At 38.8% G+C, this 72,089-nt stretch overlaps 1 protein-coding gene and 2 long non-coding RNA genes across 7 annotated transcripts; all 3 read left to right on the top strand.

Moving 5' to 3' along the window:
* The first annotated feature begins 20,219 nt into the window (after positions 1–20,219).
* On the top strand, positions 20,220–27,631 carry LOC129438780 (uncharacterized). The gene is made up of 3 exons (XR_012367764.1): positions 20,220–21,181; positions 27,067–27,249; positions 27,507–27,631. It is a non-coding gene; the product is annotated as an uncharacterized lncRNA (long non-coding RNA).
* Positions 27,632–27,706: 75 nt separating this feature from the next.
* On the top strand, positions 27,707–33,226 carry LOC141349230 (general transcription factor II-I repeat domain-containing protein 1-like; the record flags this gene model as incomplete). Its single annotated transcript, XM_073863379.1, has 6 exons — positions 27,707–27,776; positions 27,896–27,982; positions 28,217–28,381; positions 29,467–29,529; positions 30,372–30,434; positions 32,874–33,226. Coding segments are annotated over 5 exons (447 nt in total), but the record flags the coding sequence as incomplete, so codon positions are not given.
* An 8,898-nt stretch (positions 33,227–42,124) lies between these two features.
* LOC141361511 (uncharacterized) lies at positions 42,125–46,194 on the top strand. 5 transcript variants are annotated; one of them, XR_012367629.1, is made up of 8 exons: positions 42,125–42,488; positions 42,579–42,598; positions 42,757–42,874; positions 43,134–43,219; positions 43,429–43,508; positions 44,457–44,514; positions 44,762–44,873; positions 45,789–46,194. It is a non-coding gene; the product is annotated as an uncharacterized lncRNA (long non-coding RNA). The 5 variants fall into 5 exon arrangements; XR_012367631.1 differs by lacking the exon at positions 43,134–43,219 and having other exon boundaries at positions 42,126–42,488; positions 45,789–46,193; XR_012367628.1 differs by having other exon boundaries at positions 42,127–42,874; positions 43,128–43,219; positions 45,789–46,193.
* The last annotated feature ends 25,895 nt before the right edge of the window (positions 46,195–72,089 follow it).

The raw sequence follows: 72,089 nt of genomic DNA, 5'->3' as shown, positions 1-72,089 counted from the left end.
TACACAGACAGGCAGAACTCCAAGCGAAGACGAGACCACGGGAACACACGACACGATAAACACAGGTACAACACGAAGCATAATCATCTGGCAGTGAGAAGAGAGAATGAGTGAGTATATATGCCGTATGGGTAACTACCACCAGCAGGAGCAAAGCAATCACGCACACCTGCACTCACTCAGATCATTAGCGATCAGACACGCACATACACACACTTCAGTCATACAGAAAAACACAACACAGAAAGTCACGATGGACTTATCCTACCGTGACAGTACCCCCTCCCCCACGGACGTCACCTGACGTTCCCGGGCTCCTTGACCTGCGATGGAAATCATCAATAAGGGAGTGATCCAATATGTCCCGAGCCGGAACCCAACTTCTCTCCTCCGGACCGTAACCTTCCCAATCCACCAAGTACTGAAATCCGCGTCCCCTCCGTCTAGAGTCCAGAATACGATTAATCGAATAGGTTGGTTCACTGTTACTGGATTAATGATATTAGCAAAAGAAAATTGACCTATAAAATTGGGAGTCAACTTATTCGAGACTCAACGCATCGGAATATTCTGAGAAGAAAGCAACACTATTTGACCCACGACGAAAACGAGACGCTTCGACCGGTGGCGATCGGCCTTGGCCTTGGTGCGCTGTCTCACTTGGAGTATGACCTCACGTGCCCTACTCCAAGTGCGACGACACCTCTGGACGAAAGCGTGCGCGTAGGGGACCGCGACCTCGGACTCCAGACTGGGAAATAATGGTGGTTGGTACCCTAAACTACACTTAAACGGAGATAGGCCCGTAGCTGACACTGGTAATGAATTGTGCGTGTACTCCACCATAGAGAGTTGTTGGCTCCAGGAGGAAGGATTCTTGGAGACCAAACATCGCAACACTCTTTCCACATCCTGATTGGCTCGCTCGGTTTGACCATTGGTTTGAGGATGAAACCCCGAAGACAGACTAACCGTAGCCCCTAGCAACCTGCAAAACTCACGCCAAAATTTAGATATAAATTGGGGACCCCTATCGGAGACCACGTCTGTCGGAAGGCCATGTAACCGGAATACGTGGTCAACGATAGCGACCACTGTCTCATTGGCTGAAGGCAATTTGGGCAAGGGAATAAAATGAGCCGCCTTCGAGAATCGGTCCACTACGGTTGAAATCACCGTATTACCCTGGGAGGGTGGGAGAGCGGTAATGAAATCGAGCGAAATATGGGACCAGGGTCTCGAAGGGACCGGCAGCGGTCTAAGTAACCCGTCAGGAGGACGATTAGACGCCTTACCCACAGCACAAACCGAACAAGCCAATACAAAATCGTGTGTGTCACGAGCCATCCCTGGCCACCAAAATCGTTGCTTAACCAAAAACTTGGTTCGACTGACCCCTGGATGGCAAGCTATACTGGAATTATGGCTCCATTTAAGTACCTCTGATCTCAGTCCCTCTGGCACAAATAACCGGTTCGGTGGGCAACGGGCCGGGGGCGTTACCCCTTCTAAGGCTTTGGTCACCTTCGATTCGATCTCCCATGAGAGCGCGGAGATGAATATAGTCTCCGGTAAAATGGGCTCGGGAGAGGAGGCACGATCGGAACGCTCAAAAATGCGGGACAAAGCATCAGGTTTGGTGTTTTTAGAACCTGGACGGTAGGACAAAGTGAAATCGAAACGACCGAAAAATAAAGCCCACCGAGCCTGCCTAGAGTTCAAACGTTTAGCAGATTTGATGTATTCAAGATTCTTGTGATCAGTGTAAACTATGAAAAGCACACCCGACCCCTCAAGCCAATGACGCCATTCTTCCAGTGCTAGTTTAACAGCCAACAATTCCCGATTACCAATGTCGTAATTACGTTCGGCAGGCGATAAACGATGGGAATAAAACGCGCAGGGATGCACCTTTCCGTCTGAGGATGTGCGTTGAGATAACACGGCTCCTACCCCCACATCTGACGCATCGACCTCCACTATGAACTGACGCTTACGATCAGGGGCCACAAGAATTGGGGCTGAAACAAAGCAGCCTTTCAGTTTGGTAAAAGCAGTCTGGGCTGCCTCCGACCACCTGAACGCAGTACTAGCGGAGGTCAAGGCAGTCAGAGGTGCGGCTAGTTGGCTGAAATTGCGAATGAAACGCCGGTAAAAATTGGCGAACCCCAGAAATCTCTGCAGGGCCTTGCGAGACTCTGGGGATGGCCAATCAACCACAGCCTTAACCTTCTCCGGATCCATACGGACGCCCTGAGTCGAAATGATGTGCCCTAGGAAAGAAACAGACTGTGCATGAAATTCGCATTTCTCCGCCTTGACAAAAAGCCCATTCTCTAGCAACCTAAGAAGCACTCGTCGTACGTGTTGCACATGTTCCTGGAGAGACGAAGAAAAAATCAGTATGTCATCCAGGTAAACATACAGAAACTGGTCTACCATGTCTCGCAACACGTCATTAACGAGTGCTTGGAAAACTGCCGGCGAGTTAGATAGACCGAAAGGCATCACGCAGTACTCAAAATGGCCACGAGGGGTGTTAAAAGCAGTTTTCCATTCGTCCCCCTCCCTTATGCGAACCAAATTATAAGCATTGCGTAAATCCAATTTTGTGAAAACGGACGCTCCTTGCAACCTCTCGAAAGCTGAAGACATTAACGGCAAAGGATAGGTATTCTTTACCGTAATGTTATTCGACCCTCGGTAATCAATACAAGGTCGCAAAGATCCATCCTTCTTACTAACAAAAAAGAACCCCGCCCCCGCTGGAGATGAGGAAGGGCGGATGAACCCGGTTGCTAAAGAATCAGAAATGTATTTCTCCATGGCCTTCATCTCAGGAACAGATAGAGAGTAAAGCTTGCCCTTAGGCGGAGACGTACCTGGCAATAACTCTATGGCACAGTCATAGGGACGATGAGGAGGTAGAGAATCGGCCCGAGACTTACTGAACACCCCCTTCAGGTCCTGATACTCCACGGGCACGTTAGTCAAGTCCACCGTCTCCTCCTGAAACACAGACGCAGAGACAGATACACAAGCAGAGACAAGACAAGACTTATGACAAGCTTCACTCCAACCGGTGATAGTTCCTAATCTCCAGTTGACAGATGGGTTGTGTTTAAGCAGCCAAGGATGTCCAAGTACAATGGGAGCCAGAGGGGAAATAGTGACATAAAACTGCAAAGTCTCAGAATGATTGCCAGAAATACAGATGGTGACCGGGTCCGTGATGTGAGTGATGACAGATAATTCGCTACCATTGAGTGCGAAGGGTGAAATGGGTTTGGAGAGAGCTGTCAACGGAACCTGGAGTTTACGTGCAAAGTGGTGATCGATTAAATTCCCCTCGGCTCCCGAGTCCAGTAGTGCGTCACAGGTGAGATGTGTGTTGCGCCACCTCAGCTTCGCCGGGAGGAGGGTAGATGTTAAAGGGGTCTTTGCTGAAGAGATTCCGCCTGAAAGTAACCCCAGCACTACTCCCGGGCGTTGCCTTTTACCGGACACCGATGGAGGAGGTGCCCGGCCTCTCCGCAGTACAAGCAAAGCCCCAGTGATCGACGGCGAATCCTCTCCTCCCGGGAAAGCCGAGCTCGACCCACCTGCATGGGCTCCGGATCGGACATGGAGGAACCGACCGCATTCTCCCTCGACGACGTTCTTCCCTCAGAAATAGCGTGAGAACAACCATCATCGTCATAAGTGGGAATACTCTTCAGACGGATGTCCGCTCGAATAGCCGCATCAATGAGTCCATTGAGAGAAGCTGGAATCTCCCCATGTTGAAGTTCGCGCTGGATGCGGCCGGTTAACCCATGCAGGAAAATATCCCACTGCGCTTCCTCGTTCCAATTCGTGTCCGCCGCTAGTGTGCGAAAATCAATGGCGTAGTCCGAAACGGACCGTGTACCCTGACGCAGATCGGCCAACTTCCTAGCCGCATCTCTACCAACTGCAGATCGATCGAACACCTTCCTCATCATAGCTGACAGCGCCTCGAAACTCAGGGTACACGGGTCGTGATTCTCCCACACCGCTGTTCCCCAACGCGCTGCCTTTCCCGTCAGGAGGGATAACACAAATCCCACTTTACTCTCCTCAGTGATGTAAGTCTGGGGCTGAAGAAAGAAATGGAGAGAGCATTGAGATAGAAATGGTCTACAACATTCTGGATCACCTGCGTATTTCTCGGGCGTAGAAAGTCTAGGTTCCTGACGGGACGCGCTCGCGGGTGGTGTAGGAGGAACAGACGGTGCGGGTGGCGCAGTGGGTAGCGTCAGCTGTTGGATCGCCTGGGTGAGCTCGGACACTTTGTCTGTCATATCCTTCATTCCCCGGCTCAGTTCCTCAATCCGACTGTCCTGGGTGGTGAAGCGATGTATGGCAGCGGAGATAAACTCTTCAAACCGAGCCGGGGATCCTTTACCTGCTGCTTCCATGTGGGCCAGATGATTCTGTGATGACTGGTTTGAAAAATCAGGAAGCAAATGCAAGTTAAATGAAACAGGTTTATTTAACAGATGACACAGATGATATGGTAGTATGTTGGACAGACAAAGGCTGCGGTGACGAATCCAAGTGCTCGTGAGTGAAGTCAGGATAACGGATGAAACCGGATACACAGACAGGCAGAACTCCAAGCGAAGACGAGACCACGGGAACACACGACACGATAAACACAGGTACAACACGAAGCATAATCATCTGGCAGTGGGAAGAGAGAATGAGTGAGTATATATGCCGTTTGGGTAACTACCACCAGCTGGAGCAAAGCAATCACGCACACCTGCACTCACTCAGATCATTAGCGATCAGACACGCACACACACACACTTCAGTCATACAGACAAACACAACACAGAAAGTCACGATGGACTTATCCTACCGTGACATCTGGTTTGTATGTGTGTGTGTGTGTGTGTGTGGGTGTGTGCGCACGCACCTGCACGCGCACGTGAAAGAGCCACACAGCATTAAAACCTCCTGCTCGCGGATCAAACCCGGGCGGGGCTCCTGGTGGTCTGACTGCATTTCATAACGTTGAATTACTTTAACGCGTTAATGATTAATTAATGAATAGCACGAGTTAACACGTTAATCTTGCCACCCCTTATATTTATATTTGATTTAATTGTGTGTAATATTAAGCTACACCTGTCAAAATGACTCTCAGTACCTGGTCCAGGATGACCCCGTGTTATTATTCGTTTTGAGAGGCTCTTATCATTTTTACAAATAGTTCAAACAAACCAAAATAATAGACATATTTATTCAGTCCAAATGTAAAATTACATTTTTTCAAAAGATCATTAAAATGAATAGCCTACAGGTTTCAAAGGCACCTATACTGTTTAAGTCAAAGCCAGCTAAGTTATTATTATTATCATTTGTCCAAGAATTGTAGAAAAAATACATAAACTGAAAATACAGAAGAATTTAATATTATATAATAATTAATAATTATTAATGTTGTAAAATAAATGAATCCTTAATAACTGTAATAACCGTACAACCGTGGTTATTTATCAGACTATAAGCGTACCATTAAAATCTATAATCGCTGCATCCCTACATATGACCGTTTAAGATAACTTAGTATGAAAGTTTGTCTGTTAAAAGCTTCTGTCACAAGTCGGAGCAGACCACAGACTTTGTGAGTCACGCCCCTCCCTAGGTTCCACCTCGAGGAGGTCCCAAAAGCACCCCAATGACCAGACACACGAGAGAGATAAGTAAAATTAAGACAACTTTATTTAAATTATTTAAAATCAACTTGGGAAAAGGGGAAGGGAAATCAAAAATATTGTCTCTCTCCTCCAGGGGGGAGACGGGGGCCCAGAGAAGGGGGAAGGACCACCCAGCAAGGGTAAGTACCCGCAAGGAAAGGACAGGATGGAGCTCCTTCGTCCCTGTCACACCTCCTGAGGTTTTTGTTGTTCTTGTGGCGCCCTTCTCTTCTTCCTGAAGGCAGAACAAACACACAATGAATACTGGGGAAGATGAAAGCAACTACCTGGGTCCGATGGGTGCTTAGGTTCCTCGGGCCCGGCTCCTATGGCCGCGTTCTCCACAAGGCGGTCTGATGCCTTTTCAATTTCGGATCCTGCACAGAGGTGGGTTACTTAGCTCCGTCTATTAGCCTCGTTGGGTGTAATAACGTTGCTCCCTTTTCCCTAGGTCCACCGACTGGCAAGGTGAGTATAACTTTGGCTTGGGTTTCAGGTAAGTGTCAACCGCCGTCTCTGGCTTAACTCCAGTTAACTTCAACTAGGATTCTGGTAAGTATCAGTTGACGTTGCTATCCCTCCACTTTAGGCCTTCAAGGTACGCAAGGTGAGTTAGCTTTAGCTCTGGGTACAGGTAAGTAACGACCGACGTTCTAGTTCTCCACTCTAGGTTGTCAGAATGCACAAGGTGATTTAGCTTTAGCTCTGGGTACAGGTAAGTAACGGTCGACGTTCTATTTCTCCACTCTGGGTTTTCAGAATGCACAAGGTGAGTTAGCTTTAGCTCTGGGTACAGGTAAGTATCAGTCAACGTTCTATTTCTCCACTCTAGGTTTTCAAAGTGCACAAGGTGAGTTAGCTTTAGCTCTTGGTACAGATAAGTATCGGTCGACGTTCTATTTCTCCATTCTAGGTTTCCAGAATGCACAAGGTGAGTTAGCTTTAGCTCTGGGTACAGGTAAGTATCGGTCGACGTTCTATTTCTCCACACTAGGTTTTCAGAATACACAGGGTGAGTTAGCTTTAGCTCTAGGTACAGGTAAGTACTGATCGACGTTATAGTTCTCCACTCTAGGTTTTCAGACTGCACAAGGTGAGTTAGCTTTAGCTCTGGGTACAGGTGAGTATCGGTCGACGTTCTATTTCTCCACTCTAGGTTTTCGGAGTGCACAAAGTGAGTTAGCTTTAGCTCTGGGTACAGGTGAGTATCGGTCGACGTTCTATTTCTCCACTCTAGGTTTTCGGAGTGCACAAAGTGAGTTAGCTTTAGCTCTGGGTACAGGTGAGTATCGGTCGAAGTTCTATTTCTCCACTCTAGGTTTTCGGAGTGCACAAGGTGAGTCAGCTTTAGCTCTGGGTACAGGTAAGTATCGATTAAACAGCCATACGCAGGGCTCCAGACTAACTTTTTTCACTAGGAGCACAGTGGCCCCCAACTGAAAATTTTAGGGGCACAACCAGAAAATTTAGGGGCGCACAACGTAAATCAACATGCTAACCAAATCTACTAATTTCCACTGTATTACTAATAAATTCTTTAATAATAGATGCAGAAATTACAAATGTAATGTTTCAAATTCAGTGTCACATTTTATTCTGCACTTTTGAAGATGCAACAACAAGGTAAACTGACAGCACCATCACTGCCATGACAGTACAAATAGTAAACAAAATACCATACATTCAGAATAAAAATTAAAGTTAAAATATTTAAATGGGTGACTGAGTTTAACTGGAAAGATTTGAATGCATGTTTGTTTTTTTGTAAACAAAGAACTGTAATAATTCATAACTATCAATATATTAAATAGCTACATTTGGGATTTTTAAAATGAATATAAAATCCAAATGCGTTAAATGTCATGTCATTTCATTCAAGTGACATTAGCAACCAAGTTAAATGGTATTTTAGTTTGTTTCAAATAAGGAGCCAGGCTTGAAAGCATTGTTGGGCGTGTGTGTGTAAAGTTTTAACGCATCATCCGTTTTGGGAGACGCGGGTGTGAAGTCTTGCGATGCGGAGACAGGCGTGAGTATTTAATAAGCATAGAGACACAGGCTGCGCGTGTGCATCAAGTTTAAACACCTGTCTGTTGTGGAAGACGCGCGTGCAAAGTCTTGCAATGCGGAAACGGGCGCGAGTATTTAACAAGCATTGAGAGAGACAGGCTGCGCGCACGCTTTAAATTGAAACCCCTCGTCAGTTTAGGAGAAGCACTGTTTTTGAATCATACATGTTAAATTACTGATGTCATACACGCAAGTCTACACAGCTCAAGGCGACGTCAAACGTACCCAGTCTTTACTACCACAGGCGCTTGTAACACTAACCAGACATCCAAATGCCGCCATAACCACAGAAAATAAATACATAAACCCACGAGCGAGCTACCTGCAATTAACTTACCGGCAGATCGCGAGCGACGTGTTGAAGACCCCTGCTGTGTGTGTATTTGCGTGCGCTCGCGTCTCATTGATTATTTCAATTCTCATTGATTATTTCATTGCTCATTTCATTGATCATTGACGTGCCCCTTCCACGTTTAATGTATAAAAAAATACGGAGGGTGGGGGAGGCAAATTTACTGGTCACACATGTGCGACTGGATGTAAAATTCAGTCGCACACTCTAAAATTTTGGTCGCAAAATGCGACCATTTGGTCGCAGTCTGGAGCCCTGATACGTCACCTCTGGGCTTCATACGAGGTCGAGGGGATTTTACCGGCTTCCAGCTGCTGCTGGCTGGCCCAGTTACGGCTGACGACGCCCCGGCGGACCGGCTTGCTAGGACAGTTGTCCCAAGTTTGTCCCGTTGGACCAGCACGTCCCCTTCCCTTTCTCCTATGAACAGGGTGGGAATCTAGATAGTGAGGCGGACTGCATAGCTCACACCGCCACCCACAGGATACACACAGCAGTCAGCTTCTCATACCATGCCTACAGCACTCCCTCCAACATTATGATTTTCCACACAGACTCTGTACAGTACCTCACTCAATGTACACACACACACCTCCGCTTGCTCTGGGCCAAGGTTGTAGCGGGCGGTCATAGAATTTGGCCATTATTGCTGCAGCAGCTCACGCTAGTTCCATCAGAGGCTCTCTGGACCTGAGGGCGAGTACAGACAACAAAAGAGACGGCACAGCACTGCAGTACACACACCAAGAAAAAGCTCACCCACTGCACACCAGTCACTCCAGTGATTTAGTAGGGTCCGTACTCTACGCCGGGTCGAGGTCCGTCCTGAGGGAAGACTTGAATTCATCGTTACACACAACAATCAACCAGTCGTGTTAGGCCCGCAAGACCACAGTAATTCAAACTCTGCCACTTCGGCTCCCCCACTGGTCTCCACATACACGGTGGGCTGTTAGACAACAGCGAGACTTTGCAACACCGATACACGGGTCAGAGGTAATAACAAGCATAAAACTCAGTTTTACTCACAGTCTGTATCATTTATCTTCTCTCTCTCTCCACAGATAACTCACCAGATGCTCCGCAGTTTTGCTGTAACTTCACCCAGGCAACATTCCTTCTCTGTGCCTTCGATACAACACACACAATATGGTAAGTATATAACGTTATTCTTGTCAAAACTGCAAATGATGCAAGTTTTATGTATTTTGTTCTCTTTGTGTTTTAAAGTTATTTATAATAAGTCAAGTTTACTGTTTAGTGCACTGATATCCGACTCATTTTGGATAATAAAGTTTATAACTTCTTGCCTATAGTACATATCTTTGTCACATCAATATTGGATCACCACATTTGTGAGTGATCACCACATTTGTGAGTGATCACCACATTTGTGAGTGATCATTGCATTTAATTGTATTTATTCATAAACAGTATATTATGTTGAAGTATATAGTGTATTCTATGTACAGTACTGTAGTATAATATACTGCAGTATATGTGTACTGAACTATAATATACACATAAAGATATCGGCCGATATATCGTTATCTGTCTTTTTTTACTCCCTAATATCTGTATCGACATCGGCCCAAAAAAACGCATATCGCTCGGGCTCTACTCCAAACATCATATTTCCAGGTAAAAATGAAGCTTTACACTCAAAACCATTCACTCTTACTGAAAACCAAAATTTCCTCTCAGACATCACCCACAAGCTTTCAAAAACACACACACTACATAGTATTGCACACTGTTGCAATAAATTCAAAACAATAATTCAAAGCTGGTAAGTTGCTTGTGGACTTAGGGTTGCCAACCGTTCCGTATTTTATGAAAAATAATTCAGTGCAAATACATGACAGACACATAGCTCATAATATGTCAGCCATGAACGAAGACCGTGTCATTTGTATAAGAAAACCCTGACGGTGCGGGAATTTCTCCCTCCGTTTGTCTATGATCAGCGTAGCGTTTTTAACATCTTGCAGCCTCATCAGGGAATGCCCTTTTAATTGGTCGTTTCAGTCATTGTGATGTCACGTATCAACGATGACGACAAGTGACAACAGCGGGAAATGTAAAAACGACTGCATCCGAGCAGCCGGCGAAAAAGAAACGAGCACAAAAATATAGAATTGAATGGGAAAATGCCCGTGGCTGGAATGCGTGAGGGACATTGAATACAAGGCCAATTGTACCATATGCCGTCGCGTTTATTCTGTTTGTCACGGCGGAGTGTGTGATATTAAGAGGCACGCATGACGAGATAATCACAAGAGGAGCGAGAGGCTGTGGGCACAGGATGGAGCAATGTCAATGTTCATTGTCCGTCAGTCGTCTCCAGAGGCTCATATGGTATGTAATTATGTGGATTTTTAAAACTCAAATATAGTTGATAAGAAAGTGATTATATTAAAAGAGATAGTACAGGTTTAGCCTAACAATCCACATATATCTCTCCAGTATCTCTTCCTGTGTCCCGCTCCCTCCCGTCTCATAATGTGTCAATCATTTCTGATGGGTTTCTTATTAAAACTTCTTAACATGCACCGGCCCGGCGGCGGGCCCTAGGGGGCGTTTTTACGTGTTTTTGTACTTTGTTTAACATCAAATATTCAATCAACAATCATAAACTTTGCATTATTTGAAAGTTTAAACACTCCAAATTCATGTTCTGAGCTTATTTTTGCAATCAATACACTGGTGTGGAAAAGATTAAATGAAATGCAGATGGAATGCATATAAAAATGGTTGTGGGTACTCACATGTCTTGCCATATGGTTCTGATAATTTCTGACAATTCCCAAAAACTTCAACGTACATTGCAAGGTAAGGGTCCACTCTTCAAAAAGCATCCCACGTTTTAATCCAAAACAATGAAAAATAGTGAGAAATCCAGCAATATCCTCCTTTGCTTACATCCGCGCGTCCGCTAAGTATGATCGATCATGTTTATTTTCAATCAAATATCGATTTTTATCAGTGAAAATCCATCTCTTCCTGCTTCGTTAGACTGTTCCGATAAATATCCCGCCCTATTTTTCTGTTTTGTCCAATCAGAAAAGGTTTGACAACTCAAAATGTCATGCGAGCAATGATTTGCTGAGAGACCTCTCCAAAGGTTAGATATAACATCTCCATTGTGGATCGTCGACTGCAGATGACTTTTTTGAGTTGAAAGTGTTTTGGAGAAGTTGATAAAGAGCATGATCGCGGAGCAACAATGCAAGACTGGATATAAACAAACCGCGTCGTCGAGGAGAGATGGACCGGACTATGAGCATAGCTGCTCTCGCTTGGATAAAGTAAGTGGATTCTTTTGTTGATTATTTATTTTACGTTACATTTCTTGTTTCATGTTAGCTGTTTTGATTATAAAGTAACATTGGAGATGACTAAGATACGAGTTTTACATGGTTTCATTTTTCATGTTATATAAATGCATCATATTTATAGCTATATGAATCCAATGCACAGAATATACAAACTAAAAACTAGAAAATAAGATATGTGGTGGAAAATATGAGTACTACCAGCTGAGAAATATAGGTTATTTGGTTATATTGACATTTGTAATTATAAATAGATATATTCATGTAATGTGTGTGTGTATATGTATTATGTTCATATATATTACATCATAGTTTCTCATACAAATAGTTGTATGTCTCTAACTTTTGACTCAAACTAAAATCCTCTCTTGCTTTGTGTGTGTGTTGTAACAGGGCTTCAGCTGCCACAGAGGAGGACTGGAATCTGGAGTGCATTCATGAGCAACCACATTTAAAATTAAAGCTGCAAGCAGCGATGGAAGGGCCCTCGCACGCATGTGCACCGCTACCCTATGGCATTAGAAAAGCAGTGAACCAGGGGGATATGAATTAAAGTGGGTAAATATAGGTAGATATTCAAAGGAAAATTGATGTGCCACACTGCCTGTGTGCAGCAGGTGGCGCTATGACGGTACCTGATTATTGTTATATTGACGTGTTCAGCCCGGGACCCTTAACAAACGTGTGAAGTCTGGGGCAGATCGAACAATGGTCCTGTCCCAAATGGCACACTCCGGACTTGTGGTCCTCCTCAGAGTCCACACTTTGATGACATCACGTAGTCCAGACTTTAGGGACCCTTAATGCGAGTCCACGTGGGTCCAACGAAGTCGTATTTTGGGACAGACTCGAGCGTCACACCGGAAATGGGTAGAGAAGTTGCCCGTCAGTGTGAGCTCCTCCCTTCCGTCGTCTGATTGGTCTGATTGCTCTTTCGCAAGGACTTCTGGGTTGGTGCGCGATGCCTGCTGCAGTGGGGGCTTTGCTGAAGACCGCATCAAGGGGGCAAAGGAGGCGCTGATGAGCATACTTCAAAGCGTAAAAATGACAGATGGGACACCCTACGGACTCATGGACTAAGCGAGCATGCGCAATTTAAGGCCACGAGACCGAAAGTACACATGAAGTGCGCCTTTGGGACAGGGCCAATGTATGCCTGAATTACAACAGCTTCCTGTTTCATGTCAAAACATCACTCTTTGCGAGGCCGCCACGGACACGCCCTTCAACGAAAAGTCAAGATCTTCGCAATTTATCATCGCAAAGGGCTTCAGATCAGTCTCACCAGATATGATAATGATTTGATTAAATCTCTGAGAACAGTAAATCACAGCGTAAAACAAGGCATTTCCTGCTATCTCTAGGTGGCGCTAGGACTGAAGCTGAATATTGGCATTGAAATGTGTTCAGGCCAAGACTCTTATCAAAAATGTGAAGTGTGGGGCAGATTGGACATTCTATGCCTTAGTTCAACCCAATATCACGCAAATACGTGACTATTTCACGTATGGACCAACGTGAAAATGACACGTTTTGCCGCGTTTGAACGTGAGCATGTCACGTTTCCTTTTTGTGTCACTTTCACGTTTTGGTTACTCAACTTTGTTGTCCCAATTTCTTACGCTTCGGTTTAGGGTTAGATTTACATAAAATGACATCCTTACCTAAACAAACTCTAACCCCAACGTCGGGGACAATTGGTTAAAGTTTAGAAAATATAAAAGAATAAGTCTTGTATCTTTTTTTTTAATAAACCAATACTTAAAGTGACAAATACTTAAAGTGACATATAACAAAAGCACCAAATCTGGCCCTAAACCGGAGCGGGAATGGTTTGAAAATAGGACAAAAAAGTTGAGTAACCAAAACGTGAAAGTGACACAAAAATGAAACGTGACATGCTCACGTTCAAACGCGGGCAAAACGTGTCATTTTCACGTTGGTCCATACGTGAAATAGTCACGTATTGGCGTGATATAGGGTTGCTTAGTTATAACAACTTCCTGTTTCATGGCGAAAACGCTGAATTTGTCAGGCCGCCACGGACACACCCTCCAATGAAAAGTCAAAAGCTCCGCAATTTAGCATTGCAAAGGCCTTTAGATGATACTGACCAAATATGATGATGATCGGATTAAATCTCTATGAGGAGTTCGTTAAAGTACGAAGCCTGGAAATGACAAAATTTGCACAGAAATCACAGCAAAAATTCAAAATTCCCGATTTCCTGTGGGGTTTAGAGCTTCGCTCCAAGAGACTTTTTTGTAGGTCTTGGGGTGATAGATGACCCTACCAAATATCGTATCTGTAGGTTTTTCGTAGCGGCGGGGCTGTTTAATTGAAATTTTGCATGTGGCGCTATTGAGTCATTTCTACACGCCCATGCCACATGTAAATTTTCGCCACTTCTGACGTGTGTGCAACGTTTTATGATTTTTTGAGCTTGTTTAGCCTGTCAAAATGTGATTCATTTAGCGATACTTTGCGAGGCCGCCACGGACACGCCCTTTAATGAAAAGTCAAGGTCGTTGCTTTTTATCATCACACAAGGTCTTGAGATTACACTGGTGAAATATGATGTTGATATGGTTAAATATCTAAGAGCAGTAAGTCACAGCGTAAAACATGGTATTTCCTGCTGCCTCTAGGTGGCGCTATGACTGTTACTGAATTATGCCATGTTGATGTGTTCATGCCAGGACCCTTATCAAATGTGGGAAGTCGGGGGCAGATCGGACAATGTATGTCGGAATTACAACAACTTCATGTTTCATTGCAAAACATCACACTTTGCCAGGGTGCCACGGACACACCCTCCAACGAAAAGTCAAGATCTTCGCAATTTATCATCGCAGTCTGATCAGTCTGACCAGATATGATAATGATTTGATTAAATCTCTAAGAGCAGTAAATCATGGCGTAAAACATGGCATTTCCTGCTACCTCTAGGTGGCGCTATGACTGAAGCTGAATTTTGGCATGGAAATGTGTTCAGGCCAAGACTCTTATCAAACATGTGAAGTGTGGGGCAGATTGAACATTGAAAGCCTGAGTTAGAACAGCTTCCTGTGTCATGGCAAAAACGCCAAAATTTGTTAGGCCGCCACAGACACGCCCTCCAACGAAAAGTCAAAAGCTCCGCAATTTAACATCGCAAAGGCCTTTAGATGATACTGACCAAATATGATGATGATCGGATTAAATCTCTAGGAGGAGTTTGTTAAAGTACGAAGCCTGGAAATGCCAAAATTTGCACAGAAATCCCAGCGAAAATTAAAAATGGCCGACTTCCTGTGGGGTTTTAGAGCCTGGTTCCAAGGGACTTTTTTGTAGATCTTGAGGTGATAGATGATCCTACCAAATTTCGTATCTGTACGTTTTTCGTAGCGGGAGGGTTGTTCTTTTGAAATTTTGCAGGTGGCGCTATCGAGCCATTTCTACACGCCCACTTCTGACGCCTATACCACATGTAAATTTTCGTCAATTCTGACGCCTGTGCAAAGTTTCATGAGTTTTCGAGCATGTTTAGACCCTCAAAAATGCGATTCATTTCGGAGAAGAAAAAGCAGAAGAATCTGAGCAAAAACAATAGGGCTTTGCACCTACGGTGCAGGCCATTCTGGCCTGCTCCTCGGTGCTCGGGCCCTAATAAGTATTTTGTTATAATGTGTTTTAAATGTTTTTTTCTGAAATAGTTTTTTCTATGTGCTTTGGTGGGCAGAGAAGTTCTGAATTGATATACATCATGTAATATGTAGTCCTGACTCATTTTCTTTTGACAATCATGTAATTTTCTTATCATGTGTATATTTGGAGTTTCCAAGTGCACTTTTTCTGAAAGGACGCCTGGACTTTTTTGAAATAAAAGCTCACAGAAACAACATTTTTTGGAGAATCATTCTCAAATTTGAATCACAGCATGGTCAGACATTCAGTTCACCTATATGGTGTCCCCAGGTGTCTCACATGACCATTTCATACCTTTTTTGCTCAGTGAATGTTCTTTAAAGAAAAACGGAAGTCATTTAATGTATATTTTACCTTGTTTTACTCTGTTTCTTTACTACTCTGAGTTGTTATGACTATTAGGCAACAATGTGTCAAGTGTCTAGTTTCAAACAAGACCAGAATTATGAATATAGACCATAGGGTTTAAGAGCTGCAGATGTTTTAGTTTGGAGTTGTCGTTTTTCAGAAAATGCTCAAAAATAGAAGTGCTGGCTAACAGGTTTTAAATAATTATGGATTTAGATAGCTCAAGGTTTAAAAAGGGGTATGGTCTTTGAAGAGGGCGTATTATAAACTTAAATTAAAACCATGGTTCATTGTTGGCAAAATGATCATGAGAGCCTTTATATTTCACATCTATGTGGTTCAGTCTTGTATACTTATTAGGCATATTTTGCTATTCATTAAATATTTAGGCCTAAGAAGTTGTATGAAATATATTTATCTAAATGCATTAATTAGTTTCCACTATTTTCACCAGAAGTCTTTATTTCAGGGGTTATTCTTTTCAACATTCTCTTCCATGGGGGCATGTCACCGGACCCAGGCAAAACCCCCCAACCCACTCCAGCCCCCCCCCCCCCATTCCTTATTTCCATTTCAGAAAGTTGGCAACCCTACTCTCAATGCTCTCAAGCCGGGTTTGGTAAATTCTCTCCCCAACTGCTTGTGGGGGAACGGAGAATCATTGCAAACCACTGCACTTTTTCGTACTATATTCGGTTTTGTGATACCCAACAACATAAAAAACAATGGATAACAGTTTAAATGTTTATTACCAGGGACGGATTGGCAATCTGTGCGTTCTGGAAAAGTCCCGTTTTTTATTAGACGGCAAAAACGTCTAATAACGCAATATGAACTGCCAACAGCAGAGGCACTAATACGATCACTTATATGCTGCTACGTGTAAAAAAAAAAACAAGGAAGAAGAGTCGGCCTACTAGCCGTGATTGGTCCACGGATTCCTGAAATTCGCGAGCGTGCCCTGAGCATCCACAGCCTGGTCATGATGAGGGACAGACCGAGTTAACTTCACATCAGCAAGAGCTAAGTGTCAGTAGTAGCAGGACACGTGACATTATTATAATATAATATACACAATATAAATAAAACTCGCGAGAAAATTAATGTAATGCGCAACTACTGTTAGAGAGAGACTTGATGTGAGTGTGTCGCGCGCGTGTGTGTGTGTGTGTGTGTGTGTGAGAGAGAGAGAGAGAGAGAGAGAGAGAGAGAGAGAGGGAGAGGCGCGGGCGTGATTGAACAGGGGAAACGTAAAAACAATACATAATCCGTCATTTTGTTCATGTGGAACATCATTCAAACTGCAAAGTGTTTGCTTATATTTCTGTGCAGTTGCTATAAAACAAAACATTGTGCTTTTGTCAAACTGTAAACTGTAACTTACAACTGTCATATAACCAAAATCACACACACCAAAGCAAAAAATATTCATCCAACCCCATTTAAAAACAGTCTGTGGGTGGACATTCATCGTATTGCATTGGTTTTCATTTCTTTCACTGACTTTATTGTATATGATAGGTTGTGGTGAGCTCACATTTTCTGCTACAATGAAGACTAAACGGATGCTTCCACTCTAAACGTGCTAATATACAAGACAGGGGGCTAATAATTGACCAGATATTAGTTTAATCAAAAAATCCTAGCTTGCACTTTCTGTCTGAGTGCAGTTTTTCCTTGTCTTTTTTTGTCTTTAGTATTGTGGAATTAGCAAAGACCTGGTGGTTGTTTGTGAAAGCTTTACATACAAAATTAATAGGGCCTAGCCATTTTCATTATTTCACAGCCTTATACATCAAAGTGTAATATGACATTGACAAAATATTAAATGACCTTGTCTGATAGTCTTACAGTATTGTGGCAGTATCAGGACATCCTTGTGTCTGTTGCGAAAGGCCGGATAATGGGCCTATTTGGGAAAAACTCCAGGGCTGTTTTTTAGCCCCAGTCCGTCCCTGTTTATAACCAACAAGCAAATTGCACAAATTTGTTGAAAAATTAAACCTGCAACACGCCCTTTAAGCATCCAAAGAAATGCACAGCTTATTTGACTTGTCTATGCAAATGACAAAAATGGGAGAAACAATATAACAATATTTTCCTCTTAACAAAGAGATAGGGACGAGCCCGTATTTGGTTACGGTCAGCTCAGAACCGCAACAAAAAGACCAAACCAGGAACCTATAATGAAGAAAAGTTTAATTAGGTTTAATCTGATAAATCACTTCAGAAGACAGATCCAAAAACTGAGCGAGATCACAAGCGGCTGCATGGGATGATGTTACTTCCCCAAGTCCCCAGACACATGTCAGAATGGATTGTATTCCAAGTGACGATGATAGAGAAAACAAAGGAACCAGATAGGGAGAACGAGACTGTAAGTTTATAGAGACAAAAAGAAAACATTTAAAAAAATTAAATATACTTTCATTGGCGATTAACAAGTGAAGAGATGGTGTTTTTTAATTGTTGTTTTATTATTTCTTACTTCTTGTGTGTTACCAAACACTGTAAAAATAAATTCAACTTCTGTTAGTTTGGAGTAGGGGCATTCTCTCTATCTTATGGACTGGTAGAGGGAAAGAGGAGTTAATCAGTGTCATTATACTCAGATACTGTGTACGTTGTTGAACTCCAGAACTCTAAATTCGTTGTTGTTATGATTTCGGTCTTATTGGCTGCTTTGTCTTTGTTTCACTATGTGTTGTGTTTTTGTTTTGACAGCTCCACACGTGCGCGTCTTCCACCTGGTGATCTCATTACCTCTGACTTCTCTCACCTGCGACCCGCACCTGATTCTCATTATTGTCCAATCCGGTTTGATTTAAATTCCCCTCGTTTCCTTTGTTCTTTGCAAGTTCGTCTTTGTGTGTTCCTGCCTGCTAGCTCTGTCTAGTTCTTGTCGAGTCTAGTTCTTATTGAGTCAAAGTTCTTTCAAGTTTATTTTCACCGTGCTCTCTGCTGCCTTTGCCCCGTTAGATTTCCTGCCCTGCTGTCAGTCTTCCCGATTGGTGTGGCTTCTGTCAAGTCTTCGGATACTCCCGGTCAGAGGATACTCCTAGCGATAATCTACTCCTTACGCTGTCCAGCCGCAGTGCGCTCATGAGCGCGTAATTCTGCTGAAGATGCGGACAGCCGCAGTGCGCTCCAGCGCGTAATTCTGCTCAGCTCCCTGACTACCGCCGTGCGCTGTCCAGCGCGCGCTCTGCTGAAGATTCTGACCTCCTCTCTCTTTCATTGTCCCACCAGGATTCTCTCTCTCCCATCAGGATTCCCTCTCTGTGCCCTGTGAGGATTTCAGCAAGTGATTGTCAAGTGGATGTCCTTCAGTGTTTCCCACTTTGAGACTTTTGCATTTACACATACACACACACATTAATACATGAAGACATTGACTGTTTTTGATTATACATACCCACTGATTCTCTTTTCATTAAAAACCCTCTGCATTGGGATCCTTGAGTTGTGTCGTTCCTAACAGTTGTAATCATAGTCTGTGTTTTTATTAGTGTTTTAGAACATCATTTGTGAGTTACCATTAAATTTAAACATTTAGCAAATGCGACTTACAAAAATGAAAAAAAAACTATTCTTCCTTAGTGCTAGGATACTACTGTACATTTTAACATTTAATGGAGACATGAGAAGAAATAGATGCTGAGTCAAGTGTGTACTGTACATTGCTGTTTTTCATCCTGCACTTTGTTAAAAAATGTAATGTCATTCTCTTGCAGTTCTATCATAATGTGATTGTTTCAGCTGGCTATCATTAAAGTTTTAAGTTAAGACACCTGTGAGGTTACCCTAAAGTTAAGACCGTTTTTAGGATGTTTTGTCAAGTTAGGATGCTTCTGTAATACCACTTTCCTATCTGCAGTTAAGATAAGATAATGCATTTAGGAACATCATTCTGTAATAGCTTTCGTCTTAAATGAGGTCTTAACCACTGATCTATATAAATGACTGGATTGCGCATGACGTCACAATTGTGAAGCCGCCGCGCCGCCATGTTGGTATGCCCAAACATTATATTAAATCAATGGACGCGATCAGATTTTAATGCTAAAACATGACTTTACTAGTCTTCGTTTTAATATCTGAAGTTACCCTGTACATTATTACAATGCAACCGTCCTAAGCATGTACATAGTAATTTACTGAAAGTTGAACATTTTTGCTTTTTAATCAGTTACTATACATTCATCTTTATTACAGTATCAGATCAGCGGCTGACCCCAGCATATTTAGTATTAAAGGAACAGTATGTAAGAAATTTATATAAATTAATCATAAAATGGCCCTGATATGTCACTAGACATTAAGAAATCATTTTCATTTCAAATACTTATATCGCTCACAACAGTGGCCTGGCCAGGATATTGTCATTTAAAAAGTGGAGTTGCAGCCCTCAACTGATGTTTATGTTGTCATTTTGTGTATTGGCCACCAGTTGTGTGATTGCAGTACCAGTTTTAGCCACAAGTTTTGTGATTGCAATACCAGTTTTGGCCACAATCCTACATACTGTTCCTTTAATGACAAACGTACCCATTCTGAAATGTAAATAAATAATCGTGCTTTTTTGTATGTGCATGCAATAATTTGCTGGTTTTGTAATTATCTTACAAGTTACCTAAACTTATTTAGAGAAATAACGCTGACCGTGTATCTGAATGTCAAAAAACTTGATTTATACCCGTGTCATTAACAGAATGCAGCAGACATGCCAACCTGATCTCACAGAAATCCGTGAAATGAACACGACCTCTTAACCACGAATTACGTGGTGGTGGCACGGATTGTGTTGAAATTGCGTGTCGGCACCACGGAAACAAGACCCATACAAAGTCAATGAGGCTATTTTGTCGTGTGGGTGACACGGATTCCCTGGTTTAATAACGTCACACAGTGGGCGGCGGTAAAAGCTATTACGTTGGTCCTTAACTTAATATAAGCAGTGCTATTACGTTGGTCCTGAACATAAAATAAATATAGCCAATTTATTGCAGTGCTATTACGTTTGTCCTGAACATAATACATTCAAAGCATAGATTAAATCGTACTATACCATACGATACTGTTCATCGCATTCAAGAAGCGTGACCCGTAGCCAGAAAAAAACCTCTGGGTGTGCATCATAAAATCTGTGTGTGTCACAGGCAAGAAAACCAGAAACGCTCGGGAATTCAGGTGCTGTAAATCCGGTGGACAGGACTCATCTCGTTATAGATCAAGATAATTTATAAAGATCTTTAAGGGTCGGAATATCAGATAGTTGACATAGTTCATATTTTTAATTAAAAAAGTAAAAACGAAATAAGAGGAATAGCATACATTATTGTTGTTGCGGTGTGTCACGTGACAATCATGACCCGTCGCCATGGACACAAGGGGTCGGATATTTAAAGTTAAATATTTTTAACTTACGCGTGAAATGGTTGATTTTAAAAATATATATATTCTAAGTAAACAACAACAGCCCAGGTTTAGTAAACATTTTTTTATTGAAACTATAAATAAATATTCTGCATCCATTAGGTGTGCCACTGTGGGTTGCTCCCGCACACCCCCGTGGCTACGCCCTTGCCGTGACCCAAATCTTGTTCGCACATCATCGCGATGTTTATCATCAATTTACAAACCTCGCCAGTCGCCACATCTTTGTGAGTATACCATTAAATTTCTGTTTGTTCGATATTAAATTCATTATGTGTTTTTTATTAATCCAGATCGGCTTCTAAATGTTGTCTGAATTGTATTGGTCATCTATATTACATTCTTTTTGTTCACAATAAGTTCAACATAACACATAATCAAGTAGTGGGTGATTAGAGCGTGATTAAAAGTCACGTTATGTTAGTCACCATTAACATAACGTGACAGACCCTCGATCATTGTATTATATTCATATTTTTGGAATTAACTACCAATGTACTTCTACTGTGGTATTTTGTGTTTATAGTACACAAATCGTACCATGTTTCTACCCCAGTTAGTTTACTTCTACTGCAGTTAGTTTACTTCTACTGTGGTGTTTTGTAGTACAGTAACAGTACCCTGCTGAAAAAAACAGCATCAAACCAGCATGGGAATTATGCTGGTTTATGCTGGTGGTCACTAGCAAATCAGCACCAAAACACAACATATTCTGGTCTTGTTGGTATGCTGTTTTTTTCAGCAGGGTAAACCTTATGCTTTTACTACAGTAGTTCAGCCTTTTTATACATAGTAAATAACAGTAACAACAACATCAAATGTATTAAAAGAATGGTGTACAATTCAGAAATCTTTAGACATTCAGATCCTTCTTTTTTGGTCAGTTTTATTCTGTTGCCGTTGTTATGGATCAACTGGGGATCGTGTTATCTGGGGACATGCGCGTGCACGCACTTAAATTTACCTGACATATCAGCGACCGCGTCAGTTTCGTCAAATTCGATTTTCAAAAGCCCTTATTAAAAGCGTATATCAAATTATTAATAATTGTTGTTATCAATGTTCGACCACTTTGTTTCCTCTGCTTGTGTTTCCGTTTATTTGACGCAGTTAAAAATTAAGTTTTATCCTATTTTCCTTGAACGAATTGCACCACGCCCACGTTAAAATGGGACAGCTGTTACCTTTTCGTTGCGATGTTATCATTAAACTTGCCAGCGGATTTAAGTACATTTGTAAGTATTTTCTTTGAAACACAAATGTATCGTAGGAAAATATGCATCTGTAGTGTACCGTCCTAATGAAAACATTTTGGATATTTATTAAATAAACCAGTAGTTAAAGCAAACAATTGAAACATCATTTACTTTTTTAGTGCAATGTAATTGCTTTTCTAAGCATTTTCTATGGTTCATTCTTCTTTTGATAAACAAGTAATTAAATGCATTCAAAGTCTAATTTTATAAAGTTCATTTAATATAAATTTGAGTTGAAGGCAGCATAGATGCATTTGTTTTGTTGTAGTGTTTTATTATTTGAAATTACTTGCTTGAAAAGTATATTAGCCTGACTTAAATGGACTAATGTTTTAATTGTAGGACTTGGCTGAAGTTAAGAGAGGCAAATGACAGTCAAACATCAATCTGTTTTTATTTTTCAAGCAGATCAGAATTTGTGACAAATGTGGAATTATCTAAGGTAAATGACTGATCTTTGAAATTACATCCATACACGTTACATATGCTTACAAAATGATATTGTTTTGTAACTCAGTGTAAAACTGAAAGTATACTCTTTAAAATTGTATCTTGTTTCTGTGATTGGATATGTGGAGAATACATTGTTTTCTGTAAACTTTCTCAATAAATAACTGGTCTCTATTTTTCTGTGACATACTTTTAGTCTTTATAGTCTTTACAATTCAAAACTCATCATGCTGTAGGATATTGAGGGGACAATGGGACTTGCAGTTTTCTCCATCAATGCTACTAAAGATGATACAGTGATGATGATTTTATTTCTTTGTTACCATCCTAAGTTTCAAAAAATATTTTTCTCAGCTTCAACAGGCCTACTGCCCTTCTGTTTATGGAAGCTTTATGACAATTGCTCAATGTAACCACATAAGCAGAACATATCAATAATTCATCATAAATTCTGATTTAATAACAATTTTTAATAATTTTTCTTACATGTATGCTTTAAGACATTCTTAAATACAGAACACATCATTATTCATTACTGTAACTTACTATTTGCAAACAAAGTTGTCTTTAACACTGGCGGCTGGTGCTATTTTTTGTTGTTGTTGTTGGGGTTATAAAATTATATGGTTTACATTCAGATAACTCAACATATAAAGAACACTTTTGCCAGATGTTCAGTGTCCTCAGGCAAATCACCCTGAGGTTGATTCTTATACACATAATGTGGTAGTATTGTATTTGAAAATGAATTTAAAATGTTACAGGTTGTAACTGAGTGCATAGGGAACTGGTAATTTAGCAAAAAAAAAAAAAACCAATATGAAAAATATAAAAATATTTTTATATTTATCGAATTGGTTGTTCTTCTTTTGCAGTTGTTTCTGATTATGAAATTAGTATTTTGTATATTCCCATTTATTTACAAGTTATCACAAGGACAAATGGTTTGTGCTTTTACTAATTATAAGAATATGTTTCATAGGTGTTGTTTCATATAAGAACTTCTTTTGAATACTAATCTGTTAAATTAGTTATGATCACTTAAAAATATATAAACGCTGGGTTTTCACTTGTGAGAAAATAAAAATAAACGAATGAAGAAGGACTAGCAAGTCAGCATGCCCAGAAGTGAGGTTCGAACTCTGGTGGTTTGAATTGAAGCGATGAGCACTGTCCACGAGGCTATGGCTCCACATCGCTAACTTATGCCTAGCGTACACCAAAGGATTTTCACAGTCCCAGACTAAAGACCGGCAGTCTTTAGGAATCTAACTGGGGTCTCGGCGCGCTCCCGTCGTCTCGATCGTTAACTGTGAGGTGATAATCTGCAGTCGGCGACCCGATTTATGCCAGTCTTTCTTTAGTCTTTCATATCAAACATGTTTGATATTATCGCAAGTCCCTGCGTAGTCTCATGACGTAAAACAATCAACAACCAATAAATTAGTTCTCCGGAAACAGGAAGCCATCAGTCACAACAAAGAAACTTGTCGACGGACGTGGAAACAAAACGAGCGCGAAGTAGGCGAAAATGGACCGTGGATAAAGAGGAGCGCATTGATGAGCGGTGGGCAGAGCAGCCGTGTCTTTTTGATGTAAACTGACATTCATACCACGACAGAGTGGAAAAAGAAAAGAAGTGGAGCGATATTGCCTGTATGTGTTAACATGCTAACTCTACCACTCTATTGAATGGCATAACGTGCTAATGTTTTCTGGTATGTGTTTACATTCTTTATGCCGCAAGCGTGAGCAACGCGTAAGCGGCGCATGTTTTTTTCGGCGCACATGTTAACAAGTAAAAGCACAAGCACGTACACCGCACGCGTGCGGTCATACATGTGACGCCATAAATGTCATAAATGTGTGTTTCATACAGTCATGACTTTGAGCAATGTAAAAGAAAGCAATGAAATATTTAAAAACACTGCGCATTCACTCTCTGCCCAGCAAATGAGTCCTCATATAGCTTAATACTGTTCACAGAAACAGATAACGTACATCTATAAATCTAAATCTTATGCTTAAACTGTTGACGGGAAACACGATCGACTGCTTCATGCTGTCAATCACTGAGTGTTTTTTTTTATTTTATCTTAAACCTTAAGAGAAACAGATTTAATAATGTGCCAAGGGCTTTTTATGTCTATAATTGGGTATTGTGTCTATATCTGTCATTACACGAACCAGAACAGCACGAAAACAATGTGGGTTAAACAAATCACAGCTATATAAATTACACTGACCGTCAAAAACCCTCTTGAAGAGGTTTTGCTCATTAATGCATATAAAATAAAGTAATGTGAACTTGAGATTTTTATACTGTTATTACAGTTTTTCTCAGTCGCTTTGGTACATTTCTCGAATCATACTCACAATTTGCATAACAGTAAGTGCATTTCTCAAAACAATTCGGACAAGTAGCAAAACACCATGGATAACCTGCAAAAGCCACTCTCTTACTCAAAATTCATCTCTCAAATATCTGTGTCAATAAACATGTCATTGCCATCAGAATGACAAGTCAATGTGTCATTGTGTATGGATAAGACAGTCAAATTGTTTAGTCACGTTGTCAATATAACAGTTTACTCTGAAGTGATTTCCTGATATAAACTATCGCTAAAGTTTTGACGACAAGTATTGTAAATTGTAATTTACACCTTAGTGTAAGTTATGTGGGAGTTTGATTGCAAGAGACTAAACAAAATTTACATTTACGCTTTTACTGTGTACTGTAATTCATTGACAAACCATGTCATTGCCATACAGAAAGGAAAAGACAGCACTGCATAGCCCAAAGAAAAGAAGTAGAAATGTGAACATTGAACAATATCTTTAGGGAAAACTGTACATGCAGTGCTGTCTTACACTGAAGTCTTCATATACCTCCTGACCCAGCAAGCATGTTTGGCTAACAAGGCTAAATTTGGGCTGCCAGTGAAAGTCTAATAGACATCTAACCATAGCCAAAAAATAGACAATGCAAATGCTTTTAGATCATGTAAAAGAAATGAAAGCAAACACCTTGAACACCTGTTGGAATATCATACATCTTCAAGTTATTTTGGCAAAAATGGCATGTAACCAAATTCAAGGTTATTTAGGGTAGAAGTGGGTTACTCATAGCTGGACTATATTGGGTCTATAATTAGCCGTCATTTCAATATCTCAGTTTTTGCTTGCTGGGGACGTTTCTGTCTGCTAGAGAAAGTCAAGATTCACCTGGGAGCAATTTACCAAGTCAGGACAGATTTAGAAAAAACTTCTAATAGAAATGTATAAAAAAATATGTTTGACCGGCACAATTATGAGAACTGTATTATAAGAACTTGTTCAATAATTTTGCATGTAAAGACTTATACTATGAACTAATGCCTAAATGTTGTGTGGAGTGAGACTATTCAACAGAGACCCATTATAATACATTTTGATCAACATGACATAAGTAATCGATAATGCAGGAAAAAGCAGAGAATTTTACATAATCATTTGCATGGATGTACCAAAGCATTTGCAACTTGTTCAAAGAAATAAGAAACTGCTTTTTGGATGTGCACAAGTGACACAATGATGTGAGAAATGAACAAGTAGTTTTGAGAATTTCAATTCTGATCTGAGAATTGTACCAAAGCGACTGAGAAAAACTGTAAACTGCACAGTATGCGCTGCAAACGCAGCTGGTGTGAAAGCACAATGGACACGCGCATACATTTTTGTTAAATCACTGCTGAGCATGATGATAAAAAGCTAAAATAATCTTGTTGTAGTCTTGTAAATAGTGTTACTACAAGATTCAGTGTTTGTAAAATCTTTAGTCTGAGACTAAAAACTGTGAACCCAAGTCTTTAGATGTGAGCTGATAATCTTATAAAGTCTTTTCTAAATCTTTTCAAAGTCTTTAGGTGTACACAAAGCATTAGTATATTGTTGCGTGACAGACTGCAGACTTTATGCGCTCACACGTCTAACCAATTTAAATTGATTAGTCTCAAAATAATATGGGCGGGGCTTAACATTAAAACTTTTTAAAACCCGCTTGAACGGCTTTTAATACATGAAAACAGACAACGAGAAAACGACAGTCTCAAATAATAATAACAACATTTATAGGTGCTCTAATAAAGGTTTTCATAAGGGCTCCTTTGGATAATCAAAGGGACGAATCTGTCGCCGTCTAACATCTGCTGATATATCAGGTAAATTTACGTGCGTGCACGCGCATGTCCCCAGATAACACGATCCCCAGTTGATCCATAACACCGTTTTATTCTTATTATATAGTCTTATGATAGTGGGCAGATCCCGGGGCCCGTTGCAAACAGCCACACACATACCACGTTCAGCAAATAAAGAACTAAAAAAAATCCAAAATTTGCAATTCACAATTTTTTTTTGTCTTGCAGTTTCTTCACACACATCTCATACTCCTCCATCTACACTCTTCACAACATTTAAACCAACGGCTCTTTTAACAGCCATCACTTGCAAAAGCTCTCCTAAAGCAGCTGATGGCGATTTACTTCTAATCACAGAACCGGCTTTACTGATGAAACACGCATGAGAATCGCAGACGATTTTTTTGCACAGTGAGTGAGTGAGTTGGAGAGTTAGTGAGACACACACACACGCACGCACGCACGCACGCACACACGCACGCACACACACACACACACACACACACACACACACACACACACACACACACACACACACACACACACACACACACACACACACACACACACACACTCTCACTCTCCCCCCTCTCTCTGTTTGTCCCTCTTTCAATTTGTTTTGCCTATTTCTATTTGCCTTCTTCATTCTTTCAATATGGCATCTTCAGGTTTCGACCAGTTATGTCAGGAAGCTGCAACTATTTCAAAGCATCTTGAAATGAAAGCTGACAATGCTGAACTTGAAGCAGCTACCAGAGAGGCTGAAGAAATTCTACAAATGTTCAATCCTCCATTTTATCTGTTCATAGATTTCCAAGTCCTTACTTTCAGTCACTGTTAGCATTTTATTTTAACATGTTTATTTTTTTCAGCTGAAGACCAAACAAGCGATTTCCTGGACTCGACAGACACAGTGAACTTTGCACTGCATTTCAAAGATAATATTGGTTATATAAGATATCCGTATATCCACAGAAATGGACTCAGGTCCGTAATAGTGCCAATATACATAATATAGTTTCATAAAATTGATTGTTGTCTGTTGTTACATCTGTAGCCAGCTTCTCAGCCGCAACACCGAGAACCAGAGTTGAGGTCAATGTACTGCTGAGAAAAGTGCAAGATCTGTTTAACCAAAAATATAGTAAGCATATGTCCAAACACTTTTTAAGTCTTGATAACCTAATATACCTTCATGTTTTCATGGCATTATTATCAAATCAATAACTTATTTGTGTCCATCAACCATAAGATTATGACACATTACCGACTGTTTACAGCCTGTACACTGGATATTAACAGGATGGGAGAGTCACAATTGTCCAACTGTGTTACAATGTGTAATATGTACATGCATGTGTTTGCCCGTGTCTTTCAGAGGATGCCGGAGGTACTGGAAAGCTCCCCTACCAATCCCTGGTAAATCAAGGCATGACAGTTAAAGTTGCAGGACTGCCCAACAGCCTCAAAAAGCCATCCTATTATGGAAGGAACCAGTTGGAGGCCATTTTGCAAGCTGCTGAGGAGATTTCATTTGAAATCAGTAAGTGAGATTAACAGTGGTTTTGTTTCTCCAGCTGAGTTTCGGCAGATCATTTGGCTCTTTGCAAAGTGGGAAAAATAAGTTAACTAAACAATAATACGGGCCTACATGTGAGTCTTTGTATAGTGCAGCACTGGTTGGGTTAATTTTTGACCCATAACGAGTAAATATTGGATAGATCAAATGCTGGATTGTTGTTATGCAACCATGGGGTAATAATAAACCAGCAGTTTGGTTAAAACAACCCAGCATTGAGTCAATGTTAACCCAGTGGTGTGTTCTGTCCAATATTTACACAACATGCGTAAAAAAAGAACCCAGCCATTTTTAGAGTGTGGGCCACTGTATTTCTCCATGTCTCCTCACCCCAACCAGTCGAGGCAAATGGCTGTCCATTCTGAACCATGGTTCTGCATGAGGTTGCTGCATATTAAAAGGAAGTTGCCACTCCACTCTCAGAAAAAAAGGTATAAAAGTTGTACCTTTTTGTCACTGGTACACTACCTTTTAAAAAGGTGCTAAAATGTACCATTTAGGTACAGATATGTACCTATGAGGTACAAGCATGTAGCTTGGCGGTACCAATGTATACCTTTTATGTACAAAAGTGTACTTTTTGAAAAGGTACTGCCCCAATGTCAACTTTTGTATCTTCATGTACCTTTTTTTCTGAGAGTTTGTAGCCTAATAATATAAAGAGTACAGTATGTGATAGACCTACTCTGTTTGAAAAGTGCTGTGAGGTAACTTTGTTATGAATTGGCACTTTAAAAATTAAATGTAATTCAATTGAAACAGATTCAGGTTATAGATTCTGTATGTGTCTATGACAGTTTGTAAGGGATGTAACACTATTTCTCAGTTGCAGTTTCCTCATTACAGTGGACACATTTTCTAAAAAGGCACCTCTTCAGAATATCCTATAGCTGTTTAGTTGAATTTGACTAGTGATTGTGATGGCCCTTGGCAACAGTTGAATTTTATCTATAAAATTATATTTCTTCATTAATACTGCTGTGTGATGCAGAAAGACCAGTTATTTGTTATGCTTCTAAGTGTTTCTTTTTTCCCTATACATTAATTAGATGCAGCACAATGCAACTCCACCGACAAAGCAGAAGGAATGTCAGAGGCGATGGACGCAGAAGGTACGCTGAGTTGTTTTTATTTTATCTTTAAATAAATATATAACATTAAACTTAAGAAGCATAGTTTACTAGATATTTAATTGTGGTCACTACACTGTACATTTCACCACTGTACACATTATTAAAACCATAATCAAATCAGAAGATGAAATCTGTGTGTGATAGTTTAACATCTTCAAATCAACAGACACAGCAGATGTTGCCCAGAAATTTTAGAGGCCATGTGTGAAAATTGTATTTCTTTTCATTGTAATACATTTTGAATGGTATTGCTTAAGTTCAAGCTTAATTAAAGCTACTCTTCTGAAAAGTCTGCCATTGACATTGGACACAAAGAGAAAAGCTCACTTGTATGAAAATTACAATTTATATATACAATATTTCTTCAGGTGACATTTAACATCTTTTATAGACCATTTTGCAAGATGTAAACAACACTGGTCCAGAAGCACTTCCTGTATCAGTTTCTTAACACAACATAAACGTTGGGATAAAATACAACCAAAAGGACATATAAAACTTAATCAAAAAGTTAAAGAAACATTTTTAAGATGTTTTCTTTATGTGTGAAATAAAGAAAACAGTCACAAACTGAAACAGGAAGTGTTTCTGGACCAGTGTTGTTTACATCTTGCAAAATGGTCTATATGGTTGGTATTCTGATATTTTACACTTTGAATTGGCTGTTGATATTTAGATGCAAACAATGAATGGTACTGTATCTGTATTTAACCTACAATTTACTAATTAACTATTGACAGTATAAATGTTGACACATTGCATTATGAATTAGATTCAAACGTTGTATTAAGAAAGTTGTTATTATGTTTTATGTTCTACAGAGCTGGAAGAACAGTCCTCAGAAACAGACAATACTGTAGCTTTCGTGATGACTGCAGATTAAGGTATCTTTTCAAATTGTGCTGATTTTTATGTCCCATTGAGAATAATAAGCTCTTCCTCATAGTAGACCAGGGGCCTCATTTATAAAAGTGCGATGTATGAACTGTCCTACATTTAATCTAAGACCATTTCTGAAATGATCGTAAGTGTGATTCAGAGAAAAGGAGCTTACGCATAAAAAAACGTGCGTACGCCTCTTTTCCAGATGTGCGGTTTATAAATCACAAATGATCTTAAAATTGTGCGCAGCTGAATGCTTTTAGAACTCCGCCTTGTAAACGCCCCTAATTTAATTAATTAGCATATAAATATTAAATTTTCAAAGGCCAAATTCTCTGACTGCTACAATGGGGAGTGGTAAGAAAACATATTTGTTGTCGTTTGCTTAAGTTTTTAATATTTCTAAATTCTAACATGGAAACTTTATTGACATCACTCAAGTTAAGGCGATTATTAGTGGATCTTTCAATTCACGGGTTTCATTTAAATATAGTTTTACACGTAGGCTAAACATATATTATATATTATATTTGTGTCTTTAAAGTTTTGTTTCAGTTTGCCATGCCTCCTGCGCGACGGTGTTAAAATAAGATATTTTCGACTTTAAAATTCAAAGATCGTATCTTAAACTGTCGGAATATATTCCATATGGATTCAATTGGATTTACCGATGTTTAACATTAAAATCGATGCATGGGAATAATTTGTATTAATTTTTGAAATACCCATCACTCTTAAATGTCGCATGTCCCTTAAATCGAGGCTTCACAATTTAGTTCCTTTCACGTCGTTTTAATAATTAAATTCGATAGGTTTTACTTTAATTCAATAAAGCACATGTTCTGTAACATTTAGATTTGCCATAAACACTGCGAAACGATTTTGCTATATTTTTAAATATGTTTTGAAAAGATGACGAACTATAAAATCGTTTTCTGAACCTATAGCTTGGGCACTATCTTTTTGCATTAGAATAGGCCTACATTTTAAAATATCAAAATAGGCCAACATATTTTGTTTTAAAATATATTCTAAAACCTGGTTAAATTATTTTGGAGTAGCCTAGTAGGCCTTCTCCACAGTTTGTTCATTTTCTGTGTGCATCATTGTTGCATGTTTCTACGGTTCTATTCTGAATAAACAAACAGCGCAGTTTACATGCTTCGTCCTTGTTGGATTAGCTCATTAAGATAATTCTAAACAGATTTCTGTAATTCAAAAAACTCTGAATTGTAGTTGAGAACGTCACGGCGCACTATTCCAAGTAGACCTGGTTTGGTAGTTTCAACAGATTACAATACTTTAACAAGAACAGATATTGGAACAGAACCATAGACCAATCCACTACACAGTGACACATTGTGACAAATCAGCCTCCAATTCTTTCATTTAGGATCTAACAGCATTAAACTAGATTCGTTTTGTAAGTCTTTCAAGGGGCAGTTTCCAGGCAGAACGTGCAGAATACATTAACAGAGTTCTGTACATACATTTGGGACCTAATGTATAAAAACATCTTAAAGGGTGTTGTCCAGGACATTGTCTTAAATAACAAACAGAGCACACCAAAAATTGCTTTTAAAATGATGTTCCTGTGTACAAGCCTATGAATGGCTAGAACAGGCCAACCAGTGGCGGCTCGTGACTGCACTTCCGAGGATGCGCTAATTCATAATAACTGTTCGGATTGTCACGTGTGTGGTTACCTTTTCCAAAATATGTGTCATGCGTGTGGAGAGATCCTGTGTGCATCACGTGTTTTGTCAAAATATGTGCCTGCTGGAGACGCGTCAAAACCGTTTATGATAAAAGAGACACTTGCGTTCCCTAAATACACGCAAGACACTCCCTTAACAGTAAACTCTGATTACGCATGAGATTGTGCTAATATCTGGCACACGCGAGCGTCTCCGTTCAAGTTCAAAGCAGCAGGCACCTATTTTGGTATGACACGTGATGCACACACGATCTCCCAAAGCGCAGAACACATACCCCGAAATGACGAACCACACACATGACAAGCTACGTGCATGTTATGACGAACTTCGCATCGTGAGCATCAAAAAAAAGAAGTCACCAGCCGCCACTGAGGCCAACCTACGGCTGTATGAGTTATGGCATTACAGTTAGTAATGCTAAAGCTGAAGAATAAAGTGGTGGTGAGATTTTTTAAAATTGAGTTACACTTCTGAATCATGTTTGATTTACATACATTTCTGAAATGGAAAACCCAGAGTTTTCCTTGTTTCTGCTTTCTGAAATTTGCCTCAGGAATTCTTCTTTGTTGACCTGCTTGTATATGATTGAGCGTCAGCAATACCCACATTTTAATTTGACAATAGTTACAAATGAATAAACTGCCTTTGAAATGTTACTTAAAATATGCTCATGAGTATTAATTTCAACTAACTGGCTTGACTTAAATATATTTGTTTTGATAGATGGAGGCCATTTGTGCTGTGTCTGCCGCTTCCTTTTCGATGACAGGAAGAAGAATGCTTCAGAGAAGTGGCGTTCATGGTCACAGTGTGCCAATCATGGTCACACCCTGCATGTCAAGACACCATGCAAACAGCCTGTAGCGCTGCATTAGTGATATGAAACATGCTAGTTACACAAGATGTTTTATGTTTTAACTTTGAGTTGTTTTTACTTTGTTCATGACCCCATCCCTACAAACACACACACATATTTTTTTTATTTTTATGTATTAGGTGCAATTGAATTTTTTTCATGCAAATGAATTGTAATGATTACACTTATAAGAATAAAACAGATTTTTAATTCACTCTAATTTTTATTTATTGTTGTCATTTGTTGGCACCAATAAGTGTGGTCCCTTTACCTGGGACATGTGGGGACCAATTCATATCTATTGTACTGAATTTAGGCCACAGGTTGTAAATGATAAGTAGCCTATTGTTTCATCTTTTATCAATGGTTCGGTATGGTTGGGTGTTGGCAAGGACCTCACCATACTTTTCAATACAGTGAGTCAAAGTTCGATTTCATGTTATGATTAAGTACTTTACATAACTTTAACAACTTTTTCGCAGTCTTGTTGTCACTGAGAGGTATTTGGCAAATTTGATATCGAAAAGTTGTTTATGTCAGAGCAGTAAAGATACTTGTGGATACTTTGATATACAACTGAACAGTACAATTTAAACAACTTTAAATATAATGGTTGCTATGAACGATGATGAGGATGATGATGTTATGTGTATCTGCTTTATCAAAGTGATTTTCCTCCATCATACAGATGAAGTTGAAGCAAATCTCTATTACCACATTTAATGTTATGAAAAGAAGCATCATGACAGAAATATATATTTATATATGAATTGAAAGTAATACAAAAAAAAAAAAAATGAGACCAGAAACACATCATGATTTAAAAAACTGGCTATGCTCAGTTGTAAGGACTTTTTTGAAATGATTAAGTAATTTCACATTATGTGTCATTTTGTGTTTTAAATTAAAGTGACAACACAAGTAACAAAATTTGGTGTTCCAATAATAAAACTGATTGTGTTGTTTTAACACATCTGTTTTTAAAGTGTATTTATTACTGTACAGTATGCTGTAGCATTCATTAAGAAAGTTTTAAATAATATAAACTGTATACTACACTTTACTATAGTATGGGTATTTACTATAAATTACTTTAGTACTTTTTATGTGGGCAGAATTTTTATGACTGGACTGACACACCTGATCCACATACATTCACGATATAGTTTGCATACTGCTCAGGCCTGTCTTTCTGCTTACAAAGAAGGAACATGAAACAATACATAGGCTTCCTATACTGTATTTGGCACACATAGCTAAAATGTTTCTCAAAGTGACAGGTTTGGAAGGAGGGGAATGGTACTCTAATGGATAAACTAAATAGGCCTGTTTGCCATTTTTAGTTGAGTTCAAAAGAAAACATTTAAACAAAATAAATAGGCTACAAAAGATGCAAGAGAGCATACATTATGTACATTATGTAGCAAACATTGTGTATAATGTTTGCTAATCTGGGTTTTGACAACCAATAGGCCTAATAATCATCTACTAGCCTACAAGATGACTACCCATCAGACTATGTTCTTATTTATTAATGGTACCTGAATGTTTTTAATTTAATTATCATAGCAGCATTAACATAAATAGATAAGCCTATGCATATAAGCCCAAACAGAAATGCACAGTTTGTGTGTGTGGCCAACACCAGATCAAGGTATGGGGTCTGTTTACACAGCCAGAAACAAACAAACAAACAAACAGCTTTATTTTATCTAACCCTAACCTTATTGAGCCTTCAAAGTGATCTCTGAAACTATTCAATTCAATTCAATTCAATTTTATTTATATAGCGCTTTTCACAATACTCAATTGTTTCAAAGCAGCTTTACATTAATAGAAGCAGTAAAAGCACAGAACAACGACAGAAAGCATAACATAATACACAATAGCATAAGCAGTCAAATTTGCTGCGGCTATGACGCAACATTATGAGCGAGCATATTACTAATGTAACGTCTAGAAGAAGAAGCTAAGTTAAGCCAAAGCAGGCTACCTCCCCGGGGTAAAAAACCCCCTAGGAGAAAAAAAACAAAAACCCTGGGTTGTTTAGCCGAGGAAATAAAAATAAAAGTCCTAGGAGGGAAAAACCCTTGGGAGATATATATGTATATACACACATATAAACGGATAAGGAGCTTAAGCGGAGATTAAGCAGAGATTAAGCGGATATTAAGCGGGTCCTGCCGGTGGTCGTTGGTCAGGCATCAGCTGGGCATCACATTGAAGGACGACCAGTAGATCAGAGGTGTGCCGACTTTCCCATCTACCGGAACTGGGTCTGTTTGTCCCATTGTCCTCAGGGTCGAGGACAAGACAGGGAGAGAAAAACAAAATCATATTAGCGTAGGGGCCGTTCACGTGTAATGCAAGTGTCACACAGTGATGTGGTTTAATCAGCTTAGTTTCAGACAGACTAACTATTGAGGCATAATTGTTTTATCCACAGTTGAGGATTTTGGGTCTATATTGCATACTATTTACACGATCACGAGAAAACGCCAACATCGCAACCTGACCATACGTGTCATCCCGTTTGACTAAGGCTGGAGGCCCCACTGTCGTCGTTAATGCAGGTTCAGTGGCAAACGGGTCTGTATGGCATACTATTCACAAGACACAAGAAAGCGCCAAAATCGCAACCCGACCATACGTGCCAACCCGTTTGACTAAGGCCGGAAGCCCCACTGTCGTCGTTAATGTAGGTTCAGTGGCAAACGGGTCTGTATGGCATACTATTCGCAATAGAAAGAAAGCGCCAAAATCACAACCCAACCATACGTGCCAACCCGTTTGACTAAGGCCAAAAGCCCCACTGTCGTCGTTAATGCAGGTTCAGTGGCAAACGGGTCTGTATGGCATACTATTTGCAATACAAAGAAAGCGCCAAAATCACAACCCAACCATACGTGCCAACCCGTTTGACTAAGGCTGGAAGCCCCACTGTCGTCGTTAATGCAGGTTCAGTGGCAAACGGGTTTGTATGGCATACTATTCACAATAACACGAAAGTTCCAAAATCGCAATCCGACTATAGGTTAAGATAAGGTTTTTATTTATTTATTTGGTTGGTCTGTGTTATGACCGCGAGTGCTTTGTTCCGTACAGATAACTATTTCGAGTTAAGTACTTTTACTAGACAAATTATGCGAATGCTTTGTTGAAGAGAAAAGTTTTAAGTCTAGATTTAAAATTATCGACTGTGTCTGATTCTCGGTTGGTAAATCATTCCAGAGCTTAGGGGCTAAGTAGGAAAATGACCTTCCACTTTTAGACACTTTTGATAGTCTAGGGATAATCAAGAGACCAGAATTTTGCGACCGGAGTGTGCGTGATGGATTGTATTCTGATAGTAATTCTCTAAGATATGAGGGTGCTAGGCCATTTAAAGCTTTGTAGGTGATTAGTGATATTTTAAATTGTATGCGATATTTAACTGGTAGCCAGTGTAAAGATGCCAGAATTGGGCTTATGTGGTCATACTTTTTAGATCGAGTAAGTACCCTTGCGGAAGCGTTTTGAACTAGCTGAAGCTTGTTTACTTGATTTGCATGGCATCCCCCGAGTAGCGAGTTACAATAGTCTATTCTAGAGGTCATAAAAGCATGGATAAGCTTCTCTGCGTCAGATGTAGACAATATATGGCGTATTTTCGAGATATTTCTAAGATGGAAGAATGCTGTGCGGCAGACGTTGGCGATATGACTATCCAAGGATAAGTTGCTGTCGAACATCACACCTAAGTTCCTAACCGTGGAAGATGGCACCACAGTGCAGCCATCTATGGGCAACTTGTAATCTAACATATTATTTTTGTAGCGATTCGGTTCAATAATAAGTATCTCTGTCTTATTGGAGTTCAGCTTAAGAAAGTTATGTGCCATCCAGTCACTAACATCGCTAAGGCAGTCTGTTAGCTTAGAAAACGTGTGTGTTTCGCTGGGATGTGAGGAGATGTAAAGCTGGGTATCATCCGCATAGCAGTGAAAACTTATGTTATGTTTCCTGATAATGTCTCCTAGAGGTAACATGTATAACGAGAACAGGATAGAACCTAAAACCGAACCCTGCGGTACACCGTATTTAACCAGGGAGTGATATGACTCTTCCTCGTTTACATAAACAAAGTGATAGCGATTGGTTAGATACGACCTAAACCAGGCTAGCGCCTGACCACTGATACCAACATAGTTTTCTAGTCTATTGAGTAAGATTGTATGATCTATTGTGTCAAAGGCTGCACTAAGGTCTAATAATATAAGAATTGAGATTTCACCACGATCGGATGTTAATAGGAGGTCATTTGTAACTCTAAGCAACGCTGTCTCTGTGCTATGGTGGGGCCTGAATCCTGATTGGAACTTTTCATATGTACTATTATTTGTCAAGAATGTGCGCAACTGGCTTGCCACTACCTTTTCTAATATTTTCGAAAGAAAAGGGAGATTTGAGATTGGTCTAAAGTTATTAAGCTCTCCCTGGTCAAGCTGCGTTTTTTTAATCAGCGGTTTAATAACTGCTAGTTTGAAAGCTGTTGGAACGTATCCTATCCTACACCTGAGATGGCTTGTGTACTTGAAATGAGAACATGAAAAGTTTGTTGTAGAGCTAAGCCAAATACATCGTTAGAAAGGTCTTGACCTGCAGAATAACATTTGTCAGTATAAAGAATCTACGTGGCTCCTGCTTTGAAATACGGACCTTTGAAACATCACTTTGGTGCATTTTTGAAGGCTTATAATAAGGCAACAAAAGGGGCTATAGACATGGGACAAACTCTTAATGAGGGCTCTTGGCCTCAGTTATAATGTCAATATAGTCAACAACTTGGGACACTGTTAAATATGGTTAAAATTAATTTAAACCTATTTAACAATTAAATATTTAAAAATCTGATTGTATAAGTGTGTTAACAACCCCCCTAAACACCTCACTGTACTCTCAACTCACTATTTACAACCTCTAATTATAAGAAAAACACAAATGTTTTAAAAAAAAAACTACAATTCCCTACATGTGTGTAATGCAGCTTGATACAAATTAGCACTAAAATTGTAGTTTTTCTAGTTTGCAAAGTAGGGCTGTGAAAACATATATCTACTGAATATATAAACACCTAGTTCAGACAAACTACTAATTATGCTGCATCTAGATGATCTACGTTAAGAAAATGTAAAAAGTTGTTTTTTTAAGATATTTTAGCAGAAACAGTGTTTTTTTGCTAGATGGGATACAGCTACGCAATTTAGGGTTATGTTTGGGGTAGAATTCGGATGGAAACAGCGGATCTGTCTAGATGTGATACAACTTGTCTTAAATCGCGTGAAATGTTTGGTTTAGGGTTAGGTTTTGGGATAGGATTAGGATAATAACAGCGCCCATCCGCGAGATTTTGCTGTTGCTGTATCCCTTCTAGCCACAACGCCGAAACAGCAGAACACGCAAACCCCGCCTTCAACACAATGCACTTCCGTAACCTTCTGCTACCAAAAAAACGAATTTCTCAAAATCGAGAATGAGAAATTGTTGAAAATGATCATATTGTTGAGTTATCAAATTTTGTTTTCTGTAGGAAAATGTTAAATGTCATTTAAAAAGAAAACACGTCATGCAGGCTACGTTTCAGTGATAGCAGCCTCATAGCAACCACCATATAGCAACGAACTATATAATACTAAAGGTAATATAATGAGAAGAAAAAAGTATTAATCCACATCAACTTAGTTCGGGAGAATGTCAAGCCAATAATGGTTATGTAAGAACCTACTGTATGTGGCAGTCTGTCTTGTGGATTATGACTGTAAAATCATTGTATAAGTCATTTATTAAGTTCATCACTATTTATTGACCTCTTAAGTGTGCTGTGACAATAGCTGAAATCATGACTATAACTCATTGTGGAAAACATTTTATTTTTTTACAAACTTTTACAGTATTTGTTTCAAAGGATTCAAGATTCAATACTTTGTCATTTTAACTTAGCTCACAAAAACAAAACACATTACACACATTGACCACATTTGTACATTAAAGTAAATAAGTAACATCACAATGGTAAACACACAATTTTGTCCTCACACAGACTAGTGTGAATATGTGTGCTTAAAAACAGTACCTACGCTTTAAAATAAATCAGACCTAGTAAAACATCATGTTTGCACAAGTAAGGCGAACATTATATTACACCACCATAAAGGTTTCTATGATATGCTGCAACATATACTATACATTTTACATCTTTCTTTTTACAGAATACAATATCAGACTAGAAATTAACAAAAAATCTGTAGTGCTAGTTATCATATTTATCCACATTTTCATCATTATCACTCTTATCATTGTATACCAGTGTCTGTATGCTTGGCATGGGGAGGGCCTGACACAAGTGGGGGTTGTCTGCAGGAACAAAGTCTGATACATGTGGGTTAAACATCACAATGGCTTGATGTAGTTTTCTTTCCAGCTGTTGGAGGTGTTGAATGAGAGCAGCTTTTGCACCAGGCTGCTCAGTGTCTTTGATGTTAGAGCCCAAATGTTAGAGGCCTGCTGCTGATGGGGTGTTCAGTTAGGGGCCAGTCACACCAAAAGCGCTTTAAACGCTTGCAAAAAAAGAGCAGTGCGACGCGGCTTTTCATATTGCTAAGCAACCACCGAGTCAGCTGTCTTGTCAATCAAATATTGAAGTGTGAGCGCTCTTTTGCTGTTAACTGTCATATTAGCAGAAACTTTAAAAAGAGGGCGCTTGCTCTGACCTTGTTTTAGTGTGAGAGGTGCACAAACACGCAGGAGAGAGTGAGCGAGTGGAGTCCGGTTCTTCAAAGCAACTGTAAACTTCACTCACCACAACGTAAGGCCCGCCTCTCCCCTCATTCGATTGGACAATGGAAAGACCGGAATGACGTCGGGCGCTTCTCCGCTCTCAGCGCTCCTTCAAAAACGCGTGCGCGGCAGGCGGCAAAAAAACGCGCGGGGCTCGGCGCACATAAACAGCGCGTAAACGCGCCCTGCCCATAGAATATCATTCAAAAAAGGCGCCTGCAACTGCCATAAACGCTTTTGTTGTGACTGGCCCCTTAGACTTCACATTTCCTGGTAAAGCATCCACTCTTCATATGTAAGGCATCAATCCCTCGCCTTTTTAGACTTCTCGAAACATCATCTTCTTCAATCTAGAAGACAAAAGAAAACAAAATGCTATGTTATGTTACCAGGTGGTTTCTAATATGATTTGCAGGTAGTTAGTTTGTCAGATGGTTACTAGAGTGACTGCTGTGTGGTTACTAGGGTTAAGTAACTATACTTACAGTGTCATTAAAGCAGAAGTAGACATGCCAAGAGGGATCACATGATTCCTGAAAATCAATTGGCTACCTGCTTGGAGAGTCTAATGGCAATGCCCTGCCCATCTGAAGCAAAGCTGGAAACACACATGCAAAATGTATTAGTTTGTATTATAGTCCTTTTTAAGTTCAAACCTATAATGTCATATTGTATCTACTTATCCACTTTTAGCACTATACCTGGATATATTCTTCTCAGGTGGAGGACGACTGCTCTCTCCCTTGATTCAGTTCTAGCCTTACAGTTGGACTCTGAGCTCACGGTCCACATCTTTAAGGGTAGACTGGAAGTTTGAATCAGACTCTTGCCATCTTCTCCCGATACGGTATTTTTTCCTAAATGTTCAGCAGAGTCCTCAATTCTACAATGGTTAGCAAATAATTAGTATTAAACGTTATGTACACACTTGATCAGAGAACAGTAACAGACAGATTACTGTTTCACCCTTTTTGTGTGACTCACGAGTCCCATATCTACACATTACAAAAAGTACAGCACAAAAGTTAAGTAGCTAGCAAGCAGAAAGCATTACCGTGGTACACCCGACAAAACATATGTTACAAGTAAGGCCTTGGTGGTAATAGATTACTAATTACACCACATGAAAATTTGCAATAATACCGCAATACTTTAATTTATAACCACCGGTGACACCCACCCAGCACAAGACGTCATTTAGACGTTGTTTTTTGGGCTAAATCACGTCGGCCCGTCATGACCTTCATTTAGTCCAAAAAAAGACGTTGAAAACTGGTCTTTGTTTGGTCCGTCTAATTCAGTCCAAATTTAGCCTAAAATTAGACGTCTTTTTCGGACCACTTTTCAACGTGTCTCCATTCAATAATAATCCTGACAAAATATGCATGAATGTATAAATACTGAGCACATTGAACGATAATGAAACGCATGTTTTGTTTAAAGTCTATTAATATTTCTGTTTATTTTAATTAAATAAATATGTTAAATGTGCTCTAAACAGGTCATTTCGGTCCTGTACAGCATTGATAGAAGCACTTCATTTTCATATTTTAACAAATATCTTTATTTTCTTTTAATATGATATTATTGGCAGAGGCGCGCGTCAGTCTCATGCTTTGTGATCACGTGATTAGTCAACGGGGAGATGCGCGTTCTGGACTTACTGATTTTCTCCTCAGACAAGTGTTTCTGTTTTGTGGTCGATTTTGGGGTAAGTTTCCTTAAATTCGTGGTTACTTTATTGAAATTAGTTCACAGGTATGTTAATTCAGTTGTCAGTATATGTCGATACGAATAATAAATGATCAATTTGAATGTTTATCGTTTGTTAGTAATTTTAGCTTGAGTGCTGTCAGCTTGACTGAGCTCGTCGCGCAGGTGACGAGCAGGTCAGTTAATGGAAATCTTTTATTTGTCTTTATATCTTCTATATAATCGTGTTATGCTTGTTTTTAAATGTATTTTAAATTGTTTAGTTAATTATAATGCAAGTTTACTCCAAGTATTGTAATGTGGGCTTTTTTCAGCTTACGGCTAGCTTGATTGAGCTCGTGGCACAGCTGTGAGCTAGCAGTTAACGTTAGTGGATATTTGTTTTATATCTTTTATAAAAACGTGTTGTGCTTTTTTCTTAAATGTATTTAAAAAATTATATTGCAAGTTTACTCCATGTATTGCAATGTATGTGTGCTTTTCAGCTCCCTATCAAAATTACATTAACTAGTCTACTTTAAAATGTTAAAAGGCCATTCTGAATAAATAACTGTTGTATATTTATTTTTACTTCTTTCAGATCCTTTTCTTGGTGTGTCTTGATGTTTTCTATTTGCTAAAGAGTAAGTATTACTTCATATTTTCACAGCCACCAGAATCAGAAGTAAGTGCTCAAAAGTGAAATAGCATGTTGGTCTCTTCAATGCAATGATAAATAAAATAGTTATAACTAATGAAATAGTCATATCTCATTTTGACTTTATGTACAGTTTGCTCAAGGTCAAAACACAGCTCATTCATACAAATCAAACAGTGACACTGGCTATATGTCTGCTTTCTTTTTTTATAGCAATAAAAGCATAGAGATATATAAAGCAAAGACAACTATAAGATAATCCTTCAGGAGCCAGTAAAACATATACAGTTACAGCAGTAAACATACTTGTTATGGGGTAAGAAAAATAGTACAGTGTAGATATGAATTATGGTATCCTTAGCACTTCTCCTTTTATTGCTTCTGTCTTGTTCTTCATTTTTTGTAGTGCAAATAAGGAGACTTAGAGTAAGTACAAATTGAGCTTTTAGTACTGACGTGAATATTACATCGACATTCGTTTGAAAGAAATAGAAAAGCGCTACGTTTTATTTTGTACCACCAAACTTGCTCGTATAACTACGATAATAATACTTTTTCTGATGCTGCTGTTTACTCCATTGTAGCATGTCTCTGTGAAACTGACAATCTCAGGTAGGAGCTGCTGGTTTGTGGTTGGCAGTATGGATCACGGTCTGCGACTCATGAGGAGCTGGGCTGGAGACATGAAGAGGTTGTCAACAGGTGTGTTCCTATACTCTACCAAAATGAGATAGGGATCAGTCATGAGGGCCAATGTGTGTGAAACTTAATGTTTTTGCAAAGTCTTTAAACTCTTTGTGTTGATTTTGTGGAACTTTTAATTTCACTGGTATGCCATGTCTTGTGAAAGTGACTAAGCTTGCTGATGACAGTGGCAGACATAGTAGTGTTGAGTTTGTCTAATTGGAAGAAAAGGTAATAGTAATCTAAATTAACCATTTATTCATTGTCCGAGGTGAAGAGGTCTGAAGCTAATACCTGCCACGGTCTGATTGGTATTTCATGAGGAATCATGGGTTCCTTGGTATTTGAATTATGTTGAACCAGGCAAGTACTGCATCTTTCGATCATGTGTTCTGTCTGCTTACACATTCCTAGTCAGAATAACATTTCGTGCTCTTAGCTTAGACTTCTCAGCGTGTGCGCATATCTCTTCTGTGTGAGGTCAGATATGACTATTTTCTAATCTTCACTGGTCAATGAAAGTTTGTCTTAAAAGTCAATAATGTATGTGGGAAATTGTCTCCTCTTTGCAGGCCATCCATCCAAGATCATCTATCTGAGCTACTGAAAACTGCCTCGGTACGGATCTGTTGGAGCTTTGTGTCACTGACTGGTAAGTTTTTATAATTAAGTGAATCTACATGTCCATATCTTTGATGAGATTGTCATGTTTTGTTGCTATGGACTTTTTGGAGAGGGTGTCTGCCACAGGAATCTCCTTTCCTGTTCCGTGTTTGATGTCATATTTCTAGGGCTGTAGAATCATTCTTTAAAGCCGTGGAGGAGCGGCACCTAGTAGGACCCTATGAAATCCATTAAATTTTTGTCCGGAATTCAGTTTTATTTTCTCAAATAATCACTCCAAACACGCTTTAAATGCTTGGAAATGCAAGGCGCGACGCACAGCGTTTTTTTTAAAAAGAGCAGTGTGACGCGGCTTTTCATATTGCTAGCAACCAACGAGTCAGCTGTCTTGTCAATCAAATATTGAAGCATGATATTATTTTGCTATTAACTGTCATATTAGCAGAAACTTTAAAAAGAGGACGCTTTCTCTGATCTTGTTTGAGGGTGAGAGGTGCACAAACACACAGGAGAGTGAGCGAGTGGAGTCCGGTTCTTCAAAGCAACTGTAAACTTCCCTCACCACACCGTAAGGCCCGCCTCTCCCCCCATCCGATTGGACAATGGAAAGATGCGAATGATGTCGGCTGCTTTTCCGCTCTCAGCGCTCCTTCAAAAGCGTGTGCTGCGGCTGGTGGCAAAAAACGCAAGGCGTTCGGCGCGCATAATCAGTGTGCAAATACTCCCTGCCCATAGAATATAATTAATGAAAAGGCGCCTGAAACTGCCATAAATGTGTTTGGTGTGATTGGCCCCTAAGAGTGATTGTTAGCTTTAAGAAATTTGACAACTTGCTTTTATACTTAAGATTGAAAGTAGGAGTATATTACATGAATTCTTAGTACTTGAGACAAAAATGGCACTTTCAGAAGCTTGATAAATATGGGAACAGTTGTCTAACTTGAAACTAACTTCAGTTTCTTTCCTTTCCCATCAGTATTTCTGCACATTCCTGTTTCGTGTCACATTGCTTATGCAAGACTGAATCCATAAAGGTGAGTCGTCATCATCATGAGAAACGTCTTTGCTCACTGCATGCACATTTCTTTTATAAGCAGAATGACACACTTTGGTGAAGTGATTGTGTTTTTGGGGCTGTTTAAACTTGGTATTAAGATGTGTGTTTTTTTTTTTTGTCGATCGGATCATAAGTGGATGAGAAGGACACATTCTGTTTACACCTGGTATTTAAATCTGTCAGTTTTGTCCCCTTTCAACCTCTTCTGTTCTGAATACTTTTAGGTGATGGTCTGTGGAGACTGTGGGCGATTCCTTCGGCTGTCATTTAAACATGAGCAGGAGTAATGACGGGTTTAAATGGACGCAACTAATATTATGCCAGAGTCCGCTGCTTGTAAGTAAACATGCTGCACAATGTTTTGTACATTTATATGTAAAAGCTTTCTTTGATATTTCTTTGATATTCTCTTGTGGCTGTTGGAACACATTCTACCACATGCGCGCTTACACTACAAAAGCAATCCGATCAAAAGTGTTTTCAACTACCTCTGAATGTGGTCAAAAGTCGACGAGCTCAAGATGTTTTGAACATCATTTACACCTGTCTTTAGCATCGTCCACTTGTGATCCGATCGACAACATCACATCTTAATACCAAGTGTAAATAGCCCCTTTTTTACTTGTGCTTCCAAGCTTTATAATGGTAGAAAACAACAGTTAGGGGACAACTTCTGACTTTAAACCTCAATAAAGTGCATTCATCCTTCACAGAGGTAATCCATACTCAAATATTGCCACTCATTGCACATTGAATCGTGTGAGTCCAAGACATCGTTACCGGAAACTAGTTATTGTAGTTTATAAAGTTTAAAACATTATCTTTTCTTACTATATAGCATCGATTACCCACAGAAGACCCTTGGAGCGCTGTGGATTACTTCTTTAAAGGCTGCACTTCTTTGGAAAGTCAGAAAATGTACCCTGATCCATGTTTTTTCCCATATTAAGCTCGGAAAAGCTCGGACATTTACTAGAATAACTCCAAATGTGTTCGTCTGAACATGTGTATCTGGAGTTACTGAGTGTGAGTACATCATGGGGTAATTGTAAAATCTGTCTGAAGTATCGCTTTAAGGTTTTAAATGGAGTATAGCAATACATAATTGGGACTAAATAACAAAGGGTTAGGTTAAATAAAATATACATTCCTTTAAATATTAGCGTACCTAATTGGATTGATCATGCTTTACCTTTTAAGACAACCCCTGTTTTTAATGTTAACATTTAATTTTTTTATGTTCTCACTTAGATGCTGTAACCATAATGCAACCAGGACAACACACCTGGAGTGACCGAGAGCAGGATGAAGAAGGAATCGGATGAGAAAATGTCAACTGGTGCCCATGAGGAGACATATTGTTCTTGGACCTGCTTTTTATGTTTAGTAATAAGTGGTTTTATGTGGTTAAATAAAAATAATTTAATATTAATATTTAATATTTTAATATTCACTCCAAAATGGTCTAGTATTGTCACTTAACTTATGCTGCTTGACTTCTCAGCATAAAGATCATTATTAAATTAATACTAAATATTTCACATTTAGAAATAAGCTACCCCATGCCATCTAATAAAGAAGTGGGTACTCCGTGCGTGTCGTGTACCCAGCACTGCACCATATGGCATCATTGATGTCTGTTGTAATATATAACTGTTATTGAATAGTTATATTGTGTTTCTTTCTGTTTGGGTCCAAGTTCGGGGTGAAGCTCTATAAACCTCTCCATTGTGAAATGGTTTATATACATTCAGAATGGAGCGGTTTATAGAGTTTTGTTTTGAACTTGGACATAGATACAAAACAATGCGGTGTAATTATTTAATAACAAAGTTATATATCTACTAACAGCGGACATCAGTGATGCCATATGGCAGATGGGGTTTAATCTTTGCGTGTGAGGGAGAGCTCCCTCACTTCCTCCCACACTTTCGTGCGCCTCACGCGCTACCTCCCACACCTCCCACGCTACCTCCCACACCTCACACGCTACCTCCCACACCTCACGCTTTACCTCCCACCTCACGCTTTACCTCCCACACCTCACGCGCTATCTCCCACATCTCCCTCGCTACCTCACACACCTCACGCTTTACCTCCCACACCTCACGCACTATCTCCCACATCTCCCTCGCTACCTCACACACCTCACGCGCTATCTCCCTCGCTACCTTCACACCTCCCTCGCTACTTCTCACACCTCACGCGCTACCTAACACCCTTACGAAAAATTAACTATGGTTATATTGTGGTAAAAGTGTAGTTACCATGTTTTTTTTTGGTGTATTGATTACTATTAGCAAAACCATGGTTTTACTACACTAACTATGGTTTACCTATGGTTTTTGAAAACCATGATTGTCAAAACCATGGTTATTTCGTAGTTACTATGGTTTTACTACAGTAACCATGGTTTTTTGTTTTTAACTGTAGTAAAACCATGGTAAAAGTGTAGTTACCATGGTTTTTTGGTGTATTGATTATTAGCAAAATCATGGTTTTACTACACTAACTATGGTTTAACTATGGTTTTTGAAAACCATGATTGTCAAAACCATGGTTATTTTGTAGTTACTATGGTTTTACTACAGTAACCATGTATTTTTGGTTTTAACTGTAGTAAAACCATGGTAAAAGTGTAGTTACCATGGTTTTTTGGTGTATTGATTACTATTAGCAAAACCATGGTTTTACTATGGTTTTTGAAAACCATGATTGCCAAAACCATGGTTATTTTGTAGTTACTATGGTTTTACTACAGTAACCATGTTTTTTTGGTTTTAACTGTAGTAAAACCATGGTTAATTTTCGTAAGGGCACACCTCACGCGCTACCTCCCACATCTCCCTCGCTACCTCACACACCTCACAGGCTACCTCACACACCTCCCACATATCATGGGCTATATCCCACATCTCCCTCGCTACCTCACACACCTCACAGGCTACCTCACACACCTCCCACATATCATGGGCTATCTCCCACATCTCCCTCGCTACCTCCCACACCTAACGCACTACCTCACACACCTCCCACATCTCATGGGCTATCTCCCACATCTCCCTCGCTACCTCACACACCTAACGCACTACCTCACACACCTCCCACATATCATGGGTTATCTCCCACATCTCCCTCGCTACCTCACACACCTCGCGCGCTACCTTACACACCTCACACATCTCATGGGCTATCTCCCACATCTCCCTCGCTACCTCACACACCTCACGCGCTACCTCACACACCTCCCACATCTCATGGGCTATCTCCCACATCTCCCTCGCTACCTCACACACCTCACGCGCTACCTCACACACCTCACGGGCTACCTCACACACCTCACGGGCTATCTCCCACACCTCACGCGCTACCTTACACACCTCACACATCTCATGGGCTATCTCCCACATCTCCCTCGCTACCTCACACACCTCACGCGCTACCTCACACACCTCCCACATCTCATGGGCTATCTCCCACATCTCCCTCGCTACCTCACACACCTCACGCGCTACCTCACACACCTCACGGGCTACCTCACACACCTCACGGGCTACCTCACACACCTCCCACATATCATGGGCTATCTCCCACATCTCCCTCGCTACCTCCCACACCTAACGCGCTACCTCACACACCTCCCACATATCATGGGCTATCTCCCACATCTCCCTTGCTACCTCTCACACCTCACGCGCTACCTCCCACACCTCACGCGCTACCTCCCACACTCTCACGCGCTTTCTCTGTGTAATAAGTCGGTATTATCGATGGTTGCTAGGCTGTTTCTGTTGCATTCTGTCAAAATATTTATGTGAAGCTTGTTTTATTATTATTTATTCATGACTTATATTGGTTTATAAAAGTTCAGACACGCGTGCAACCAAGTATGTTAGAGATGGCCATTTGTAAATAATTTACAGAAGATGAATTGCATTTTGTTGTCCAAGTACTTGGGAGGGCACCTACCGGCAATACTTTAAGATTAGCGAGGGGTTGAGGCTTCCTTGTTTCCAAATATTGTTTAACCCATTTGTGCCTGATTCTGCGCGCCAAAACATTACATTTAATGCTGGTGCACGCAGCATCAGATGCAAATGTGTTAAATGAATTAAAATTAAATGAATTAAAATAAAATATATTTTAGCCTTAAGATACTCAGTCTACCCACTAAAATAAGATGAACCAAATAAAATGAGAAAATATTTATTTTATTTTATTCATAGCTCAAACAAATGTATAAATGGCGTATGACATCAAGCTTGCGGTACTTTGATGTCACATGTAAGACGGCCTATAAGCAAAATGAACCCCATCTAAACACATCTCATCACCCAGAACTGGTAAGAGAGCGGGCTTATTAGACATGAGAGAGACAAAATAATATGTTAGCTTGAATTGGAATAAGCAATGTCCACACCCCAATATTCTTTACATAATAATGTTCATTTAATGAAGAATTCGCAGGTTTACAAAGTTGAACTGCAGGGTAAAATAATGGCTATGGCTTTGACTACTTTTACGACTATGGTAAGAAACATATATCCTGTCACCCGTGCACACATTGACAAACACCCAAACCACCTTAATTTACATTAACAGGTGTTTCAATTTGAACCAAAGCTCCCTCTAGTGGTCTAATAAAAATACATATATGTACATTCAATAGTTCCCCTGCGCATTCAGATCTTAATGATTAATGGTAAACAAACTTGGCTTGCTGTCCTCGAAGGGAGCTGTACAGCTGAGCTCTGAACCTTCAGAGAGAGCGAACCTGAGGCCGGGGCTCGAGCCCCAAGTTCAACCCTTCCTTGCAACAGAAATGCACAGAGGAAGAAAGAGAGCAGTGAAGGAGGAGATGGGGAGGAGGAGGGATGGCGGAAAAACTGCCTTATATACGCCCATAATGATGATTGACAGACCTGAATGTTTAGGCTCCTCTCGAAACTACGTTTGGAACTACAATAAATACACATACTTCAAACATATCAGGTCTCCAAACTTGAAAACAAACTTGAAACAACTACTGCAGTTTGACTACAGTTCCTGCAATTTTATAGAGAGAGACAAAAAATGACAGCAAATTAACATTCTGATGTATTTAATTAGAATAAATGTAACTGTCATATGTACAAAACTAAAAATATACATTTGTAAAAATTACCTAAAAGTATTACATAGTAGAAAAATAAAAAGAAATAGTGGTTCTGTAAATGTCCACAAGTGAGATTACACTAGGCCTATATGGCAACAATATTTAAAACCTATTTATATGCCCCAGCCTCAACACAGGGCTGGGACAACATCCTTGTGGTTGAAGGTCAATTAAAACCAAGCCGGGTCACAAGCTATAAATGACAAATAGGACACTTGAATAAGCATTTTAGAAATGTTTTTCGCTAAAAAACATTACATTGTAAAACTTCTTCAGCTTAAGAGAAAATGCGTGATGTGAAAGTAAGTACATCCTGATTGCCAATATCGTGCCATTTGTCAAGCCTTGGTGCAATTTCTAGAAAGGTGAGAGATGTTGCAAGATGATGAATTAAAATTGTAGCTTTATGGCTGGGTCATACAACTGCTCTTTTTATTATAATAATGTAGTTCTCACAAAATACATGGCTATTGATTAAATAACCACATAAGCACTGTAAAAGTTATGAGACTATATGAACAACCACTTGACAGATAACAGTATATTACAGTTATAATATAAATCAATTCAATCCCGAATATTCTGAATATTCAAGTTAAAACCACAAATAAAAAAAAGAAAAACGACTCGTTTTCCATAATTTATTTCCTGAAGTAACTGAAAGACAGAGATTAAGTATTACAGATTTTCTCAGTCGCTTTGGTACATTTCTCAAATCAGAATTGAAACTCTCAAAACTCATCAATCATTGTGTCACTTGTTGACATAAAAAAGCAGTTTCTCATTTCTTTGAACAAGTTGCATATGCTTTGGTACATCCATGTAAATGATTATGTACAATTCTCAGCTTTTCCCTACATTATCAGTTGTTTATGTCATGTTGATCAAAAAGTATTATAATGGGTCTCTGTTGAATAGGCTCACTCCACACAACATGTAGGCATAAGTTCATAGTATAAGTCTTTACATGCAAAATGGTTGAACAAGTTGTCATAATACAGGGTTTGGTCAAACATATTTCTATACATTTCCAATAGATGTTTTTTCTAAATCTGTCCTGAATTGGTAAATTGCTCCCAGGTGAATCTTGACTTTCTCTAACAGACAGAAACGTCCCCAGCAAGAAAAAACCGAGACAGCAAGAAAAAAACGAGACGTTGAAATGATGGCTATAGACCGAATATAGTCCGGCTATGAGTAACCAACTTCTACCCTAAATAACATTGAATTTGATTACATCATGCCATTTTTGGCAAAATAACTTAAGATGATATTCCAACATGTAAGCAAAGTCAACAGGTGTTCAAGGTGTTTGCTTTCATTTCTTTTACATGTTCTAAAAGTATATTATGCATCGTCTATTTTTTATCTATTAGACTTTCACTGGCAGCCCAAATTTAGCCTTGTTTTAGCCAAACATGCTTGCTGGGTAAGGACTTCAGTGTAATTTCTACAGCATTGTATGTACAATTTACCCTAAAGATTTTGTCCTATGTTCAATTTTCTACTTTAGTTTTTTTTTCTTTGTGCTATGCAGTGCTGTCTCTTCCTTTGGGTATGGCAATGACATGGTCTGTCAACGAATTACAGTACAAACAGTAAAAGCGTAAATGTAAATTTTGTCCAGTCTCTTGCAATCAAACTCCCACATAACTTACACTAATTTACAATAACTGTCATCAAAACTTTAGCCATAGTTTACATCAGATTATCCCTCCAGAGTAAGCTGTTATATTGACAACATGTCTAAACAATTTGACTGTCTTATCCATACACAATGACTTGTCATTCTGATGGCACTGACATGTTCATTGACACAGATATTTATTTTTGAGGGATGACTTAAGGATTTTGAGTAAAAGAGTGGCTTTTGCAGGTTATCCATGGTGTTTTGCTATTTGTACAAATTGTTTTGAGAAATGCACTTATTGTTTTGCAGATGTCGAGGATGATTCGAGAAATGTACCAAAGCGACTGAGGAAAAACTGTAAACACATATCTGTAGATATATTTCCTGTATGTTTCAACATAACCTCACATATATTTAAAATATTTCACCATATATTAAACATACATTTTACACTTTATCTTTACATATATTACCAATACAGTTTTGAATATATAAACACATATATATGCATGTGCAATATTTTGTAAGCGGCAATCTTTTGTGTATTTTACAATATATTGCAATACATGAATATATAATACAGTGCATATTAGTGCATAATAGTGCATAATGTATGTACCATTAATATATTATTCCATGTACAATGTGATGGAAAATAATATATTGCAATATATTACAATACATCTCAAGTACTATATTGGTAAATATATTTCCAGGCGCTATGTTCCCAATGTGTTGCGACTATAATCGTGGCAGCAAGACTTTTTACAGATAAATGTTTTAATCAGCTTGTTACAGAAAGGTTAGTAAAATGTCCTGTCCTACATTCAGACAATAAGCAAGTGTATTCATACAATAAACAGTGTTGTATTAATACAGCATACAGCGTGTACACTGATACATTTTGATACGTGTATGTTCTATCAGCGTGGGAAAGAAAGGGAGTGCATGATCTCATACAAGCGAAAGTTAGCAAAACTATCATATAACTGCGGCTTTGTGGCCTTACACAATGATGTTAATACAGTGTGTGATCTAACAGAAACTTTAATATATTCTGCTAATGTTAATATTAGTTTTTCCACTCAAGAGCGTAGTTTGATTTTGACATTGGTGGGGACATAAATAATGTTATTATATTAATCTTAGGTGTCATATTTCAGCATATTTATAAAGGTAACACATGTCAAATCAACAAATGTAGAATAGGCTTATTTTATTTGTATTTTAGTTTTTCACTTTTTTTGTTATGTCAGTAAAAATTCTGACTGCGCAAGTAAAATACTGAACCATCATATTTCTTCACAATCTGCTCCAGCAGAAAAAAATATATCATTATACTTATTCAACAGCCATCACAAAAAGCGCAAACAATAAATAATTGCTAACTAATGTAGTGCACAAATTATTTCTTATAGACCTTTTGCGTGTTTGCAAACAGAGATGACGTTTTTTGTGGCCGGAGCCCAACTGGTGGCAGAAAGTGACAGCTCCGCAATAGGGGTGTGAAGTGTTTTAGCGTTAAACTGTGATTTTTATGGGTCCGGTGTTCTGTAGAAGTCTGTTTCCCCTATATTTCTCTTAAGTGTAATGTTTCTTATAACGTTATCACCAAATTACATTTATTTTTTAAATAAATTAAAAGTTTAAATGGCTTGGCTACTGATGTGCATGTATGTAATGTATATGTATTGTTCTTTATTGGTAAATGTAAATCAATTATTTTTACAGTATGAATCGCTGAAGTACTTCATGTATTCTGTATAATATAATTTATTAAATATTTCATCATTTCCTATTTTCAATTTCTTCCTTATATTTTTAGCCTACGTGTTTGTTCTAAAACTATTATGTTTACATACAAATTAATTTGGTAACACTTTATTATAATGTTCATGATTTAACATTAGTTAATGTATTAACTAACATGAACAAACCATGAGCAATACATTTGTTACAGTATTTATTCATCTTTGTTAATGTTAGTTAATAGAAATAAAGCTGTTCATTGTTTGTTCATGTTAGTTCACGGTGCATTAAATAACGTTAACCAAATTTTAATAAAGTATTAGTAATTGTTGAAATTAACATTAATAAAGATTAATAAATGCTGCACAAGTGCAGTTCATCATTAGTTCATGTTAACTAATGTAGTTAACTAATGTTACTTAATGAACATTATAATAAAGTGTTACCATTAATTTGTATAGGCCTGTTTATATATTATTAACACTTTACATCGTGTGTGTGTGTGTGTGTGTGTGTGTGTGTGTGTGTGTGTGTGTGTGTGTGTGTGTGTGTGTGTGTGCTATGTTTATATATTTATTAGTAAACATCATAATTTAGAACAAACAGGAAGAAGACATAGGCTACGATAGAAGGTAAAAAGAAGTAATAGAAAACGAAAAAATATGAAAACTTTAATAAATGGTAACATTATTGATATTATGAACTCATTCAAATCTTTAATCTTTCTAAATAAATTATAAACGTAACGTGATGAAAACACTATAAGAAACACATAGAGGGAACAGACTTCGACAGAACACCGGATATCTTCTCTAATTATTTTCTATTCAAATTATTTAAAGATTTTCAGATGATTTCATCACTCCAGTCTGTCCGGTTGAGGGCTTATTGCAACCATAAACACCTACGTTTATCTTCAAATGGTGTCTTCGACGACGGATACTATAGAAATGAAGGTCATCTGCCCGCGGACCGTCCGCGCGGTAGCCGACGACCGCGGTCCGCATACGCGGACATTTCTAGTATACCTATAGCGAGGGAGCTCCCCCTGACACGCGTGAGGTGTGGGAGGTAGCGAGGGAGATGTGAGAGGTAGCGAGTGAGCTTCCCCTGACACGCGTAAGATGTGGGAGGTAGCGAGGGATATGTGAGAGCTAGCGAGGGAGCTTCCCCCGACACGAGGGAGCTGTGAGGTAGCGAGGGAGATGTGGGAGATGGCGCGTGAGGTGTGGGAGGTAGCGTGTGAGGTGTGGGAGGTAGCGAGGGAGATGTGGGAGGTAGCGTGTGAGGTGTGTGAGGTAGCGCGTGAGGTGTGGGAGGTAGCGTGTGAGGTGTGGGAGGTAGCGCGTGAGGCGCACAAAAGTGTGGGAGGTAGTGAGGGAGCTCTCCCTCACACGCAAAGATTTAACCCGCTCTCCATATGGCCCGGCGTTGCATTGACCCCTCAGATCTGATTTATGCATTTTTGTATTCATGGTTAAAATGTTAAACTTTTTGATTGTAATAATAATTTAAGTTTATATGGGATTCAATCCATATGGGATTTAAAATGTTCAGTGACATTACTGTCAGATTCAAACGTCTTTCGCGCTGAGCCAGACGGACGAGCTCAGTGCTGTCATATAGCAGCAGTGTTTTCAACCTCATAATGTTTATTTTAGATTTCAGACATTTAAATACACATAAGCACTGGTAAAACAATAGCCTACCTACATTTAGTTTGTAAAATACACACTGATGTCTGTGGAAGCAGCAATACAAATCTATTCAAATAAGATAGTAATTGCAAATAAAAAATAAATATTATTTTCAAATAATAATTTGCCGACGTATCAGACAAACACAGTGGAAGTATAAAGTTTGCTTTATTGTTATAAAGGTTATAATGAAAAGACGGGGATGCGCTCCTCCCTTGCGAAAAATAAGCGTGCTTAAATGTAATTTTTTTAAAGTGTACTTATTACATGAATATAATGTACTTTAGTGCAGTTAAGTGTGAATTGGGTGCAGTCTTTTCGGCGCACTTGGTGCACATTGAATGTGATTGGTTTCAAATATATCATATATTGGGTTGAAATAAAATTTAATAAGTTGCCATTAAGAGTTTACTTAATTGGTACTTTATTACAACTTTATATCTACTTTCATAATTGCTTCTAGTGTTTTTACAATATAGGCTACTTAAAGTGCACTACACAATATAATGACATGAAATTAATGTGACTTAAAATACACTTTATTGTCGGTTAACAATAAACTTAAGTGTGGATTAAATCCAATGTTTTCAGCGAAATGAATAAACATTAAGTGTAATTAATTTCAAATGTATCACATATTAAGTTGAAAATAAAACCAATAAGTTGCCATTAAGAGTGCTTTTTTGCATCAACTTATGTGGGTCTTTAATACAACTTTATATTTACTTTCATAATTGCTTCTAGTGTTTTTAAAATATAGTTAAAGTGCACTGTTCAATCTGCTGTCAAGCAATTAATGTGAAATTAAAAATAAGTTAAAGTATATTAACAGTGCATTTAATTATAATTATATATAATTAAATTATAATAATTAATTAATTTAATTATTAATTAAATGTAATTAATTAAATGTAATGTTTCAAATACAAATTTGCCAAATAAATTCAAAAATATAAAATTAAATTCAATCAGTTGAACTGTGATTTCAGTGCAGTAAAGCGATTTCAATGCATCTTTCTACAGTATGTACTTTAACTACTTTTATGTACTTCTCAAAATACTGAAAAACAAATCTAGTTAATTAAATATGTATTCATTTCAGTTTAATGCATTACAAACAAACAAAAACCACAATGCTTACACTGACAATAAAACAGTTTGGTAGTCAAATAATTATGAATCGAATTTTTTGTTTTGCAAAAGTACATTTAATAAATGAATAATGAGTTGTATATGTCCAAACAAATACACAAAAATGATCATTTATTAAATGTGTTTAGAAATATTGTCATGAAAGTGTACTTTCTTTAAGTAAAACTTAAATACATATTACAGTTGTAAAAAGTGCACTTGTGTTAATAAATAGTGTCATTAAAGTGTGTTCCATTTAAGTACATTAAGTGGTCTTTAATTTTAATTATATTATCAGCAAGAGCACTTCTCAAAAATTATACTCTTATTATTTTAAGCACACAAAAAGTACGCTTTCAATACACTTAAGCACGCTAATTTTTCACAAGGGCTGTCAAGCAGCTATTACATAACAGAGCGAGGCCGACGAACGTGCTCTTAAACAGGAAATAATATATGGAATTATTTGTGCATCTTTAAATAACTGTAAGAATACATTTCCTTTAAATATAATTTTTGTCATATAAAGTTTTAAGAGATAATAATGTCTTTTCCTCTTTTATAATGCGGTTAACGTGTTTTGCGCATTTTCCCTAAGAGTTTATTTCAGTAATATTGCTGTTTTTCCGGTAATAATAATACAATTTACATGTCAATCCTGCTTCCTTATTCGTTTATAAATTTTATCATGCTGTTGTGTTAAGTAATATGTAGATATTCATTGCCATATGAGACGTTCATTGCCGTTATATGAATACTCTCATCTATTATTCAAATCATATGCGGAATAATGTGTGCATCTTTGAATAACTGTAAGAATACAGTTCCTTCGAAAATAATTTTTGTCAAAGTTTTGATCAATAATAATGTTGTGAGGATAATGCCATTGCCGTTGAATACTCTCGTCTACAATATGGATTATTACGCTGTTTAAATTTTGATAATGAGTTCCTGGTTACCTGTGCAGTTGCATATGGAGTGTTTTATGGAGCGCTGCATTTAAAAAAATCTGTCGTTCCAAAGCGAGATCTCAATGTGTATTATTCATTAATTGTATAAGTTAAGCCCCCAACAATTTCAAATGCCCCCTCAGTCATTTCATCCTGCAGCCGGGCCTATAGGCAGCTTATTGCATTTTATTTCAACTTAATATATGATATATTTGGGATTAGTTGCACTTGGTGTGCATTCGGTGCGCCGAAGGGATTGCATTTGGTTCACACTTAGGTGTGTTAAGGTTTGTTGTATTTATGTAATAAGTACACGTTGTGAAGGTGCATTTGGGCACGGTTGTTTTTCGCGGGGGAGGTGCGCATCCCCGTCTTTCAAACATGTATCATTATAACCTTTATAACAATAAAGTAAACTTTATACTTCCACTGTGTTTGTCTGATATGAATAACATACGTCGGCAGATTATTATTATTATTTGAAAATAATATTTATTTTTTATTTGCAATTGCTGTCTTGTTTGGGTGGATTTGGGTTGCTGCTTCCGCAGACATCGGTGTGTGTTTTGCAAACTAAATGTAGGTGGGCTGTTGTTTTACCAGTGCTTATGGGTATTTAAATGTCTGAAATCTAAAATAAACATTATGAGGTTGAAAACTCTGCATACTGTAATGTTGCTGTGTGGCGGCGCTGGGCTCGTCCGTCTGGCTCGGCGCGGGGGACGTTTGGGTCTGACAGTGATGTCACTGAACATTTTAGGTCCCATGTGGATAAGGTTAAATTATTATTAAAATCAAGAGGTTGAACATTTTGACCATGAATGCAGGAATGAAACAGAGGGGGTACGAACCAGATCTGAGGGGGCAATTATATATCTACTAACGGCGGACATCAATGATGGTGTGGTGCTGTGTGCACGCGCGCACGGAGTGCCCACTCTTTGTTAGATGGCTTGGGATAGCCTAGTATGCCCACACTTTGTCCATTGTGCCCACATTTTTCCCACGTATATGTATTAAAATAATTTTTGTCACACAGTATTTTGTATTTGTGATATCTGTGAATTTGTGATAGTATTTTGTATTTGAATTTTAAAACAATTCCATATATGTATGTATGCCTATCTCAGATCATATGCATGTGAAAGGCAGTTTCTGGTATAAATAGCAGAACACAAAAGGTTTTCTGTGTCATTAGAAATGCAGTCAAATAGTGGGACAACAAGGATAACTGATCATGAAGGTAAGAACCTTAACCATGCCAGGTGAGGGATATATTATGGCTGAAAAAAAACAAACCAATTAATTAAATATTCATGTCATATGTGTATTTGACATATAAATTCGTATTACCTTTATCAGGGTTTATACAGGAATCCTTAAGTTAAATTTACTACTTTTTACTACCTTTTTTACTACCTTCAGAATATTTTTTAAAACCATCACGACACTGAATTGCAAGTGTTAATCAGCGACCTTTCTATTATTTACACAGATTTTGACATATATAACATACAAAAAAGAATTAAAGTGAAAAAAATTCTTCTGACTTAAATATTTTTCAGGCCAAGTCATATTCCTTTACCTAACACTTTATGTAGGCGAGACCAATAGCATTTTAAGAGGAGATTTTTTTGCCATAGATTCCATATTGAAGTCTCATGTGGCATATATAGGTAGCTGTAGTTTGCAGGGCATTTCAGATTAAGGCGAAACAGCTAAATAACTCACTATACTGTATAAAAAGAAAACATGACTATCACCACCTTTAATGAATCTTTTATTAATTATTTATTAATTGTAAATGTATTTATTTTAGCATTTACTAATAATTTTTTAATCAAAGTTGAAACTGTTAACATTTATGAATGCACCATGAACCACCGTCAATTACTGTAATGACATAAACAAGAATTAATTAATGATTATATACTCTATATTTTTCATTGTTTGTTTATGTTATATAATGCATTTACTAATGTGAACAAATACAACTTTTTCATATCATATTATTCAGTACACATAAACAAATAATCCAGGGTCTGTTCTGTTCACACAACAGCTTACAGTGACAGCTCTAATACAGTAAGGTTATGTGTATGAATATAAACCCTGAACGAGTAACTCGAGTCAAACTCGTATAGAATTCACACAGGATGTCTGTAACCATAGTGACAGTTGTAAATTGAATGACTACCTTTATCAACAAATTATTATGTTACAATAGAGGCAGCGCTGATGTGCTAGTTTGTGCGCAATGTTTCTGCTGTTTACTTTCTCTTAAGACCTAAATGGTCGTGTTTACATGAGGATATTTGCAAAGACGGGATTTTTGAGGCATGTGTGTTATTTAAGGCCAATAAAGCGGCAAAAATACGTACAACACAAGCTCAATGAGAAACGAATGCGCGGCTAGCGTGCTCCTCTGACACAGAGACAGCGGACGCACTGTTGTTTGTGTTTGAATGGCTTAAAGTGTATGTTGCAGGTTAACCACCACTGTCGATTAATGGGTACATAAATCACTCAAGATATGTGTATAATTTTTAAAATGTCTCAAAAATGGTCGTAAAGACCACTTTTTTTACGTTTTTGGTATTAACGGTTTTTTTAACGCAATTCTGCGATGACGTCACGTTGGGGAGAAGTGGAGACAGACTCAGCCAGAGCCATAGAGATAGATGAGACATTTATTGCTGTTTAATACTTACGTATATAATTTGGAAATCATATATACATCGTAGGAAATATATAATGTGTTATACTGCAAAGTTACCTTGCTAATGATTATTTATGATATATGTGGAGATAAATAAAACTTCGCAAATCTGCTGATTTGATCCATTCATGTCCTGACCACCAGGCTAGAGATTTTTAAACATCCTTAATCCACACTTACTAGTCTATCAAATAATATCTCAAATATATTGTTTTGTGAAATAAAAGGATGCTTTGTTATATTGTTTATGCGATTATAACGAATCAAACGATCATTTTATACGCAGCAGCTGCAGCACACTCGGATCCGACCGCATACATACTGTAATAAACAGGCGTTCGGCGGCTTTTTACATCACGACAGGCTAAGCCATTTGAGGAGGAACCGCTCATTGATCACCGTATTTTTATAAATCCTGTACAAGACCTGCCGAACAGGTTGAGCACTTTTATATACTTATTGAGCAGAGAGGCTGCCTGCACAGTATGACCAGCGGGCTGCGGGAACCGGCGCACATCACGCCGCCAGACGGTGTTGCTAATATGCAACTAATATAACTCGAAATGTATAACTATTATCAGATCGGCCCGGGAAAGTCCCGACTCTCTCGATTGCCATTCCGCTACTGACTGTAAGAAAGTGAGTGCGTTTGGGTCGCTGGTCCCCGCGAACAGACGTGACGTGCTTCACTCACCTTCCAGGATTAGAGACATGCTGCCAAAACCGTTTGTGCTGAAGATCGCATAAAGTTACACCCATTTCAGGCAGGATCATGGACCCCCTCAAGCCAGCATGCACGAGTATGTTAATTGTTTGTTTACTTTCTACACGAAGATATGCTAACCTTATGCTATCTGGCTGTCTGCCTATCTCTCTATACTAGCCTATCCATCTGTCTGTCTGTCTATCTATCTTATCTATCTATCTATCTATCTATCTATCTATCTATGTATCTATGTATGTATGTATGTATGTATGTATGTATGTATGTATGTATGTATGTATGTATGTATGTATGTATGTATGTATGTATTTATCTATTATCTGCGCTATCAGAACTGTACTTTACTCGTCTTTCTATAGTCATTCTCAATGCTCTCAAGGCGGCTTTGGTCAATTCTCTCCCCAGCGTGACGTCATACAGTGCGTTGTGAGGGAAAGGAGAATCATTGCAAATTGCTGTACTTTTTCATACTTTTTCGGGTTTTGTGATACCCAACAACATAAAATACAATGAATAACAGTTTAAATGTTTATTATCAACAAGCAAATTGCACAAATTCGTTGAAAAATTTTACCTGCAAAACGCCCTTTAAAATCGCTTATTTTTAAACGGCTGTGCGTCTTTGTGACCACACGCAAATGCAACTGCAAGAACCGACAGGTGGATGACATCAAAGTCCCGCGAGAGCATTTCGGAAGCAGTCTCCTCTTATGATTCCTCGTCAATCGCTCTCAAGGGATTTGGATGTCATCCGCCTTTTGGTTGTTGTGGCGCCACATGAAGTTTACCCACGAGTTAAACAAACCCGTTGTACCAGCCACTGGCTATATCAGCATAGCATTAAAAAGCGTGCCGCGGATGATCAGTAAAATCATTTACCCCCAAAATACAGGACCCTTTACGTTAGTCATACTGTGTAAAGACACACAATTACCTGTTTGGTTTTCTTAGCCCACGAACTGAAAGGCTTGCCAATCTTCATCATTTCGCTAAGCCAAGTCAATCGTCTTTTACACCTTTATCGATCTTCAAAACATCGGAGCCTTCCTGCATAATAAGTTTGACCATGCTAGCTAAAATAAACTTTTACCTCAGCTTGACGTGATACAGTCAGAAAACCCGGAGTGGATCCGGTCCGTAGTGATTACAGAACGCTTACAGCGGAGAGAGGAACGTGATTCGGCTCCACTCCAGGCTTTGATCACATCCCAGAGACGAAAGATCTTTGATTATTTGCCCAGATATGCAGGTGATTTGAACTAATTTCCAGGCATCATAACATTACAAAAGGCAATCGAAAATTTACTACCTCGTCAGATGACGCTTACTACTTTTTACTACTTTTTACTGGCCTTAATTTGGCATAATTTAATTTACTACCTTTTAATACTTTTTACAACCCCGCGGAAACCCTGTTTATGTTAGCTGTCCTATTTTGAGATAATTATTAGCCTAATAATAATAGTATAATTAATATTATATAATTCATTCTTAAAATGAGGTTAAACCCTTGGAAAGACATAGGAAATAATATAGAAATTTAGCCCTTTTATAGACGTCTTTTCAACGACCATGAAAAGACGTCTTTTAACCTTTCACTTTTCAACCAAATTTAGCCTTAATCTAGACGTCGATTTATAGACGTCTTTTCAACGACATGAAAAACACGTCTTTTCACCTTACACTTTTCAACCAAATTTAGCCTATTTCTAGACGTCGATTTATAGGCGTCTTTTCAACGACATGAAAAACACGTCTTTTCACCTTTCACTTTTCAACCAGAATTTCACGTCATTAAGACGCCTGGAGAAGTCGTCGTTTCGACGTCTTTTCAACCAGATTTTGCTGGGTGGGCAGTTTCCTTCAAAACTATGCCATTACTATAATCACACGTTGAAGCACATCAGCAACACCGTTTTTCAATATTTTACTACAGGGCTATTCAGATCTTACCCTGGAGGGCCAGAGCACTGCATAGTTAAGCTCCAACCCTGATCAAACACACCTGAGCAAGCTAATCAAGGTTTTCATGATCACTAGAAAATCACAGGTAGTTAATGGTACATAAACTCTGTAGTGCTCCAGGCCTCCAGAGTAAGATTTGAATAGCCCTGTTTTACTATGTTCTTACCTCAACTTAGACTAATTAATACATACCTCTTTTTTCAATGCGTGCACTTTTAGTCTTTGTACAGCGCCTTGTGAATGTATTAGCATTTAGCCTAGCCCCATTCATTCATATGGCTCCAAACAGGGATTAATTTAGAAGCCACCAAACACTTCCATGTATTTACACGAGTAAGTATGGTGGCACAAAATAAAACTTTTGTTTGGAGCCATAGAAATGAATGGGGCTAGGCTAAATGCCAACACATTCATGAAGTGCTTAACAAAGACTAAAAGTGCATGCATTGAATAAAGATAGGTATGTATTAATTCATCTAAGTTGAGCTAAGAACATAGTAAAATATTGCAAAACGGTGGTGTTTTCCTTTAAAGACGTCTGTAATTACCAAAGTCTTACATAAAAACATTAAACTCTTACTTGAACTTGTAGAACTGAATCAGTCTGATGATGTAGTCCCTTTTCCATCTACAGACAGTGTCTGAAGAAAAGACGACATTACTACCACTCTAATAAAGTCAGTAATTTCATGTTACTTCTTAACATGATTATATTTTATTACAACACGGAAAGGTAAGTATTACATTTGCAATATTCTTTGTTAATAGTATTCATGACATTCTTACAGTATTTAAGACTTTAACTTCAGTTCCTTACTTATTGGTTTCTGTTGGGCTAGCTTTTTTCCATCTCTCCATGTCTCCTTCAGAAATCAACACTATACAACAACAATAACAGAAAAGAAGACACACATCAATCCTAAATACTCTAGTGCAAAATGCACTTATAAATGGAATGTAATATTCTCCCATCTACAACTAATTGTTACCTGCTTCTTATGTGCATTGTTTACCTGGTGCCTCTCTGATGACATGAGATATCTTCTTGAGCAATATTTTCTCTGCTTTGTCTACTCTTTGCAGGAGCTGCACCTCTGAAAAGACAGTTTAATCTACTTATTGTATGCTTACCATTTTGTGTGTGATCGACTTCACTCCAGAAAATATAAAAATGTATAAACAGTGAACCACCAGCACAGAATTTTGAAAGGTTATACAGCAGTAGACACACCTAGGTCAGTTGATTTCCTCCGTCCATAATGCAAAAGGGCATCAGTCAGTAGGTCAAGGCGACGAGATGGAGTCATCTCCTTTGTGACTCTGGCAAATCTTTGGAGGAAAGACCACAGCCTTTCCATTCCTTCCCCGTCTGTGAGCCCAAACCCATCAAGCCATCTGGTACTGTACTTGATCTATGATTAAAGCAAAGTGGTAAAATATCACATAATGTACACAAAGCATGACCCTACTGCTTATAGTGATCTTATGGTACACTCTCAGAAAAGAAAGGACATAATTGTACCTTAAGGGGTACAATGGCTTGTCACTGGGGCTGTACCCTCAAGGGTACAGTTTTTGTACCCTTGGCAGTGTGATTTGTACCTTAAGAGACCAGTTTTGTACCTCTGGTGACAATTTTGTACCTTTATTTAACAGTACAAATATGGACCCTTCAAAAAGGGTACAAAATTGGCTTTGACAGGGTACACTCATTGATTATGGTTTTAAAACTTATACATATATCTCAATCTAAGTACTGTAAACTTTAAATTATAAGTGCATATGACTCAATATATTTGTGTTGGTTTAGCCAATCGTTTAGAGTAAAGGTACATTTTAAACATTAGTATAAAAAAAATGATAACAGAAAAGATAAAATACACAGTTTATTGAACAATCATTTATTTTACAAAAGGTTTAGATATAAAACAGAAGTGTGCTGTTCAGTCCAAATTCACAACATTAAAAACTAATATTACATTTACACTTTACTTATGTCCAAACAGGAATATTTTAAAACAAAATCAGTGTGCTGTTCCTTAAACCAAACGACATTTAAACATTTTTAACAGGGGCCACATCTGTCCTTGCCAAGCAGTGAGAAAACACACAAATATAAATTTTTTCCCTGATAAAACTGTGGTGTACTCACAGCATAATGAGTAAATGAATAGGTCCATATGGAGTAACATTTCTTTAGTTTTTCTTGTGTTAATGACGAGTGGTAGAGGATAGTCAGTCAGCCTTAATGGTAAAGATCGAAAACTGCTCTGGGCACGTTCATACTTATCTGTGAGAAAACACAAAAATATGAATACATTTTCCACTGACAGAACTGTGGTATACTCACAACATAAATAAATGTGGTACCTTTAAAGTTTTTGCGTGTGAATGATGGTTGGTCGAGAACAGTCAGCCACCCTCAATGGTAAAGATCCAAACTTGCGCGGGACACGTTTGTGCTAAACTGTGAGAAAACACACATAAATATGAATTAATTTTCCACTTACATAACTGTGGTGTACTCACACAACATAATAAGTAAATTAATAAATGTGGTAACGTTACCTTTAAAAGGTTTCTGTGTAGATTACTGTTTGGTGGCGAGTAGACAGTCTGTCAGTAAATCTCCCTCCTGACTGAGAGAGATTCAAACTTGCGCGGGAAACGTTTGCACTAAACTGTGAGAAAACACACATAAATATTAATTCATTTTTCACTTACAGAACTGTGGTGTACTCAAACAACATAATAAATGAATGAATGAATGAACGTGGTAATGTTACCTTTAAAAGTTCTTGAATGACTGTTTGGTTGAGAGCAGACAGACAGACAGACAGACAGACAGTCAGATAACGTTAGTCCTTACTGAGAGAGAAACACATAAATATGAATTATTTTTCACTTACAGAACTGTGGTACTCAAACAACATAATAAATGAATGAATGAATGAACGTGGTAATGCTACCTTTAAAAGGTCTTGAATGACTGTTTGGTTGAGAGCGGACAGACAGACAGACAGACAGTTAACGTTAGTCCTTACTGAGAGAGAAACACATAAATATGAATTATTTTTCACTTACAGAACTGTGGTGTACTCAAACAACATAATAAATGAATGAATGAATGAACGTGGTAATGCTACCTTTAAAAGGTCTTGAATGACTGTTTGGTTGAGAGCAGACAGACAGACAGACAGACAGACAGACAGACAGACAGACAGACAGACAGACAGTTAACGTTAGTCCTTACTGAGAGAGAAACACATAAATATGAATTATTTTCCACTTACAGAACTGTGGTGTACTCAAACAACATAGGGGAGAGTGGGGTAAAGTGAGACATTTTTTACATTTGCTCCCCTCTAAGCGAGCTAAAATGATATATCAGTAAAATTTACACATTTCCCAGTAATTCAGGATGTTTCCTAGCTATGGAAATTACCAGAATGTATTCAGGATGAAGAGCAGTGAAAATATGATTGTTTTAAAAAAAGTGGTCTTGTGTCTCACTTTACCCCAGCTTAGGGGTAAACTGAGACAGACCAGAAAAATCAAGGGGGTAAAGTGAACCAGCTTGGGGTAAACTGATCCACTTACGTTTTCCACTCTGAAACTACCATAACAGCACATATTGTAACAGATAAAATCCTGACGGCTAGCTTGACAACCACACATTCCAGAACTAATGTTGGACTAGTAAAAGAATCAAGGGGATTGGTCAATTAAGAACATTATTTTTCTAAACACTTGAAAGTACAGTAACTCTGAACCAATATCAAATACAACATAATATAATTCAAAAGTTATATTTTTTGGCCAGTTTTTGCCTTTATTTAACAGTGAGTTTTGGAGAGGATAGGAAAGGACAGGGAGGAGAGAAGGGTATTGGATCGGCAAATGACCACGAGTCGGGAATCGAACTCGGGTCCCAGAAAATGTGAAAGCACCACATGTCGGAGCGCTGCCCACTATACACCATTGGCTCCGACAATTCAAATTTTTTAAATTAACATTCAAATGACAGATAGAACCAGTTAGATTAGAACGCAGTCTGGGGGTCAGAACAAAGGACCCTTAGAGCCAGCTAGTGTCTGCAGGTCAGCGCAAAAGACAATTAGAACCATCTATCAATATTTCTATCCCTTGCAGCTGCTCTTACTGTGGGTTCACACCAGACGTGAGTTCAACGATTTGTGCAAGTAGATTACATTCAAAGTTAATGCAAAGACACGATCAGACGCATCCTCGCCTGGGGCGATGCGAATGACGCCATATGAGCAGAGCATTTGCCGCGAAAACACGCACTATTCACCTCAAACATGTCTTCGCCCAAGTTGAAGATATTTATCTCGAGCGAGGGGTTTGCATGACACAGTGTTGGGTCCCGTGAGTGGTCTAGAGTGAGTGGTGCTACGTACACACCAAATGCGGGGCGTCGCGGTGCTTGATCTGGATTGCTCGCGGGATTTGGCGGTGTGTCATGCGAATTTTTCGCTCGGGTTGAGTGTTTTCGGATTGGGCGAGGACGTGTTTGCGGCGAGTGGTGCGTTTTCGTGGCAAACGCGTCGCCCATGTCGCGTCATTCGCATCGCCATACGCGAGGACGTGTCTGGTCACGTCTTTGCATTGACTTTGTATGTAATCTACTTGCGCAAATTGTTGAACTTGTGTCTGGTGTGAACCCACAGTACCATGATGCCTCGCGTTTGGTGTGTACGTAGCATTAGAGACTTCTTTCCTTCCTTGATCTAAGCAGCTGCACTCTCCATCTCCTCAAGGGGTGTTTTTCCCCAGGCTGTCTTCCTGGTGTATTGACTAGGCATAATGGTTTTTCTGCAATGTTTATAACATTAAAAATAAAACATATGTAATGTAATATTACATTAAAATATGTTTTAGACTAAACTGAACTTGTGGCTCATGTCTCACTTTACCCCACAGCATTTGTCTCACTTTACCCCACCACCACATTTTGGAAAAAAACTCTCTCTCCTGGAAATTCAGGCTAATCTTCAGCTAGCATCAACACAAGGTTTTATATGTTGGTAGTTCATAAACATGTGTGATATAAGTTTTTCTACCTGAATCAATTTGCTTTGGCACAAGAGTTGATTAAGTTGACAGCAAGAAAATTTACTTTTACAAGCAAAAAACATATTTTTGTGAAAAAAACATGCTAACCACAGCAGCATGAGGTCCTGTCCTTCATGGCCAAGGGGAAATTTGAGGGGCTTAAAAACATAATAGTCATAGGACCACAAATGTGTTCCGTTGCCTAGATACAGGGGGTGTCTCACTTTACCCGATGTCTCACTTTACCCCACTCTCCCCTAATAAATAAATTAATAAATGTGGAAACGTTACCTTTAAAATGTTTCTTGGTAAGACTGTTTGGTGGCGTGTAACGTTATACAGTCTGTCAGTTAATCTGCCCCCTGACTGACTGAGAGAGATTCAAACTAAACTGTGAGAAAACACACATAAATATGAATTATTTTTACACTTACAGAACTGTGGTATACTTAATGCACATTAACCTGCTCATAAAAATGAGTCTGAGGCAATAGTGCTGTGTCAATATCGCGTTGACTCGCCGTATACAACTTTACACAAATAACCGTAACCGAATCAGTATTAATATGAAGAGCCACGACAAACAACACATTTTTAAAGTTTAAAAATGTTTTAAAGATGATGAATGAGTTTCCAGTGTTTACCTGTTAATGTTCTTATGTGTCTGTCGTCCTCCTGCGTTGCTCTGTGAAACTGACTCCGACCGTGAGATGTGGGGGGATGGGCGCGTGTCAAAATAAAAGCGCGGGTTTTTTTTCGGTGTGTTTGAGGGATTCAGTTATTCAGTATTTATTCAGTTTAAATAATGGTTAATCAATTGCAGTTTTTGAGTTCATATCACAGTTTTTATTAAGTGAAATTAACTTTTTTTTCATTAAAATTTAAAATTAAAATTAAACACACTGTCAATGAACAGAAGAAAACTAATACTACTTCAATAGGGAATGTTAATGTACGTCACCGCAGTGTTGCATTATGGGACGCGGGCGCCATGTTTAGAGGCACCGACGACCGCTATGCCATTTAATTGTGGGCATGTTAAGCTAAAACTAGGTAAAATTGAAGAAGAACTGAAGAAATCGAGAAGTTGAAAGAAAAAGAGAAGGGACCCTATCGGGAGAAACTAAGTGCTACTGCCTAAAAACTTTATTTGGACAAATAAACAACATAGATCCATATGATTTAGCAGCCAAAGACTGGATTACGGACCTCCGCTTACATATCTGGTCAATTACCTTGTTTTTGCGGGACTTTATTTACACTTTGCAGGAGTTTAAGAGCTATAAATCCCTTCAAGCTTATAGTAAAGTGACACTTCTTCTTTTGAAGTCTTATGGTTGGCAAACCAGCTATTTACTGACAATGTGTTAATACCTACGTATATTAATGATTCTATAAAATAATTTCTCCGTTGTATTCTGTGCGATGAATCAACACATGTTCATAAGATGGCACTTCTGTTTTGTCCAAGTTATTAAAACAAACAAAATGCTAAATATTTAGCTAACGTTGTTATTTAAAGAGTCACAAGCAGTGGGTTTGAGTTGCATTTAATAAAAAATATGTGTTACAATCGTCAAAATTGTCTAAATATTTATTTTTATAACTCATGTGTTTAGGGTGATCAGAAATGAATGAATGAATCAATCAATAACTTACATTTGCAAGTTAGTTTGACAGTGTTAGCATAAAAACGACAATTTAAGTGGTTCTGCTTTTATAAATCACAAATTACTGAATGACTGAAAATGCAGCGAACACACTCTCGCTGATGCAGGGATTATTTTTTTTTTAAAGTAAAGGTTTTTCTACAGATTGCAGCAGGCAAACCACGCGATCCGGCGTCTTTTCGTCAGCTCCTGCACCGGCTTCCTTTGTTTTTTCCACGAATAAAAGCTGGAAAAACGTATTCCGTTGTTCAGTTTCCTCCCTGAACGATCGCGTGACCTGCTTGATCGAGCAGTACTGACCAAACATATCGAAGTTTATTAAAATCTCGACAGAAAATACAAAAACAACCTCCAACACATGAACTCAAATACAGCGGGATAGGACGCGTGCCTGCAAATATGGCGGGTTGCACATAATGCAGCACCGCGTGACGTCAACTCCACATTCCCTATACCCATGTGTCCAACTAAAGGAAACAAAAATTGACACAATAGTTATTTACGTTACTGACCAGATTTACAGCAGTTGTCTATAACAACAAATAAAAAAAATGGCTAGAGGCTGTCTCTTAACATTGTACCTTATCCTTTAAAAGAAATGGTACAAATATGTAACTTTTAATGCTTGGGAACAAATGTGTACCTTTTTGACCCTCAAAAAGGTACATACATGTACCTTGAGGTCCAATTATGAGCTTTTGAGCTCTACTTTTGTGTAGATTGTACCTTGGGGGACAGAAATGGACCCCTACTGTACCCCTATTTCTGACAGTGTATTTTATCTTCTAATTTGTAAAAATAGCAAAGCTGTTCTTTTTATTACTTTATATTAATTTAATTAATATACAAATTAGGTAATCTGCATAAAAAGAAACTGTCACGGCTAGTCCGTGTCATGTTTTGTGTATTGCACTGATCCGTCTCACCTGGACTCTCATTGACTCATTAAGCCAATACACCACACCTGTCTTATGTTTAATTGTCTTTGTATTTATATGCCTTGTTTCTGTCACACCGGTTGCCGGTAGATTGTCATTGTCATTACTTCCATGTCTGTTCCTGTTCACGTTGGATGTTCCTGTGTTACTTACATTCCTGTTATTTTACTCCTCGTGTTTTGTTTCCAGTTTTATTATTAAATGTTATTTATTGGTTCGAACTCTGCGTTTGCGTCCTGTCTCTCCAACCCTGTCGTGACAGAATCTACCGGCCAGCACTGGACGCAGCGGGTTCACAGAGGGCGGCTCCCCCAGGAGTTTCGTCGAGGGGGAGTAGTGACATCGGGGTGTATTCCCCATCAGCCCCGATGTCTCTTGGGGACCACCGTGAGCGATCGCTCGCTCCCGCGAGCATGCGGGAGGAGGATCTGCCCAGGCGGTCCCCCAACGGTTGAGTCGTCGTCGACGGTCCCTCGGAGGACCACCATCCTGCTCGCAGGGGGATCCGGAACGGACCACGCCCGATCATTTCCCCGGGGTGGCTACCGAGAGAGGGTCTCCGTTTCCGCGAGGGGATGGGAGATGACTTCCGGGGGCAGCTGATCGTCGACGATTCCCAGGAGGGGGGTAATTCGTCTGCCTCGGTTCTCGGAGCGATCGCTCCGGTTCTCCTGGCGCAGTCCGGCCAACCGTTCCTGTTGGTCTCGTCCCGGCGGCTGCCGGCTTCGCCAGGGTCCCCAAGCCCTCCACCCCTCCCTTGGACTCTTGCTACCAGACTTTGTTTTTGTTTTGTGTTTATTTGAGTGTCTGGTAGCCACTCGTAGAGGGAGGGGTTATGTCACGGCTACTCCGTGTCATGTTTTGTGTATTGCACTGATCCGTCTCACCTGGACTCTCATTGACTCATTAAGCCAATACACCACACCTGTCTTATGTTTAATTGTCTTTGTATTTATATGCCTTGTTTCTGTCACACCGGTTGCCGGTAGATTGTCATTGTCATTACTTCCATGTCTGTTCCTGTTCACGTTGGATGTTCCTGTGTTACTTACTTTCCTGTTATTTTACTCCTCGTGTTTTGTTTCCAGTTTTATTATTAAATGTTATTTATTGGTTCGAACTCTGCGTTTGCGTCCTGTCTCTCCAACCCTGTCGTGACAGAAACAAAGGAAACCAATTTGGTTATAACAATCCTCTGCTTATAGTGATTAGTTTGACCCAGACAGATTTGACATAAACGGTTTCCACTGGATTGTCTTACGCATTGCATCTCTGAAACAAGTTTAGACAAACGTCAGGTTGGAAAAATGTTAGATTAAAGATTATTTTAGGCCTTTCTGGCTAATTTCAGCTTTGCAGTGCATAGACAGGAAAAATTGAGGCCAAACAGGGAGTAAATGATGTGTGTTATATATCCTGATATCCCTATAAAGTCAATGAATTACCTGGCAGGGCAATTTGTGTCAATAAACATGAAATGCTGGTACGGCCAAGGCAATGTTGTGTGATATGCCCTCCCCTGATTTCTGATTGAACATAGTATGACATAAATAAGTTAAAGGTTTTTTCTTAAAAACAATAATTCAGTTTTACACAAAAAAAGGGTACTTACCTGCAAATGTGAGGCAGCAACACAGTCAATGTAACAGACTACTCGCAGGTGTATGTTCTTTTTCTCACATCTTTGAAGTAGTGCATCAAGGACATACAGGGGATAGGCTAATCTATTTCAACACAAAAATGTGAATGACAAAACATAACTGTGGAAATGCATCATCACAGTCTGAGAAAAAAGACCATTATAATACAAAGAACTTTTCAATTGGTAAATGCATGTGTACAAATAAATACCTCTTGATGTAACATAAATATATATAGGACTTCATTCATATTTTAATTTTTATTTACTATCACATTTAAAATATGTACACTATACAATAAAAAATCATTGAGTACTATGTAATTAAAAATTTATGTTTATTATACACTTTAATTGACTATTGCCGCTATACTTGACTATTAACAGAATTGAAGCGCTATACTTGACTATTAACAGAATTGAAGCCCTGCTGTAACTGTGAAAGTAAACTTTTATTTGGTTAACTATGTGTATTTATGTGTTTTTAAACAGTTGTCATATAATTGCAT

This window comes from Misgurnus anguillicaudatus, chromosome 24, assembly GCF_027580225.2.
Source record: "Misgurnus anguillicaudatus chromosome 24, ASM2758022v2, whole genome shotgun sequence".
Taxonomy (NCBI): domain Eukaryota; kingdom Metazoa; phylum Chordata; class Actinopteri; order Cypriniformes; family Cobitidae; genus Misgurnus; species Misgurnus anguillicaudatus.
This window is presented reverse-complemented; position numbering and strand designations above follow the sequence as displayed.